The sequence below is a fragment of the Cololabis saira genome, chromosome 2 (genome assembly GCF_033807715.1).
Source record: "Cololabis saira isolate AMF1-May2022 chromosome 2, fColSai1.1, whole genome shotgun sequence".
Classification (NCBI taxonomy): Eukaryota; Metazoa; Chordata; class Actinopteri; order Beloniformes; family Belonidae; genus Cololabis; species Cololabis saira.
Window position 1 is genome coordinate 20,344,269 of NC_084588.1, and position 69,397 is coordinate 20,413,665.

General features: G+C 40.1%; 7 protein-coding genes across 10 annotated transcripts in view; 2 read left to right on the forward strand and 5 right to left on the reverse strand.

The window, feature by feature from the left end:
* Positions 1-330: 330 nt before the first annotated feature.
* On the reverse strand, positions 331-5,475 carry bloc1s6 (biogenesis of lysosomal organelles complex-1, subunit 6, pallidin). 2 transcript variants are annotated; one of them, XM_061739978.1, is made up of 6 exons: positions 5,230-5,475; positions 4,940-5,035; positions 2,639-2,801; positions 1,885-1,972; positions 1,710-1,796; positions 331-1,605 (listed from the first exon to the last, which is right to left on the reverse strand). In XM_061739978.1, exons 2-6 carry the CDS (start codon positions 5,001-5,003, stop codon positions 1,486-1,488), a joined length of 522 nt encoding a protein of 173 aa, XP_061595962.1. In that variant the 5' UTR covers positions 5,004-5,035; positions 5,230-5,475; the 3' UTR covers positions 331-1,485. The 2 variants fall into 2 exon arrangements, with proteins under 2 accessions (XP_061595962.1, XP_061595972.1); XM_061739988.1 differs by having other exon boundaries at positions 4,940-5,062.
* Positions 5,365-16,869, forward strand: slc30a4 (solute carrier family 30 member 4). The gene is made up of 8 exons (XM_061739965.1): positions 5,365-5,476; positions 6,134-6,610; positions 9,265-9,411; positions 10,477-10,630; positions 10,863-11,076; positions 11,543-11,648; positions 11,756-11,890; positions 15,279-16,869. The coding sequence occupies exons 2-8, from the start codon at positions 6,220-6,222 to the stop codon at positions 15,431-15,433; spliced, it is 1,302 nt and encodes a 433-aa protein (XP_061595949.1). The 5' UTR covers positions 5,365-5,476; positions 6,134-6,219; the 3' UTR covers positions 15,434-16,869.
* A 3,139-nt stretch (positions 16,870-20,008) lies between these two features.
* c2h15orf48 (chromosome 2 C15orf48 homolog) lies at positions 20,009-21,345 on the reverse strand. Of its 2 annotated transcripts, none has more exons than XM_061709507.1 (5): positions 21,253-21,345; positions 21,098-21,155; positions 20,777-20,865; positions 20,629-20,689; positions 20,009-20,344 (listed from the first exon to the last, which is right to left on the reverse strand). In XM_061709507.1, the coding sequence occupies exons 2-5, from the start codon at positions 21,134-21,136 to the stop codon at positions 20,276-20,278; spliced, it is 258 nt and encodes an 85-aa protein (XP_061565491.1). In that variant the 5' UTR covers positions 21,137-21,155; positions 21,253-21,345; the 3' UTR covers positions 20,009-20,275. The 2 variants fall into 2 exon arrangements, with proteins under 2 accessions (XP_061565491.1, XP_061565500.1); XM_061709516.1 differs by lacking the exon at positions 21,253-21,345 and having other exon boundaries at positions 20,009-20,186; positions 20,268-20,344; positions 21,098-21,246.
* Positions 21,346-21,558: 213 nt separating this feature from the next.
* afg2b (AFG2 AAA ATPase homolog B) lies at positions 21,559-28,276 on the reverse strand. Its single transcript, XM_061709530.1, has 11 exons — positions 28,204-28,276; positions 26,643-27,269; positions 26,363-26,548; positions 24,323-24,607; positions 24,014-24,199; positions 22,987-23,145; positions 22,694-22,903; positions 22,370-22,594; positions 22,132-22,266; positions 21,859-21,984; positions 21,559-21,767 (listed from the first exon to the last, which is right to left on the reverse strand). The coding sequence occupies exons 2-11, from the start codon at positions 27,234-27,236 to the stop codon at positions 21,630-21,632; spliced, it is 2,244 nt and encodes a 747-aa protein (XP_061565514.1). The 5' UTR covers positions 27,237-27,269; positions 28,204-28,276; the 3' UTR covers positions 21,559-21,629.
* A 578-nt stretch (positions 28,277-28,854) lies between these two features.
* On the forward strand, positions 28,855-43,726 carry LOC133459747 (NAD(P) transhydrogenase, mitochondrial-like). Of its 2 annotated transcripts, XM_061740014.1 has the most exons (22): positions 28,855-28,978; positions 29,544-29,718; positions 30,442-30,671; positions 30,795-30,994; positions 31,086-31,173; positions 31,296-31,384; positions 31,490-31,677; positions 34,729-34,862; positions 34,949-35,140; positions 35,664-35,814; positions 36,042-36,203; positions 36,296-36,406; positions 36,492-36,637; positions 37,310-37,505; positions 38,245-38,478; positions 39,031-39,191; positions 39,763-39,942; positions 40,034-40,193; positions 42,516-42,597; positions 42,707-42,825; positions 43,152-43,267; positions 43,350-43,726. In XM_061740014.1, the coding sequence occupies exons 2-22, from the start codon at positions 29,589-29,591 to the stop codon at positions 43,494-43,496; spliced, it is 3,216 nt and encodes a 1,071-aa protein (XP_061595998.1). In that variant the 5' UTR covers positions 28,855-28,978; positions 29,544-29,588; the 3' UTR covers positions 43,497-43,726. The 2 variants fall into 2 exon arrangements, with proteins under 2 accessions (XP_061595998.1, XP_061595987.1); XM_061740003.1 differs by lacking the exon at positions 28,855-28,978 and having other exon boundaries at positions 29,394-29,718.
* A 2,138-nt stretch (positions 43,727-45,864) lies between these two features.
* dtwd1 (DTW domain containing 1) lies at positions 45,865-51,600 on the reverse strand. Its single transcript, XM_061709542.1, has 5 exons — positions 51,517-51,600; positions 49,600-49,886; positions 49,290-49,427; positions 46,400-46,688; positions 45,865-46,225 (listed from the first exon to the last, which is right to left on the reverse strand). Exons 2-5 carry the CDS (start codon positions 49,855-49,857, stop codon positions 45,999-46,001), a joined length of 912 nt encoding a protein of 303 aa, XP_061565526.1. The 5' UTR covers positions 49,858-49,886; positions 51,517-51,600; the 3' UTR covers positions 45,865-45,998.
* A 14,885-nt stretch (positions 51,601-66,485) lies between these two features.
* The window catches only part of fgf7 (fibroblast growth factor 7), a 7,426-nt gene continuing 4,514 nt past the window's right edge, over positions 66,486-69,397 (reverse strand). The window contains exon 4 of the mRNA XM_061709555.1: positions 66,486-69,397. This exon is cut by the window's right edge and continues 173 nt beyond it. Within this exon, the coding sequence (XP_061565539.1) occupies positions 69,355-69,397 (43 nt within the window). The 3' untranslated portion in view covers positions 66,486-69,354.

The window sequence follows — 69,397 nt, forward strand, 5'->3', positions numbered from 1 at the left end:
ATCATGATCAGCAATATTAAAATAATAAAAGGCTTGCAATATTTCAGTTGATTTGTAATGAATCCAGAATGTATGACATTTTTGTTTTTGTAATTGCATTAGAGAAAATCACAATATTCTAATTTTCTGAGACAGTCCTGTATATGTATCAAGAAAGGTTGATTTAAGAGACTTACAGATGCTGTGTATGGTTTGGGTACATTTCATCTTACATTTTTATCTACTATCCATGAATTATCTAAACCCCAGAACCCCAGTCAACATTAGAGCAGAGCAATTTGATTTCAAACAAACGTATTTCATGACATTCAACACACAGAGGGGATGAAGCCAGCAAAAACAACATTTATTAATACTTTGACAAAAGACAGGAGACGCAGTGATGCTCCTGGACCATTGTCTGAATGCTCCAAAAGTGTCCAGGAGTAATTTGTTCTGATCTCAGGGTGGTGCAAAAACTGTGCATCAGAGGTTGATAGTAGTTATAACCAGCATTTTAGGATGTAGTCCAAGTCTTTGGTTTATGGTGATCTTGGCAACTTCAGATAGTACCAACCAGACCAGAGGGCTTGCATGTTTTAACCTATTTACTAAGATTCATAATATTCTGTGAACCATTTTCCAAAGTGCATAATAGGTTTTTTTAATTTCTTGACTGAACTTTATATTGCTTAAATAAAAAGACAGTTTTAGAAATGTTATCCTTTTCCAGCTGTGCCTCATTTGTGTAGACAGTCATGAGAAGGAACCTGCAGATGTTTTCAGCGTCTGTTAACAAGCTTAAATTTGATCCTATTTTAAGTAATGCCTCTAAACAATATTGATAAAAATCAGACATTATACAGTAAATTTGTATTCATTTCAGTCACGTAGAAAGAAGTGACTTGAATATCACACCTTCAAAATCTTTAAAATTAGATTCATAGAGTGGAAGCTCTCAATGGAGTGACAGGTAGACCCTGCAGGAGTTTCACCTCTGATGATTGGGCAATCGTCCCCGGTACCACTGAATGTTACATCGCAGGCTGGGCCAGCTATGTTACAGATTGCAACTTACGCAAACCCACTTTGTGTTTTCACTTCCAGATGTGCTTCGTTTATTTACAGTCAAGAGAAGGACAATTGTCTGTATTGCTTGAAACCACCTTAGATAGGAATTAAGTGGCAAACAGTTCAACTTTTTTAAACTTTTGCTCAAATGTGTTGATTGATGCAACGCTTCACAGCAACTGCACCCAAGCACAATGTTATAAGTATCATAATATAACAGCATAAATGTTAGTCACACCCCCATTACCTGTCTGATTTTCAACGTCTGTTCTGTCAAAGTAATGGCATAAATATAATGTTTTCTATCATAAACATCTAATTTTACACTTTGGAAAATGGTGCAAAAGTCTACTATATGCAGATATGTGGTTAATAGACTAACACATGCAACGCCACCTGTATGGTCCTTGAACACAGCAGACACGGTTGGCGATTTTAAGTCCTTTTTGCAGGTTTGGCAATAAGCTGCCGTTCTCTCTCCAGCTCCTTCTCACGTTGCTGCTCCTTCTCCAGCATCTCTTTCTGCTTTTGTTGCTGCAGCTTCAACGCTCTTTTCTGAGAGGAAACAAGTCAGCATTTAATGAGTCACGCTTGGTGTTGAATTAGCATCATTCTAATATTTCGCTTGGGAGTATGCCATCGGCTGAGTTGACAGATACCTTTAGCTTTGTCGTCTTTTCGTGAAGCATAATCATCTCTTTTCTAATGTTCACCAGTTTATTGTGGTAAACCTTTGCTTCTGAAAACTAAAGACAAGAAACCGTTTTAAAATCACTCTTGATAAACAAGCGCAGCTGTAGCACAAAGAGGATTATATTTCAAGTAGAAACATACCAGGGAATTAAGGTCCTGTAAGGTGTTGCAGTCTCTGAACTTGGTGACTTCTTGATCCAGTGTGTCCAACAGTATCAGCTGATTTTGTCTGGTTTAGAGAAAAATGAAGCGCAAAAAGTATATGTGTAAGTTTTTATTTCATAGATTTTTCATCCTTCCAGCTTTAAAAGAAAATGGTCAACCCAGTCATCCCACTCAGCATGTTTACAAAAAAAAAAAGGACTGTTGATAAGTTTTTTTTCTCAAAAGTGAAATGATATTTTGGAAATCTTTTTATGTCATTTTTCTTTTAGGTACTTTTACAATAATGACTGAACGAGTTCTTTACAGTTTCATTACTGGAAACCGTTTCACATCTCGTACACATCAGGTCACCGTGAGTGTTTCTTCAGAATCTGCTGCTCGGTGGTTTTCCCCTTGACTGAATTCAGCAGTAGCGGTGGCGTGTTATGGGATAATCCTTAGTGGAAATGAAACCTGCATAAACTTGCCCTGTTGCGTACTTAGATTACATACTTCCCTTTTGCAGTTGCACATTTACAGTTTCTCTTGTCATTGTTGATTGTATTGGAACGTTTTTGTAAAGCACTTTGAGTTGCTTTGTGCACGAATTGTGCTATACAAATAAATCTGACTTTGACTTTTGACTTTGTAAATAGACTGAAATCCTGCACATCCTTTGGAGTTTTAACTTCCTCATACCCATCAAGTACCAAAGCATAACATGAATAACTGAAAGCCATTCAATACTCACGTGAGCTCTTGGAGGGCTCGTTTAGAGTTCTGTAGATCCGGCAGGTAGTGAGAGAGTAATCCCACTGCGAGCTTGTCCACTGCTTTCTTATCCACGTACACGTTCTCTTCAGGGGCTGAACTCTCCAGACCCAACAACTGCTGCTCCTGCTCCACTGACAGATCTGTCAAATAGTTCAGATAACAACAGTAAATGTAACTTTCACTGTCCATTTGTGTGCTATAACTGAGGTGCATGACTAACATCCATAAAATCTGATCCGCTACTTTTTACTTCTTTTATTCTTACTGCTTTGACTTTATAAGTAATAACAGCATTGTAATAAAGACATGGTAAAATTAACCTTTTGTCATTGTAATTAACACTGGAAACTTGTGGTTGGTTTTGATCTGTGTTCAAGATACAATTTTGACTGATATTGGACTTATTTCAAAAACAGATACTGGATTTATTCATTGGTTTAATTAGTTTTAACAGCTCTCTAAATATTTTAAATTGTGGTAGTTAATAGAGCCTTACTTGATCCACCCTATTCACATAAAGCATAGTTGTTTTGAGCATTGGTCATTCACAGGTTGGATAATATTTTTTCTTCAACTGTTTTTGCATCTTCATCTCAAATGTTCAATTTGAAAACCTTTAGGCATTTAATCAATCACAGAAACGAAGCATGTGACGTTTCACTGATGAAGAACATTCTCCTTCTTTAATAAGAGTCTAAAGACATCAAGCTGTTACAGAAGACAGAGAACCTGCCACAAATTTCTAACTGTGATTTTTGTAGGTTTTGATATTTGGTCCTCTTGTTGTTGAATTAGTCAGAATTTATACTCTACTGAAAGTAAAGGCCATATGTCATAAAAGCAATTTCATTAAATTTTTTTGGCATGTTTCACAAAACCAAAAAGGTTTAGTTGTTAAGGAGAAAAAAAGGGATCTCATGTTTTTGATTTGGTTTCCAAAACAAAAGAAACAAAATCCATCCATCCATCCATTATCTATACCCGCTTTATCCCTTGCGGGGTCACGGGGGACAAAATAAACAAAATATTTAAGATTTTTTGGTTTTAAGTGTGAGGTGGGATTTGCTTTTCAATCCTGAGTGCAGTTTTCTCAATTATCAAAATTTTGCAATTCAGTATTAAAACAGTCTGACATCTAATTATTTTCTTCTCCTGCCATGTCAGTTATTTTAATTTCAGTTTAATTCAATTAAATGTTAGTTTTATTGTCCCTGCACAATAAATAGAACAAAATTTCATGTGCATCCTGAGTTAATAAATATACAAAGAATATGATCTGTAAATTTTAATATAAGCATTCTCTCTCACACACAAACACTATGAGGTTATTGTCTGTGCACCGACCTGTCCGCCTGTTTATTTCCCTTCTCTATTGTGTCTGATGACTGTTTGTAACCAGCCCAAAATGCTGGTGTGTCATCAGCAAATCTGACTATAGTTTGCTAGATGGATGGCTACACAGAGAATACAGCAAGGGCCTTAAGACACAACCCTGGAAGGCACCAGTGCTTTGTTCGGGGTCGATGAGAGGTAAGTTGCAAGTCTAACTGTCTGTGGGCGGCTGGAAAGAAAGTCCTTAGTCCACATACACACTGCTGGGACCAGGACAAATAGACTCGGACAAAGTTTATTCACGAAAGCCATCAGTACCCTGAATTCCAACATGCAGTGACTACAGTCTGACCTCAACCCTTCTCCACCTGTACTTGACTTGACTAGGCACTGCATATTACGGACTGTGTACTATCTGCAATGTCTTTACCCTTACCAATTGTGCAATAATTTACATGCAATGACAATACCTCCTGCAATTCTGTGTCATCTACCTACATCACTCTTATTTTACACTAATATTTATTATTTTCTACTCGGATATAAAAAGATCACTCACTTAAATACGTGTTGCACTGAAGAGTGAGATGCTTCAGTTTCATTGCATGTATGTCCTCATCATCCTTCGACTGTCGTTGAGATCCTAGATGTAGGTATGTATGTATAGCTCACTGTAAAATGACAATAAAAGGCATTCTATTCTATTCTATTACTGGGGCCCAAACCAAGCAGCGTGGTGACCAGCCTGCTGGAAACAACGGTGTTAAATGCAGAGCTGTAGTCAGTAAATAGCATTTTCACCATTATGACCCCTGGGAGCACTGGGAAGCTGCTTAGTGGAGCCGGTGAAAACAAAACCATGGGACTTCCAAACCTTTTCAAGTCACTGTGTTGTAACATTCAGTTGTGGACAGAGCAGGACGTGTTAAGAAATCAGGTGACACACCTTCATTGTGTGGAAGTTCCCTCTGGGGTGAAGGTCTCTCCTCCTCCATCTCCTCTACCTCCATGTGAAGAGACTCTGAGGACCCAGCCTGGTTGTCTGTATGGAGGCACAAAACAATCCAATCTGATGGAAATAACCAGTTAGGTCTCAGACACAGCTTGTTTCAACACCAGGAAGTCTGGATAGCACACTGCCCTGCTCCTGCACCGTGAAAACAGTTTAAAAACCCAACAATCATTCATCCTCCAGCTCCACAATCTGTACACATTTCTGCTCAGCCGTCAACCTACCTGTTCAAACACTCGCTGGGCGACAACAGTAGGTGCAGAATAGGCTAAGTTGTGAATGCAGGAGAGACAATGGAGGTGATTGTAGATGTTATTGTCGACATCATGTGACTCGGGGCGCGGTCACGTGACCGACAGCTGGCGTCACTTCCGCGATCTTTGCTGAGTTTCCCAACTCCGGTGTTTATACCTCCATTACCATGACAGCTTCGATCTGACTAAGGACTCGAAACCAAAGTAGCCCGCACTGGTAAGTCTGCGTCGCAAAATTCATGTCAGTATCGCTCTCAAGGCTGATTTATGGTTCCTGGTTACACCAATGTAGAGCCTACGCCGTAGGGCTGATTTATGGTTCTGCGTTACACCGACGCAGAGCCTACGGCGTCGTTTTAACGCTGAACCATAATGCCGCGTTCTATTTGTCCTCGGAAGTGGGGATTTCCCAGTTCCCAGTTGGATTTTTCAACTGGAACGCCCCTCGAAGTGGGATTTCCCACTGGGAAAGTGGGAGGGTTTTCACCACCCCCGAGTTCACATTCCAAGATGGCTGCCCCGGTTGTAAACAGTAGAAGAGAGCTTCGTAGCACTTCATTCTAGTTTTGGTCACACTAAATCAGTCGTATACAAGTATTGTTCGGCATATATATGCTGCTATAGTGTAATTTACATTTTTCATGTGGTATATGCGAACTACAAACTTGTTTACCTACTTTGTAACTGGAACGCTGATAACTCGGTTGTGACGTCATTCCCAGATCCGAGTTCCGACTTCCGAGGTAAATGGAACGCAGCATAAATCAGCCTTGAGAGTTTCCCAGGTCACATGGTTCCCAGCGTCTCGACCCAACACCTTTATTATCCAGGTTGTAGCAGCTGAGCCGCCCTGACGCTTCCCCCTTTTCTCCAGGATGAAGTAGAAACCCAGAGCGGCCCCACGTCTTTATGAAGATGTGAATCATTACCTGGCAGGACCGTAAACCCCCCCCCATCACCATGTCCGGCGGGAGCCTGTTCAGCAGGCTGCGCTCGGCGGTCCGGAGGCAGCGCAGCGGCTGGGACCTGAGCGACGCGGCGCCCCTGGACCTGTCCGGGGACCTGGAGGAGGACGACGCCCCCCCCAGGTTCAGCCAGCTCAAGGTCGTGGTCTCCGGGGAGATGGCGGACTACTCCGCCGGAGCTCCGGCCAACGGGGTGAACACGCTGGTGGTGACCGACGACGACGACTCGCTGCTGGACTCGTCCAGCCCGGGCAGCCCCGGCCCGGCCGCGGAGCCCTGCCCCTCCTGCGCCCTGCAGAGGGAGAGGACCCGGCACAAGAGGGTCATGAAGAGGCTGGTCTTCGCAGCCGTGCTGTATTTTCTGTTTATGACTGGTGAAATTATAGGTATGTACCGGAGTAAACCTCATACCTTTGGGCTGTTACAGCATTACAAGTTGAAGATGAAATCATCATACCTTGGTACCTTTTATTGACAGCAATCTTAACTTTAGTAACAACACTGATAGGGTTGTCCCGATCAGGATTTTTTAGCTCCCGATCTGATCCCGATCACTTGAGTTTGAGTATCTGCCGATCCCGATTTTTCCCGATCCGATCACTTTTTTTGGCTCCCGATACATTGCCTGATTGTCTGATTTTCCCGATCAGATACATTTTGGCAATGAATTAAAAAAGAAAAGAAAAGAGGACTAAAACTCAAATTATCCCAAGTTTCTTTTATTGTCCATTGGAGAACAACATGGACATATATTTCAACAAAGCTTATCAGCACTGGTGCCACAAAATGTAAAAACATGAAATTGTAAACAAAAAGTGCAGAATAGTGCAATAACAAATATAAAAAAATTTAACTTCAAAAGACATCCAGTCAAACTCACAAACACAAGAAAATTAAAATAGTTTTTGGCTTAACCTTAGTGCAACATTCTGAATGGCATGAAATGAATAGCAGCAGCTTAATGCAACATGGACATATATAAAATTTCACAATTCAAACATTTAAACCATGTTAGTTTCGCTTACTTCGGAAGTGACGCCGGCCGGAAGTGACGTTAAATGCAACGATATATAGAACGATTTAATATATATTAAAAACATTAGTAACTAGGTATGTCCCGATACTTTTTTGGCCGTTACCGATGTTTTGAAAATGCCGTGATCGAGCCCGATCGATCGGCCGCCCTATCGATCGGGACAACACTAACCACTGACCACGTCTTCAAATCTTGTAATCAACGGCTACATTTACTACGCAAGCTCAACTCTTTTAGTGTGAGCAAGCAGATTATGGAGACTGTCTATAAGAACCTCATAGAGGGAATCTTAACCTTTAACATGGCAATGTAGTACGGCAACCTTAACACAAAAAACAGATGCAAGCTACAAAGAATTGTGAATCTAGCCTCAAAAATAAAAATGTTGTATTATGAGACAAAAGACAAATCTCCACTTGTGGACAAATTAACTAACTAACTAATATGCAGCTTAATGGCAATAATAGCTTGATGGCTTTTTAATCTATCATCTCTATGCGCTTATTTCAATCCAGGTTCATGGGGTGGACCCTATCCCAGGTCACTTTGGGTGAAAGGCAGGGGTAAACCCCGGACAAGTCAGCAGTCCTTTGTAGGGCCACATATAGACAGACAACCACACACTGAATCACAAGTTAACCTGGCGTACATGTTTTTGGACTGTGGGAAGATAGTGGAGTACCCTGAGAAAACCCACACAAGCACATGCAAGAACATGTGTGAAGGTTGCATGCAAGAACATGCAAAGTCCACCGCAGAAAGATTCTTGCTTTGTGATTGCCTTTTCAAAATAATTTTTACGTTCTTGTTACTTTCAGATTTGTGTATCTTTTAAGCGCTACCTTTTCTGCTACAAATTTGACCAGATTGCCTCCTCCAAGTCAATGAGACATTCTTTTTGTTTGGCCTATAAACAAAGCAGTGCCATAATGTTTAGCTTTGCAACAAAATCTGCAGGTATTCATAAAAATACAAGTAGAGTTGAATTTCTAGGGTAATGTTTCTATTAATTATAAACTAGTGCCCATGGGAGAGGATGGGGCCATAAAAGGTGGGGAAAACGATGAAGATAGTGATAGAAATATAACATTTCTGTCCATCAATGTGCTTTTATACAGGTTACATAATTATTTTACTGCTGCTGGTCAAACAGTGACTTGTGGTCATATAAAACTAACCCAACGGATCGTTGAAAGGCTTCCCATATGCCTTTATTGGAATACGACTATCATAAACGGATACACCACTGGTGATCAAACAGAGACATATTCATTTTTATTTATTTTCATCAATGGCAAAATATATGGAACTGTCACAGGGCCAGCTTGCCTAAAAGCTTCGCTCTTCAAATATTAACTTGTAGGTAAGGATATAAAACATTCTTGTGCAGCAGATTCATCTGCCGTTGCTACAGAAATGATCAGTTACATTAAATCATCTGATGCAGATTCAACTGTACATGACCAGCTGTAAGTTCTTGAGTATTGATGTACTTCAGCCTGAGGTGATTTAGTGATCTATTCGAATACATTTTCTGATTTGAAAGATTAAAGAAGGAAAACAATCTTGCATCCATCAAAATTGTCAAGTTATGCACTAGCTAATTTAAGAATATTGGCTTTGCTAGTGACTGACTTTTGTTTACCAGCCCACATTTTTATTTCTGTGTGAGATAGTAGGCTTTTGTTTTCTCCTAAAACAGGGCTATCCAGTTATTGTTCATTATGTGTGACATCTTACGTCTTGTTCTTTCCATTCATATAGTTATCCTAGATTTTGACCTGTTTTTCACTGATCTTTCTTGTCAGTTTTATATTTATGAACTGAATAATGCAGAAATATCCAAAAACCTTTAACACTTACAGTTTTTTTTTCCCACGGTGCTTGAAAATCTAAAAGTATACTTGGAGCTGTTTGGAACAACACAAGTTTAAATTAAGATTTTTGTGACATTTTCATACGTGTTTATGTGTGTTATTTTAATTTTACATGTGTTTCTTTCAGGTGGTTATGTGTCAAACAGTTTGGCCATCATGACTGATGCTGTGCACATGTTAGCAGACGTGGTGGGTATCTTGTTTTCTCTGCTAGCTCTCTGGCTCTCCACTAAACCGCCCACGAAGAGATACACGTTCGGGTTGCATCGCCTCGGTGAGTTTCAGATGCCTCTTACTTCCTGTCTATTATTTATTTTTGCTATGCACAACTCTTTTTAAAATGTCGGCAGTAACTCGTGGAGAAAAAAATCACCTGCTGCTTCAAGTTAGAGAGACACAACGCAGTTTTCCTTTTTTTGTTTGTTGTGAACAAAGTCATATGACAGTTATGTGGTTTAAAAGATAAGTGCTTGTGTCATCGATATTTGGAACTACTGTGTTAAAACAAACTGTTTATAGATTGAAAATGGCTAAACAAGCTCTATAATGTTCCAGAAAGGCATAAACCTTGTAGAGATCCACACTTAAATCTGTTAATTATTAACAGACACAAGTATTATGATGTCCTCAATGACCAACTACAGAGGGACTTTAGAAAATATACATTTTAGCTCAAACGTTTGGAGAGAGAAGTGAGCACTTGGGGGACACATAGCTTTTCTTTCTTTTTTTCTTCCACTTCTAGAGAGATTCTGTTGTGAAGCAGCAACTATTTATCCCTTATTTATAAAATAAGTGTTTAAATCACTTATGATTAACATGTCTTAATTGATTTACATGGTGAGGAAAGCCATGTAAATATATCCAAGTTGTCTTGATTTTCAGATCAACTGTTGAAACCACAGTTTCTTTGGTACATTTTGGTGGTGAATCATTGGGAATTTGAGTTCAACTTCCTTTTTTGGTGTCTTTAACACGTCATTCTGTTTCTTCACTGAATCACGGTCAGATTTCACAATGATGTTAAAATCTCACAGTTCACCTGTAAAGCATAGAATGGCCTTGCTCCAAAATACATTTACTGACGGTTTAACTGAACTGGTGTGTGGCATCTCCACCACTGTGCTCTCTGGTATTCTCAGATTGCAGTTTGAGATCAGGCTTTTGCACGTACATACATGTGATCAATCATATGTCATGGAGCTCTCCGGTGACTGAACTCAAGACAAATTCCTGAGCTATCTTCAAATCTCTCCCTAAAGAGATATCCCTACTTACATTATTCTGAATATATTTGCTGTATTTACAACTCATTGTGGCTTTTTTGTTGTTGTTGTAGAAGTGGTATCGGCAGTCCTCAGTGTGGTGCTCATTTACATCCTGACGGGTGTACTGCTGTACGAGGCGGTTCAGAGGACCGTAAGCCAGGACTTCAACATAGATGGAGATGTCATGCTCATCACTGCAGCTGTGGGGGTGGCTGTTAATCTCATGTGAGTCAAACCTGCTATGTAAGAATTTTATTTAAAACAAGCTGAGATGAGACACTATCAGCTAAAAAATGTATCAGTTCAGACCAAACGGTTGTTTAGTGCGTCTAATCTTTGACTCCAGCCCGTAGGAAGTGAATGCACCTATTTAATCACTTGAATGATCTTTTTGAACAAAATGTATAAAATGTTATCTTGAAACTAATCTCTGTACTTTTTTTTTTGGTGACCTTAGTATGGGGTTTTTGTTGAACCAAGGTGGCCACCTCCACTCGCATGGCCCCGGGCACGGTCACTCTCACAGTCCTGCGCCTGCGCCCGCGTCAGGCTCGTCTGGGTCGGCTCAGCCTCACGGCAGTCTTGCTGTCAGAGCTGCATTCATCCACGCTCTAGGAGACCTCATCCAGAGTGTCGGGGTGCTCATAGCAGCTTATATTGTCCGGTTCAAGGTACCCTGCTTTTTAAAACATTTATTTATTTTTCTTCTTTTTGTCATAGACGTTAGCACTTAAGCATAATAATTTCCTAGTCGGTATATGTCATATCGATTGCTTTTCATACATTTTAACCTCTCAGTAGTTAAACAGTCTTCGTAAATATTTAATTTCTTAAAAATGTAATTTGCTGTTATTTTAAAGGCACCACAGTGACAATGTCTTTGCTGCTTTCTATTGTTGATCCAAAAATAGTATTTATTCCTTTTGAATGTGACACTGGGAAAAAGTCTGACTAAAACAGAACATAACCAGCATTTAAAAAGAGGAAAAAAAATACTACTCACTCTAATTTTGACCAAAATAACCTTTACAAACATTTAGACTAAAAAAATGGCTGCTCTTTCCACAAATGTTAAAGAGACATGAAGATTTCTAACAGAATCTTGTACCCACTTGACGTGGCCTTCTGTGCTCACAGCCGGAGTGTAAGCTGGCCGACCCCATCTGTACCTACATCTTCTCAGTTCTGGTTCTCTTCACCACATTCCGCATCATACGAGACACAATAGTCATTGTGCTGGAGGGTAAGACCTGCCTCTTCCTCGACAGCTCTTTCAGCTCATCTTATTTAATGCTACGAGTTGGGTAGTGTGAACACTGTAATTATGTTGTTTTTATCTCACTCTGGCAGGTGTTCCCAGACACTTGGACTCTCAGCGTATCAAAGAGGATCTCCTGAAGCTGGATGATGTCCAATCAGTCGATGAGCTAAATGTCTGGGCGCTGACAGCTGACAAGACTGCTGCACTAGTGCATCTCCAGCTCAGTGAGTAGCTACAACCTCCTTATTCCTGATTAAAGAAGAGGGATTTGGGGAGATGATCACATATGGAGACTTAAGTCTTATCCAGAAATGTTATGTCCTCATACAGTGGGGCAAAAAAGTATTTAGTCAGCCACCAATTGTGCAAGTTCTCCCACTTAAAAAGATGAGAGAGGCCTGTAATTTTCATCATAGGTAAACTTCAACTATGAGAGACAGAATGGGGGGAAAGAATCCAGGAAATCACATTGTAGGATTTTTTACTGAATGAATTGGTAAATTCCTCGGTAAAATAAGTATTTGGTCACCTATAAACAAGCAAGATTTCTGGCTTTCACAGACCTTTAACTTCTTCTTTAAGAGGCTCCTCTGTCCTCCACTTATTACCTGTAATAATGGCACCTGTTTAACTGGTTATCAGTATAAAAGACACCTGTCCAGGCTGGGAAGACTGAATCTGCAATAGGTAAGCAGCTTGGTGTGAAGAAATCAACTGTGGGAACAATTATTAGAAAATGGAAGACATACAAGACCACTGATAATCTGCCTCGATCTGGGGCTCCACGCAAGATCTCACCCCGTGGGGTAAACATGATCACAAGAACGGTGAGTAAAAATCCCAGAACCACGCGGGGGACCTAGTGAATGACCTGCAGAGAGCTGGGACCAAAGTAACAAAGGAACCATCAGTAACACACTACGTCGCCAGGGACTCAGATCCTGCAGTGCCAGACATGTCTCCCTGCTTAAACCAGTACATGTCCAGGCCCGCCTGAAGTTTGCTAGAGAGCATTTGGATGATGCAGAAGAGGATTGGGAGAATGTTATATGGTCAGATGAAACCAAAATAGAACTTTTTGGTAGAAACACAACTTGTCGTGTTTGGAGGAGATAGAAAGCTGAGTTGCATCCAAAGAACACCAAACCTACTGTGAAGCATGGGGGTGGAAAAATCATGCTTTGGGGATGTTTTTCTGCAAAGGGACCAGGACAACTGATCCGTGTAAGGAAAAGAATGAATGGGGACATGTATCGTGAGATTTTGAGTGAAAACCTCCTTCCATCAGCAGGGCATTGAAGATGAAACGTGGCTGGGTCTTTCAGCATGACAATGATCCCAAACACACCACCCGGGCAACGAAGGAGTGGCTTCGTAAGAAACATTTCAAGGTCCTGGAGTGGCCTAGCCAGTCTCCAGATCTCAACCCCATAGAAAATCTTTGGAGGGAGTTGAAAGCCGTGTTGCCCAGCGACAGCCCCAAAACATCACTGCTCTAGAGGAGATCATGGAGGAATGGGCCAAAATACCAGCAACAGTGTTTGAAAACCTTGTGAAGACTTACAGAAAACGTTTGACCTCTGTCATCGCCAACAAAGGGTATATAACAAATTATTGAGATGAACTTTTGTTATTGACCAAATACTTGTTTTCCACTATAATTTGCAAATACATTATAATTTGCAAATACATTATTTGAAAATCAGACAATGTGATTTACTGGATTTTTATTTTTTATTTTTCTCTTATAGTTGAGATATACCTGTGATGAAAATGACAGGCCTCTCTTATCTTTTTAAGTGCGAGAAATTGCACAACTGGTGTCTGACTAAATACTTTTTTGCCCCACGGTAGATGATGGATTAAAGTCTTTCCGAACCAAACTGGCAAGACTGCACCTGCAGTTTTGTCTTTAGTCCAAATATAATACCACGAAGAACAAGGATTGAGGAAACTTGTTTTTGCATGTGCGACATGTAAGAAGTGCATGACAGATTAATCCCATATAATGACAAAATACATCTCTATGCTGTTACGCTAGAATGATTAGATGATGGAATTTCTGTCAAATTAAGATGCAAGCAGTGGAGAGTATGTAAATTGGGAAATAAGATTTAAAAAAAAAAAAGGTATGACCCCCCGAGACAGGACTTCAACAAATAATTAGGGAGGTGCAGATTACAGTTGGGTGACACAGAATCAAAAGTAGCAAAATAGTAATCAAGTTTTCTTGAAACAAGGCTTTTTTTTTTTTAATTATTTCTTAGAAATTATATATATAATATGTATATATAATATATTTTCAAACACAAAAAGAGGGGTATACCTTAGATACATAGAACACAAAACCCCCACAACTCAACTTCCAAAAAAAAAAGTCAAAGTCCATACATACCAAAACATATTTCATAGAGCTATAATCATGCCAAATATACTAACCAAAAATTCTACTCACTGCACTAATTGAGAATACCAGATAGTACTAACATATCTGTTCTATCAATGACTCTGAAATAATAATTAAATAGTTAAATAATATTCCTACCCTACTTCTTGATGAAGGGGACTTATAAAAAAAAAAAAAAAAAAAAAGGTAGGAAACACTTAATGTCATTACTTTCTTATCCTAAGTTGGGGCTTGTCCGTTAAAGAACCAAAATGATATCCAAATATATATACCCTCAAAAACAAAACCAAAAAACCTAACAAAACAGACATAAACGATGGGAAAACCCCACTTAAAACAAAGACGACAACAAACAACACAAACCATTGCACTCAGGTCTTATCATTGTCACTATGCCTTACATTGACCTACGGAATTCTTAAAATCAAATTCTGTATGAGATTGCCATATTTTTAAAAAGTCTGAGGATCTGCCTTTACTCTTGTAGTAAATATCATCAAGTGTAAGGTAGCTTGAGAGTTCGTTCCACCAATGGACTAATACTGGGGCTTTAGATTCTTTCCAATTTAAGGTCATACATTTCCTGGCTGCCAACATAGCAAGATCTATATATTTGCATTGATATTTGTTCCACTTGTCTGACATACTAGTTCCCCAAAGACATAAACGAGGTGACAAAGAGACAAATACACGTAAACATTGAGATATCAGCTTGGTAACAGAATTCCAAAAAAAGGAAAGTGCATCACATGACCAAAACATATGAAAAAAAGTTCCTTTTTGTTTCTTACAACGCCAGCAGAGAAATTAAATCTCACTGTCCATTTTATGCAATCTCTCTGGCGTATAATAAATCCTGTGTATCATCTTAAAAATAGCTATTTTATGCCTTAAATTGTAAGAACATTTATGAACTTGCTTACAAATGTAAGACCAATCCTCTTTCTGTAAATCAATATGGAGATCTTGTTCCCACTTACATCTTAAATTGTCTGTATTTATAACAGAACAGTCAACAAAAATATTATAGATCTTAGATATACTTTTTTCATTGTTCTGTTCCTTATTGTTTAATATAATATCAATTTTTGATGGTTTTTTGATGGTACAGGTTAACTATATTTGATAATAGTAGGGGAATTAGAATTCATCCACTGAGATTGTTGGGTTTTATTTTTTCAAATCCATGTCCGTGTTGTTCACAGCGCCCTCTAGTGCCAACAACTGGGAGGACGTCCAGACGAAGGCCCGCCACCTGCTGCTTCACACCTACGGTCTGACGAGGTGCACAGTACAGGTTCAGACACATCGGCAGAGGGTGGTGCGCAGCTGTGCACACTGCCAGCAGGCTAGTGCCTGAAAAGAGACTTGTGCTTATGCTGCCTTCAGCGATTTATTCCTTGGAGGCCAAAAAAAAAACAACAAACAAACCGCAGAGTACAGTTGATATCAGAGGGCGGCATGTCACAACGCTGCTGCAGCTCGGTGCCAAAGCAGCAGCCGCAGTGAACGGATGTATGGCGGGAGAAAGACTGGTGCCAAAACAGTCGGTGGAAAAACAGCACAACACATGCACATTTCTAATTAAAAGAGGACTTCAGCCTCCTTGTGCCCTCATGCTTATAAAGCTTCTTGGAGTGTTAGTTGAATGCTTGTTCTGAAGAGAATGGAAAACTTGCCCTTAATTCACCATTAAAGCCTATCGCAGGAGGTAACCTTTTTTTTTTGTTTTGTATTTAACAGTTCTATGTTTCACATCTGATGTCTTGCCATCAGTTAAAGATAAAGGTGGTTAAAACTGGATGCCAAGTTTTTTTGTGACTTTACAAAGGATGTCAGGAAATGGAAAAAAAAAAATTGATGTGATTTGATGATTGATCATAGCGAATATAAGCTGGATTTCTGATGAGTGGTACAAGAAAGCCGTAAACATTTCATCTCATGAAATGCACTTAATACATACCGTAATTGTCAACCAAAGTCTGCTACTGGGGAAGTGGAAAGGGAACTTGTGACATTATCAAAATAGTGTGAGGTGGCTGCACTCACCAACATAAATTTGTGCTTCTTTGGACACAGATTTTATTTCAACATTTCTTTAAACTGATTGCAGCTAGCAGGCAACTGACAATCACAGTGTTATTGATTTGAGAGGATAATTCTAATGTTTCATCATTACCTGGCAGTATCAAGATGCAGACAGGTTTGGCAAATTTGATGCAGAGTTTTGGTGTTGAAATTTGCCATTTATTGTTTTATAGTGTTGTTTCCAGTGTTGGGAGAAGTGAGGGGATTTATGGGTAAAATCTCCCCATATCTTGGAAATGTTTGTAATAAAATATTTGAATTTTTTTTGCCTTACAATCTTGTTTCTCTGGATAAAGTAAGGTCGGAGACTGAAATGGTTAATGTTCCACTTAAATTTGGATAATTATTTTTGTTTAAGTCAAAGTTACAAATGGCTGACACATCTCCTTTCACTTGTTTTTTTTAATTCATTTTTTTACAAGTTGTGAAATTTCCTTAATTTCCATTTAACTTATAGTCACTACTATTCCATGTTAAAAAATACATTCAATAAATGTTAGAAAAGTAAATGGATATGGCAGACAGGTGAACGCATGTGGCCTTTTCAGTGTGTGTAATATAAATTATCGTCGCTAGATGGTGCACTTTTGTAAAGAACGGGAAAAAGCACATTTCTGTTTTGAGAGCTTCTTTGTTTGAAAACAGCCTTAAAATCTTTAACTGGACGATAGGTTTTATGGTGAATAAAAATCCTTCCGTATGTTGAAAGTTGTGTGTTCCTTTAATTCCCATGGTGATGAAAAGCAGATAAGTGGAAGTGGTGAATTGGAGCTGTAATTTGTCTCTTAATATATAGATAGATAGATAGATAGACCTTATTCATCCACAAGGGGAAAAGTTGTCGTCATAGCAGTCTGGTATAAATACAATAAAAAGTACAATAGAATAAAATACTGAGGTATTTAAGAGAGCATACTGTATGTATTTAAACATGGCTTATTTTATCTGGGACTTTCAATAAAACTGGGTTAACTTGTCAAATATTTTAAGGGTTTATAATTGACGAGATGAACAAAGCTTGAGTGTTTACCAGGAAACAGCACAGTGGGAGGGAGTCAACTGTGTTTTGGAGAAAACTAATCCGTTTACAGCACTCATTTTCCTATCCTTACTTTAGAGCACCAATAAATTCTGAACTTGGTACTGTCATTTACAAGTTCCCAAGTCAGATTTCCGTACAGAGCGCATCCATGTTTGAAACAACTAACTTAAACACTGCAAGTCACAACAGCTCTGAAGTTTAAACTGTTTAAACTAAACTGTTGCCTCTTTTGTTCCACTTTAATGTACAGTACAGCATAAACGCTACCTGCTTTACCGGCTGGTCATATGGTCTGTGGTGTCATATGTGTGAAATAGTCACGTACACAAATTCCGGGGCACGTACGCACTGCAAACTTCCTCTTATTGTTTCCTTAAATAACTGTGACTGCATGCAGCTTGATAGGTGAAGTGGTAACTGGAGCCCCACTCCTCCACCCTCACGTCTTTGCAGTATATCTCTCCATGAGAGCAGCTCAAGTGTGTGCTCATCCCTGTTTACAAGGCCATAAAATGTAACTGGGGAGGGTTCCTGTGAACACGACAATTCATACAAACATGGAGATTATCAGAGAAAAAAAAGAGGAAGGAAGTGTTCGCAAGGGAGTGTTTGGTGGGGGTGCTAAGGTGAAGAAATTACGTCACATATGAGGAAACCAAATCAAAACATCTTGTGACAACAGAGTCACTCACAGAGCAGAAAACAAAACCTGCTCTCCGTCCCCTTTGGTCCTTTTGTTTAATAACTTTACTGTCACAGGGAAGCCAGCCGTCCGCCAGGCCGTGTAGTAACAATATTTTCTGTCCATTTACTCTCTCTTGAGATGTGAGATGTGCACTGAGAGGATTGGGAACACCGAATTCCCCCTCAGCCGTAAAATAAGCAGATTAGTTCCTCCCAAATTAGGTTTAGGATGAAGTTTATCACTTTACACCGGTCCATGTCAACACTGTTTATGTTCAGAGAATGACAAAGGTTATTATTTGTCCATTGGGTAGCAGAATAAATATATATATATATACATACATACATACCATTTCACAACAGCCCTGCTGTTTACTTTGGTAAGGAAATGATGAAAAGCTCTGCAACAGCTGATCGAAGGACATCTTTAACATTGATAAAAGCTTTGTTCCATCTAGACGTATTTCCAGGAAACAGTTGTTCTGGATAATTAAGTTGATTTAAAGGCCATATTATTCCTAAAAGTATAAGGAAATGACACCAAAACTTTGATCCAGGTTTTATGCAATGGTTTCATTTCTGTTGTGGAAATGCATAAATGTACATAATAAATATAGCCTTAAATGCACATTAAGACATGTATGTGAAGATTTGTGATGCCACATTGGGGAAATGTAAGTGTATTTCTTCTTGCCTTTTTGAAATTCAGTCTCTTAAAAATGCAAATGTGGGAACTGATAAAAGCACACGTGGATGGAGGACAGACATTTAACTCACCGTGCAGTGTAAAGCCTGAAGTGGTTTTACAGTTGTGAATAATATTTTTATCAGTTGCATTGAATAAAAGCCAAACTTACCCCACATCCTGAAGGCTGAAGTTCAAATTTCTTATGGTGGCATTCAGAGCCTTATATGAAAACTGTGTCAATGTCCCAAAAAATATTGACCTGATTAAAGTTTTTCCCTGCATTGGTCCTCATTTCTCCTCAGCTCCAGTTTCTTTAAACACATTAAATTTGACCTCATACAGTATGTTTTGAAATGACAATTTCCTTTTTTTCTTCCTTTCTTTTTTGCCGTTGTAAAAATGGGATATCAACTTTTTGTACATACGAGATGTACAAATCCACAAATAAAGTGGGTCTCTTTGCGTTTTTTCCTTCTAATGCCACCCTGGTCTGTACATTTGCGTGATACGCCGTCTAATATACTGTTATCTATGCAGGTCAGGCATTCCTGTGCTGGAGATATGAATGAAAAATACAAACATAATCCTGCCAACTCTTTTACCGTTTTCACTCTCAGCCCATCTTTGTGAATTATCTCATGTGGGCAGGAACATCATTACATTTCCTAAAACAGGCACGGTACACGTACAATAAAACTTAGAGGGAATGACTGAGACTGGGGCAGAAATGGCGTCTTTGGTTATTGGATCTGACTGAACGTTGGATTGATTGTTTGTATGACCAGTCACATAAAACCAAAGCCAGGCCTTGTGCAGCTCTAAATACTGGTGAGTGGGAGGACTGGTGAGTAGTCAAAAAAGGTCGGGTTAGTCCGGCTTTGGGACGGCTGAGCTGACCATGGCATGTACAAGACGGATTCAGATATAAACAGAAACCAACGATTTGCAAACCTTTTCTTTAAAATAGGACACAGAAAACATATCAAATGCTTTAAAACTTTTAGTTTTTCCATGAAGTCTGTTGACAACTAAGAAAAGTAAAGAACATTAGCAGAATTGACATTTACTATGGGATGTTTCACATCTTCAAATTAAATTAAACTTAAAACACAGCAACAAAGAAATGACACTGCTGACAAAGGTTGAATATTTACAGCAATAATTTATTGTAGCTGTACAACTAAATCACTTAGATGTCTTTAACATTGGACACTATTTAACATTCACAGCTACAGTCAGAGCATCTGGTTTGCTGCCGGTACCAGGCCAGTTAAATGAACCACAGCTGGCTTAATTAAAAAAAAACACACACACACACACACAAATGCACACGTATATATATATATATATATATATATATATATATATATATATATATATATATATATATATATATATATATATATATATATATATATATATCTACGATATATAACTCCCAAGCTGCAGGTTGTGAAACCCTGAATAACCTTTACACATTTTTACTTTTCTAATCCACACATAGTCTGCTGATGCGGGTGGTGTCCATGCACTGCCGCTACGGAGAGCAGGGTGAAACCCCACCAGTTGAGCAGAAGCATTTCCGCACACTGAATGTCAAAGTGTCCTAGTCTGTGCAGAAAGGATTCTGTTAGACTGATGGGCTGGCGCAGGCATGCCGTCAGACGCTGGATCGAAAAAGAAGATACCCACTTTTTTGTTTACTTGGTGAGAGACTTGACCAGCTCCAGCTCCTCCACCGGTTTCCACTGCTGATTGATGGTGATGAGCTGCAGCAAAATCAAATAAATACAAATGAAGCTTCACTGGATTTTTTGTCTTTCTACGAGTAAACATGAGCAGCTGCAGGGCTGGATGCGTCACTAACTGCTGCGATATTGATATCATTTCTGTGATGTCACTGTGCACGACTGTTACTAACTGCACCGTTCCTTCATGAGTGACTCAGCAAACTCCAGCTGCTGGCTTCAAGACTGTGTGTGTTTGAGGGCCAGAAAGACAACAAAACCTTAAATCCAAACATAATAAAATGTGAAAATGAGTTAATGATTACCTTTTGAGGCTTTGATGGGTCCAGTCTTTCCCATGGTTCTGGGTTTTTGGTCTTGTTTAAACTGCAAAATATAGTAAAATGTTAAATCGTCATTTGTATCAAGCATTTTTCACTTGATCTCATTAATATAAACTACCGTAACACTCACATCACATCAGGTTTGGTAAAAAGAAAGTAGAGAGCAGCAGAGGTGGCACCTGTGGCGGCAAAAGCCATGAACCCTATCAGAGGGATCAGCTGAAATACAAATAATACATATTTAATACCCAATCCTAATTTGCAGAGATCACATGTGAATCTAGCAAGAATTCGTACTAAAATCAGAGAGCTCAGAAAATCGACATACCTGAGCTGCGGAATAAGATAAACACAAACCAAATCTGAAGATTTTTTTTTGCTGTATTTTATACTAACAAAACTATATCTCTTAAATAAACAAAACAATAAAATAAATAGACAGATAACTTACCTCCTTCCTCTTTCTCAACATCTGGAAAAATCCAACCATCTTGAAAATGTTCAAACACCTAAATATAATTTTATTTCAATTTAAAAATGAACAGTCTGGATCCAAACATCAGAACCTCAGGAGACAATGCTGGAGACAGGTGTGTGAAGACTCACCTGCTGCTCAGAAGTCTCTCAAGTGTCTCAGTGAAGCACGGCGGCGGCTGGGATGATGTAGGATGGAGGAGAGGTTGTACGAGGTGAAAGGCACGTAGACAGATGACGCTTCCTGCACTTTTAATACATCCCTGGAGGTCAATGCATTTAGTGATAATCAATATTTTTTCTCAATGTGCAGCGCCCTCTTGTGGCTATACTTCCAGAGAGAAAGTAACTGGCTGGTTGACATTTTGAAAGGCAGATGATCAAACTAATCCATCTGTGTTGCTTAAAAGACAAAAATCAAACACAAGAAAATAGCAACGGGGTTTGACCAATTTTATTGGAAATCAATATCTGTCTTATAGTACAATATATCAGTGAAGAGGGTATTATCATCTGGGAGATGTTTGATATGCGTGGATCTGCTGGGCGGTCAGAGACGGACGCATTTTGTTGAGCGAACGCAGGAAATGGGTGTGTTTGATGGCTGAAGCCTCCATGTTCTCGTCCAGCAGCGCCAAGAGAGCAGCCTGGGACATAAAAATGTGTTTCAGATATGTTTTCAGATACAGCAGAATTTAATTATGTATTTATTGACGAGTTTGAGAACACTGCCCTCACCTCCTTACACAGATTTTCCAGGTCAGCTCCAGAGTAAAGTTTAGTCTCTGCAGCCAGCTCCTCTAGACACACATCAGCATCAACGGGCATGGACTTTGTGCAGACTTTAAGGATGGCACTCCGGGCCTTGACACACATATTGATGCACATATTAAGATAGCTGATCAAACATGTTGAGATTTGAAAGATGCCCTATATTATCTTTTACATCCCGCATGCAAGTCGTTAATTTTGATGTCATACATCTTAAAGGCCTTCAGATGAATATTTTACCTGCTGATCAGGCGGTGGAACATAGATGATGTGGTCCAGCCTGCCAGGCCTGCGGAGGGCGCTGTCTAAACAGTCAGGTCTGTTTGTGGCGGCAACAACCATCACATCTTTGTTGCATACTTCCTGACAGTCCAACTGTCCAACAGAGAGGGAAAAAAACAACAAAACAGCCTATTATATCAGACGTCTGATGCTGATGAGATTTGGTGTTTCAAAGGCATTTTATAAAACATCTCACCTCCCCCTGTGTGGGACACTCCATTCCCTCTGCCTGGAGAACCTTCTCTGCCCCTCTTCTCTCCAGGGTCTTCAGACCAATCCCATCCATCTCATTCAGGAGCACAGACAGGAGACGTGTCTGCACACTACTCGGTGTCCCGCTGTTCGACCGTGAGCCGATCAGAGAGTCGATCTCATCCAGGAATAGTATGCAGGGAGCGCAGGCCCGGGCCTGGCGAAACAGCTGCAAAGACATGGTGGGGGGTGTTGGGGTTATGAATGCAACAGCCATAAGGACACAAGCACCACGGTCAGCGTGATAAAGGTTTTAAAAAGAAAGTACCTGCGCTAAAGCCTTCTCCGAGTCACCGACGTATGGGGAGTAGAGGTCGGCACCGCTGACAGACAGGAACGTGCAGTGGGAGGATGTGGCTGCAGCTTTAACAAGCGTCGTCTTTGCACATCCTGGAGGTCCGTAGAGCAGCACGCCACGAGGCCGAGACAGTCCCAGACGAACAAACGCCTCGGGGTATCTCATAGGCCACTCAATGCTCTGATGCGGAAACACAATATATAACATATACAGGGAGAATAAATGTCAACAGGGTAATTTAGACACGCCACTCATTTAGCTACCTGTCTTAGCTTGATCTTGACTTCATCCAGGCCTCCTATTTGCTCCCAAAGCAGCGGAGAGAGCTCCGTCCTGCCCAGGCTGCTCCTCAGGCACGAGGGACGCACCACCTTCAGGGCCTCCCCGAAGTGCTTCATATCCACCGTCTGCTCTGCTGAACCCTGACATCAAAACGGTCCCGGAAAAAAGATAAAACAGATTTAAACATCTATGTTGTTTCCAAAGAGTGTAGAGTGTGTGCATCAAACTAATGAGTTTGCAAATCTAAACTCTATATTTCACCGAAAAAGTTGACACATTTTATTGTTACTGAAAAAAGAAAAGTTTGATTTAAATTTGATGCAGGCAGTCTTTTCAAAGAGTCGGAACAGGGTCAAAAGAGGCTGGAAAAGTTGTGTACAACTTAAGAAACAAACCTGGTATGACATTCAGCAGTGAATCCACTAAATTAGTTTGAGAATAAATATTGAACAGATGTGATCTTTAATGACTTTAGGCAGCATGCCTGTAGTGAACTACAGCACCCATGCTTTAAAAACTGTGAACAAAGTTCATTTCTGCATCCACAAATTCTAGTTTAACTCTATCAATCTTGGACATCTGAGAATGCCAAATGATATATACAGGTTTAAGAGCAGCGTCTATGATGTCTTCTTCTGGATGAAGGTGCTAAATTACAGTCTGGACATATTGCAGGACAGGGCTCTGTCGTAAAAGAGGTTAATATGTTGCTTTATTAATGAAAAGTAAGAGCAACTGATATATCAAGCAAGAACTGGAAAAGCTGTCGTTTCTAAAATTGCAGCAGTGATTCTCCTGAGCTTCACAATGCCCCCAAAGGGGTGATAAACCACAGTCGGTAAAAGTTTCACCGCAGGATTAATGAAAACTGAAGGGAAACGCTTGAGTATTCTAAAGGTGGGGTATGGCCCGATAACGGGGGCAAAGTGGTGACATCTGCTAAGCTACAAGATGTTTCAGTTCAAGTGAAAAAATTTGAGTTTCAGTGAGAAATATTCCTGTCGTTACCTTTGCATTTTCTCGTGCAGCTTGCATGGCAGCTTCCCTGCAAAGAGCACTGAGATCTGCTCCTACGTATCCGGTAGTTCTTTGGGCGAGGTCAGCCATGTTCACGTCGGGACACACAGGCATCTTCTCACACAGAACGGACAAGATGGCTTTTCTCTGCGGCAAGGTGGGAGCGCCGATGATGACCTGAATGAAAGACAAATACTCAGAGGCTCGTGTATCTGCACCAATCTACTGCTCTGATGAATTATATTGTCCCTCTGCACGAAGAAAAAGATGAACCTTATTGGATGAAATGTGACTAAGTACCTCTCTGTCAAATCTTCCAGGTCTCCGCAGTGCCGGGTCTAAGCTGTCCGGCCTGTTGGTGGCTCCGGCGATGAGGAAGTGGTCCGACTGGTCCATCCCGTCCATCAGTGTGAGAAGCTGAGCCACCAGCCGGTTCTCCGGTGCAGATGAGCCAGTTCTCCTGGGAAACAGGGAATCCAGCTCGTCCAAGAACAACACGCAGGGACCCTCTTCTGCTGCAGACCGAGCCCGTTCAAAGACCGCTCGTAACGTCTCCTCACTCTCACCCGGCCGTGTTCCGACCACCTGAAATAATCATTCTCCATTATCACTTACAATCAGCCGCATATGTTCACAGGTTGTTGCTCTAAATCCTTGGCAAAATAAAGATATTAAAGGGGACCTATTATGGCATCTAATACCTATTTTAAACAGGCCTTGAATGTCTTAAAAACGAGCTTTTGATTGTTTTTGCTAAATAAATGAGAAATTCAGCCTCTTAGCCATGTCTCTATCTTCCCATTCTCTAACCTCATTATCTATGCAGGATTCTGAGTGGGCGGGGAGGCTATGTAATGAGGCACTGTGCTGATTGGCTGCCTGAATGACGCGATACACCGCTACAAAAAAATGGCGGAAGCTCCGGCCGGTGGAGTTAGTTGTGACGAAAGGGAGCAGAATCTGAACGGCTCGTAGAAGCCACATCACACTGGACGGCTCATCCGGGCGGCTGTACAGACACTGCAGGATTTGGTTGCTTTCGTCCTTCTCTGAGTTGGCAGGCTGAAGGGAAACCACTTTATATATGTTAAAGAGAAAACATGTTTTTCATAATAGGTCCCCTTTAAGTTTATATTTTAGTGTAAAAAAATCAATTTACACTTTACATTTCATCTCTACTGGTTAAACCTTTAAAGAATGTATTTTCATCTCAATGTAAAATCCAATATTTACATTAATAATGGATATTTGGCTCAACAACATTACAATACAAAGTGTACAAAAAAGACAAAATGCTTCATTATTATTTGTCATTTCTGGCCTCAGAATGATTGTTTCTGTTATCAATATTTTTAATTATTGAAGTTCTGTGACTATTTCAGTACATAAACCAATTTCCCACAAAGTTTAGGACCAGTGTAAATGTAGATAAAAAATTAAACGCAATGATCTGTGAATCATTTAAACCTTCTAACTGATATATGCCAAATACACTTTTTTTTTTTTTATTTATTTAACTAATGAACGTTGATGTTTGTTTGAAGAGATGTCATCAACATGTAAAAAAATTAAAAAAAATTTTTTTTAAATTGTGTGAACACCATGTTGGCCGGTGCGCTGCATCAGCTCACTTCACACCAGAGCATTGAAAACGTTTGAGAACTGAGGAATGATATTGTTGCAGTTTTTTGTTTTTCCATTACCGTATTTCTTGATACCGCGACTTCAACTGCTTCACAGTTTCACAATGTGTTACAGATCCAAACATGTGGATCTAACATGTGCATTAACAAACCAACACACGATCATGGATTTGATTAAGGAGACAGGACAGTTTTAGCTGTAAGAAATTCCACATGATCATATACTATATTTCTTGGAAAGCAATAAAATGTCATATCTCTATGGTCTGATGTGCCATATTTGCATTACTTCCTTTTAAATAGAATATTAAAATGATGAGCACACAGTTCGTACTTTTACATAGAACTGTAACATCTCATCAAAAAGCTACCAATCAAATGTTTGATGGATCAGTATGTGTGTACAAACTGTAGATATAATATAAATATATAGATGTAATGTAAAATTATTTCATGGTAACATTAAAGGGGCAATTGCTTTTGAAATCCTAATTAAATTGATTCTCATCTGTCCATGCCACTGGGTTGCTGCAGGAAGTAAAATAAAAAGGATGGATCTATATCAGACTTGGTGTAAAATATATTAGATATTAATTTAGATAAACTTTCTAGTGCAGCTGTGCAATATTACATACACTAAAACTTTTAATGTAAAAACCTCAAATACAATGTGAAATAGTGTGAAGATGATATTTACCTCTGGCCCTCTGACGACCACCATGCTGGCTCCAACCTCTCGAACCACCTTACGGACCAACGCGGTCTTCCCCACTCCGGGAGGCCCCACCAGGAGCACGCCTCGGGGACAGGACACTCCCAGGGAGCTGAGGGTGTTTGGATAGAGCAGTGGCAGCTGCAGCATCTCTCTCAGGGATGCACTCACCTGCAGTAAAGTTCAACATACATGAAGTTAATGAACATTTTGGATAAACCCTGCAGATGAATGTGAGTGAGGTCTTTGCACAGTTTACGCTGACCTCCTCTAGTCCTCCCAGTGGGACTGTGTCCTGGTCCTGTAGTTGACTTTTGTAATGTCGGACCATCTGAACGCCAGCTATCTCCACACCAGTCTTTGAGGTGATGACTCCAGCACTGGTGGACTCTGGATTGACACTGTCTATAACAACATATTTGATTTCTATACCGTAATCCTCCAGGTTTATAACATATCCCTTGTGGACACAAACACCTTTCAGCAGGTCCTTCACAAGCTCGTGAACAACCCGAGGGTGTGTGTGTTTCTTAAAATCTATACTCTGGACTACAACAGTTATTTTAACGCCTTTAAGTTTGGGGCAGGGAACAGGCGTGAGGTGATCCAGCTCCACGCTCAAATGTGTGGGGCGAGAAAACATCAAATTTGGCGTGAAACATTTCAGGTCCATCTGCAGAAACCCCTCCACCAGGTCGTGCCGGGGCCAGGCGGTGCACAGGCAGCTTCCCCCGGACACACACACCAGCACCGGGGAGCCCAGCCTCAGGCCCAGCGCTGACATCAGGCCGGGGCCCAGCCTGCATCTCTGGGAGCCTCTGTCTGAGGGCTCGGCGGACACCAGTCTCAGAGACGCCATCGTCCATCAGCTGCTGTTAGTCGTATACGGCATCTATTATCAAGAAAAATCTATATTATCATCATCATCAACTTTATTTGTGCAGACTTCAAGGTCCATTAAAAAACATACAGACATATACAAACACTAAGAGAACATAAATACATAAAAAACAACAGCTACAACAAGAGACACTTAATTTATATTATACTATGATTTATCCTTATATTTCATACTGCAATGTCATTTGGGCAAGTGCCTTCATGAGCAACCTCAACTGTATCTTAATCCTGCAAAAACGCTTGATCAAAATGAACACATTCTCCAATACTTACTAGATCCACCCCATTGTTCAAATCCCTAAGTATTTTCCCTATTTTTGCTGTAAATGTTTTTCAGATTTGTCTTTTTGTCTATCAATCCATTCACAAGCTACTTCCAACCTGTTTTCATTCTTTATTTCAATTCAATTCCCAAATTCATCACTTTAATACTAGGTCTGCAAACAATCTCCATCACACCCTTTTTCAGGTCTACTTTTTCCCAATTTTCAACTAGAATCAGAGGTTCCTCTTTATTGGAACACCTTACCACACCATATTAGAGAATGCTCGAGTACAAATAATTTCAAAAAATAAATCACAAAATTTTTGCTAGTCCAACTTAGCAAAGCTTAACCATTCATTTCCAGTTCTTCTCTGCAAACCCTCATTAGATTCCTGTTTGTTTTCTAGTAATTTAGCCTATTTTCCTTAAGGGTTTTTTTTGTTCCTCCCGCACATTTTCTGTTATATTGTATTTTTTTTTATACATACTGTTCGTCTGTACTTTTTAAAACTCTTGTATATTTTTATGTGCAAATAAACTAAACTAAACTAAATCACACTTGTCATTTAACAGACACATGCAGCGTGGAGTTTAGCTACTAGCGAGAAAATGTGCTACAATAACCTCATATAATTACTGCTAGACAGAAACTGCAACTCACTAACTAAGGTGAAAATGGTCGCCACTGATCCACGGCAGTTAAAACTGATCAATGTCGATCATAGCGGCTTCATGCTTCATAGCTTCATAGCAGCTCATGTTTACAAAATCCATGTGCAACAGTTAAAAAAAGATGGCCAACAAAAGCCTTTGCCTGTTCTAGGAGTCTGGAAGTTTCCAATAGTCCCTTTTACTTTAAATATTTTATATTAAATAAAAAAAGGATATCATAACTAGACTACAATTATTACAAATTTAAAATTCGCTGTAAGTTCCACATCAAAATTCCGAACATACGCACAAATCTATTATTTTAGATACAGTAACTCACTCAATTGAGGAAACGTCTTGGTCGTCCAACATTTTGTTTCCATGGCTCTTTGGCGCCGCCCTGCGGTCAGAAAAGAAACTACATTTAATTTAAAAATACAATTTCTCATTAAAAGTATTACTTTTACATAGTTTATTTAAATTACATTGGAAACAGGTCACTACGTGGCTTTTCATATATACGTATACCTTTGATTGCTGTTACTAATTCCAGCATGTTAATGACTCCGTTAACTCGCAGGATGATAACTACAAGTTCATCTGCTCCATGGGTGGTTATGGGTAAAGTCACGTGGTCGCTATTTATATATAAATGGAGCAGCCGTGAAATCGAAACTGTGGTGACTGTGAAACTGTCCTTCTGTGAGAGCAGTCGGCCATCACACAGGTGACCCTGCTGCTGAGGAGGTTGAACATCTAACCTGCTCTTTCTGACACTCTGAAAGGCAAGTTTCTCCACTGGTTTCTTGGTTAACAATGAATGACTGAAAGTTGGAGAGAGGAGACTAACTGACTGTGGTGCAGTGAATGAAATCATGCTGTGTTTTCCCACTACTATCTGTACTGTATTAGACATTCTTACACTTAGTAGTGTGTTTTCATTAAAGGTCATTACATGAAACATGTCCCCAGCCAGTTTCCATTGTGTACAAGGTTGTTTCTGCATGTGAACTTTCCTCAAGGCTGACAGCAACTTTCTCTGAGCACCAACTCCTGCCACTGTTCACAGCAACCAGGCCAGACTTGGCAGGGTTTCCCTCTGTGCCGTCATATTTCCAGATCTCGCGAACAAGCCTGGGATGTGTAACAGTTCCGGGCCTTAAGGGTGCATGGGTTGTGTCCTGCGGGGCTGAAATGTCACTCTGCTGCCTGGCGGCCTTGCAGCACAAGTGTGTCACTGGGGACATTCAGGACCTGTTCAAGGAAACCAGCATGTTCTGTGTCATTTGACAGCGGATGCAGAAGCAGTGCTAAACCTATCACCTTGTCTCTGCTATTTTGTTTTCATAGTCAAGAGCCAGCAGGAGTCTTAGGGAGGACACCCAGTCAGCCGCCATGTCGACCCTTCTGCGCTCCATTGCCAGCCACTGTCTCGTTTTGTCACATAGACGTGTCCAACAGAAAGGACTTGGAAGGAGGCATTTCAGGACTTTCCCTGTGTTAGGGGACCAAGCATCTGCCAAAGGTAAGGAATGCACAGCTCTCACGAAGTTTCTCAGCTTAACCTTACAGCATTGCTGGCTGTGTTTGCCTGCTCGGTCTCTGGGTTTGGATTTCCTCTATGTCTGAGTTGTGAAATAGGAACATAACGGTTCACTCAAGGACACTTTTCTTTCGGCCTGGAGGAGTGAAAATCTCCTCAGAGCATGAAAAGTTTGCAGCAGGTTTCCCAAAATAGCCAAATCTGCTGTGAAACAGGCAATAGCCTCTCTCGCCGACCTGTAGGTGCTGCTAACGTCTAACAGAACACGAGAGGTCAGTCAGAGGTGACATGTCAAATCTTAATCCCTGCCTGGCTGATTCTCTTAAGAGAAATTGTTTATGCGGTCTGTTTGCAGAGCACATGTCACAGAGTGTTTTGTGAGAGTTTTATGAGTTACAGAGAGCTTTTAGCAGGGAATTTTGAGTGCGTCTTCAAGGGTGCAGGCCTCTCTCTGTGGTGGTGGCGTGGCGCCAATCACCTGCTACTTTTGTCACTGTGACGGCGAGGTCACTGTGCCATGTACGGAGAGAAATGTGTAACCCGATGCTGTTCCCAGCCACACGCATGCTCTGTTGTGTGGCGGCATTAAAAACAAACCAGCTCCCCTTGTTCTTTTGTTGAACATTTGTAGGACAGATTGGCTTTTTTTTTTAAATGAGACCTAATGAGTTGCAAACTAAACCACCGGCTTGTTTGTGTATTCAGGCATCCCATACAAGAACCTGGTGGTTGGAGTTCCTAAGGAGACTGTGCAGAATGAGCGCCGTGTGGCGCTGTCACCTGTGGGGGTCCAGGCGCTGGTCAAACTGGGCTTCCAGGTGCACGTTGAGAGTGGAGCTGGTGACGAATCCAAATTCTCTGACCAGCAGTACAGAGACGCAGGAGCCACCATCACTGACATCAAGGGAGCGTTTGAGTCAGATTTGGTCCTAAAGGTTGTACACGTCATTATTCTGCTAATTAGCTTACCCCTCTACATTTTAGGTACGCATATCACTGAATATGCTGTTGCAGTTTTCATTTTTTCTCACTTGTTAACATTGTTTTTCTGGCTTCAGGTCCGAGCCCCGAGTCTGACTGAGGCAGATCTCCTGAAGCCCAAATCCACGTTGGTGAGCTTCATCTATCCAGCACAGAACCCAGAGCTTATGTCAAAGCTGTCACAGAGGCAGAGCACCGTGCTGGCCATGGACCAGGTGCCCAGAGTCACCATTGCACAGGGCTACGATGCGCTCAGCTCCATGGCTAACATCGCTGGGTAAAGGGACATGTTGATCAACACACAAATTCATGTGCGTGCAGCCATTTAGGAATGTTTGGTTCCAGTAACTTGGATTTTTGTTTTGTAGATACAAGGCTGTGGTTCTGGCTGCCAACCACTTTGGCAGATTCTTTACTGGACAGATTACAGCTGCAGGAAAAGTACCTCCAGCTAAGGTGACTTTCCTCCCGGTCTCCAAATCAGGACAGATTTCTGTTTATTTTTTTTTTTTTTCACAATTAAAATATCAAATGTGGACTGGAAGTCCTGGTACAAAGTGTGTTTTTGATCTCTGCAGGTTCTGGTTATTGGTGGTGGAGTGGCAGGTTTAGCAGCAGCAGGGGCTGCCAAGTCCATGGGAGCCATAGTCAGAGGATTTGACACCAGGTATGAGATGAAAAGGAATAAAAACACATCACTTCCCATTTTTTTAGACTTAGTGTTGATCGTGTAAGGGTTTGACAATAAGCTTGACTGTTTGTCATCTCTCAGGCCAGCAGCTCTGGAGCAGTTCAAGTCATTTGGAGCGGAGCCTTTGGAAGTAGATATCAAAGAGTCTGGCGATGGGGTAGGAGGTTATGCCAAGGAGATGTCAAAAGAGTTCATCGAGGCCGAGATGGCTCTTTTTGCCAAGCAGTGTAAAGAAGTCGACATTATTATTACCACTGCCCTGATTCCAGGTCAGTCACTTTTGTCCTTATTTTTACAACTTCATAAAACTGGATTAAATTGTTGCTCACCAGCATTGAACCAAATAACAGATGTCTTTGTGTGTGGTGGGGTCTTTCTGTTGCTCTGACATAATGTTTAACTGATGAACCCAATGAATATTACCACTCACCCCTGTAAGTGTGCTGATTTCTGTTGCCTGGAAACTCTTAATCCTCAGCTGACGGCAGCGCTGCCTGCCCGTAACCGATACAGAACACTTCAGATTTGCTGCTGAACACAAAGTCGGTCATCTAAGGGCGTGCATGTGTTTGCAGGAGTTGGTGGGAGCTTAAATAAATATAACTGAAGATAAGGTTAGAGTTTATTGATAACACAACAGGGGGGACTATAACATTTAATAAGTAGACAAATATCTGGACTGTATGTACACAAGTATCTGACTGTGCACAGAAATATCTACAGTGCATAATTATTCATTAACTCCCAAAAACACTTCAAAGCAAGGTTGATACGGAACTAACTAAATGTGTGCACCCATTATGATGAATACAAGATTATTTACTTGTAAATTGTCTAATTGGAAATACAACAACCGGAGTCGCCCATGTGGGTCTGCTGGGTCTCGGTAGGAAGAATCCTACCAAGGAGCAAACCAGGGACTGTCTTGTTGTGAGGCAGCAGTGCTAACCACTACGCCTCCGGGCCACTATATATTTAAACTTGACCATAATCTCAGTGTCCAAAACCTGGATGTTCCCTGGAGCATGCGGCAGGATTGGCCTGCGGAAGTCGATCACCATCTGTTTTGTTGTCTTGGTGTTTACGAGCACGCGGTTTTGCTCACTCCAGTCTCCCGTTGGTCCTCACAAAACCAGCAAATGTAGCGTCATCAGAACATCTAAAGGTGTCAATGGTTTGTCTTGTTTGGGAAGTCCATTGTGGAGAGGAAAGGTGAGTGTAGCGCCCCCTTGGGCTGACCCCCGTATTGCAGACACAGTCAGACAGCCTCACGTATCATGGTCTGTTGGAGCTAGTTGATCATCCTTGCAGTCAGGTGACGGTCCACCCAGCTCCACCCAGCTTCCCCTGCAGCGGTGCCGGTTGCATGGTGTTGGAAGGACTGGAAAGATGAAAGAACATAACTCCAGCGCTCCCAGTGGTCTTCAGGTGAAACTGCATCTTGTGCAGCAGGTAGAAGACGAAGTCATTGACGACAATCATAAAAAAATTACCGAAATTTACAATGTCTGATTGGCAGATGCTTGACACTAACACTTCAAGCTAATTTCCGGGCTAATTTTGCATTGTTTCCAGTAATGTAAGAGGGAATTAATATTGCATGTGTGAGTGTTCAATATCATTATTCACACATATTGTATACATATGGATAGATAAACAGTTGGTAGAATAAACTGTTAGTTCTTGCAGCTGTAAACATAATCACTACCTAATTTTTCAAATGAAAAGTTTGAAGTCGTATTTGGATAACATTATTTAATTTATGGGTAGCATTTGTTTGCTGTACAGACTATATTTTCACAAACATTTTTAGTTGGATTTTAATATTATGGTGTTCAATGCTTATTCAATAAAAACTATAAAGAAAAAAACAACAACCTTTGTCTGGTTAAAGCAGTATAAATGTTTAAAGGAATATGAATTACTCTTTGTGGATTTTCACTTGGACACACTCTTCTTATGTCATGTTGGGTGCCAAAAAACAACAACAAAATGGCTCTACCAAGATACCAGACTGGAGCCATCAAAACATGGACGTCACCTTCCCTGGGCTTCGGGTTCCTGGTCCCAAAGCCACAAACAATGCTAACAGTCTAATGATTTTGTTAAAATGCAGGATGCAAAGCCAGTCAGAGGACCGGCTTACATTTATGCCAGATCCAAGCTGTATAAATGCTTTTACAGCGACACTCTACTTGCTAACAATGATTGCTGAACCAGTAAGAAGCACATGCTGCAATGTGCAGTTTTGAAAACGGTCCATGCTTGGTCTCTGATAACAACGTGATGAGCGTTGTATTGAGCGAGTATTTTCTGCCTCCTTAACCTTAAAGGCTAAAAAAAGGTTCTTCCTAGCAGATTTATTGCTTTGTGCGTGGCAAAAACCCTTTCATAGTTAACATTTAGGGGGGAGAATATTTAAAATGATCTCTGCAGGGTGAGAAATTAAGGCTCCTAATTGTAGTTCACAGCCAAACATGGCTTTGTTCGATACGTGATTGAGACCGCGTCTGTAGACCTCTGCAGTTTAGGAAACTTGCCCACAGAAGTGGACACTCCCATCAACCCTCTTCATAGGGCTGGGCGATATATCGAGATTTTAATATACATCGATATATTTTCAAACGCGATATGGTACGAGACTATCGATTTAGAAAAAAAAAAAAATTATGATTTTGATATAGCTTATTTTGTGACAAATTGACTTGAATGTTTTATTTGAGATTTGCACAAATGTTTTATTTGCACAACCGTCAACCTCAGTGGAAAAGTCTGCCTGTTACTGTCTACATTGTATTAATTCGACAGTGTATTTTAATCTAATTGTTATGCAGGAAAGGGATATTTGTTTTATTTTATTCTATAAGCATTTTTATTCTATATATGCAGGCAGTTTATTTTTATTTCATTTGTTTTATACATTTTGATATTGTGCAGACCTCTGTTAATAAAGGAACCTGTGTGACATTTGGCACGAGGCTTTGTATTAAAACTGACTTTTTTTTTTTAAGGGTTTGCCTCAGAAAAAAATGAAGCTAACAGAGATGCTATAATGCTTTGGGGGAAACCCCAATTATGGCAGAGAAAAAATATCGATATATATCGAGTATCGCCATTTAGCTAGAAAATATCGAGATATGACTTTTGGTCCATATCGCCCAGCCCTACCTCTTCATGATGGCACGACCACACTCTAATCCGCCTGTGATAGTAAATCTGTCCCTACATGTGGTTTCACTACGCTCTTAAGTGCTCACACGCTTCTCATTACACTACAAATTGGTTGTATCTCACTTGTCTGTGGCTCTGTTACTGTGCAGGGAAGAGGGCTCCCATTTTGATTAAGAAGGAGTTTGTGGAGTCCATGAAGGACGGCTCTGTGGTGGTGGATCTAGCCGCGGAGGCCGGGGGCAACATCGAGACCATCAGGCCTGGAGACCTGTATGTTCACAAGGTGAGGTTTTTAAATGTTCAAAAGTGCTTCTGATGTTGGCCAAACTGCTGATGGACTGCTCTACTTCCTCCCTTTTTATTAACTAGGGAGTAACAAATATCGGCTTCACAGACCTTCCCAGCCGCATGGCCTCCCAGGCTAGCACCCTGTACTCAAACAACATCCTGAAGCTGCTCAAGGGCATCAGCCCAGACAAGGAATACTTCCACTACGAGCCCAAAGAAGAATTTGACTACGGAACAATTGACCATGTCATCCGTGGGACCGTTGTCATGAAGGTTGGTTTGTATTTGTTATAAATGTCGTCTGGCAGGTTTCCTCACAGCATGAGCTATCAGATCCTGTCAAGCTGAGACACTGGGCCAAATGAGTACTAGAAACCCAGTCCCAGCTGGGAATAGCTCAACTTGGATCCCTGGAACAATGTTATGAACATTTCAAAATATACTTTTCCAGGAATTATCCCTTTGACACATTGTTTATGGCAGTGAAAGCATGCAACCCCACCAGGACATATCAGTTTTCCCTTAGTTAAACTAAGCATTGTTCAAGCTCCTTAGAAGAGAATGTATCTTTTGTGAACCACTGGTAACTAGTCTGTGATTGTTGTTTGTTCACTATAATCTCCTGTAAATCCTCAAGTTTGTATTTTGAGTGCTCCCACCAGCCACTGAAATTCCCCATCATTCATAACTCGGTCAGAATGTGTTATTCTCACGCAAAAAACCTTGTAACCATCCTGTGTTTTCACATTGGTCCTCTTTTTCTTTTGTCTGTGTGTGCACGCTCTGGCCTCTCCAGGAAGGCAAGAACATGTTCCCGTCCCCCCTCCCTAAAACGCTGCCACCAGCCCCGGTCAAACAGAAAACAGTCGCGGAGTTGGCGGCTGAAAAAACTGCGACCGTTTCCCCCTTCAACCGCACCATGACCTCTGCCGGCGTATACACTGCAGGTCAGGAACAAACAAATCCACGTGGACGTTACGGTCATGTTGCATAGAATTACATCAGTCGGGTTTAGTTTTGTTTTAGTTCAGGAATGGTGTTGCAGAACCTTTACATGCACTAAGGGCTAAGTAGCAAACTCAAGGAAAATGAAAACCTCAATGTACCAACATTTGATTTCTGTAAAGGGACCCGTACAAAGGATAAAAACAACTACTGTCTTTCTTCGTTGCAGGTGCGTCCACCTGTCTGGCTCTGGGCATCATCTCCCCCAACGCAGCTTTCACGCAGATGGTCACAACCTTCGGTTTGGCCGGGATTGTGGGATACCACACTGTTTGGGGTGTGACGCCTGCTCTGCACTCGCCTCTTATGTCCGTCACCAACGCTATCTCAGGTCAGGAGTCGATATACAGAGAAGTGGTCGCTTTTAGGAACTTAAAAAAAAAAAAAAATACTGTTCTCATTGCTGTCTGTTCCCTCTCTCAGGTCTCACGGCAGTAGGAGGGTTGGTGCTGATGGGCGGAGGTCTAACACCTTCCAGTCTGCCTGAGGGTCTCGCTCTGGCTGCGGCTTTTGTTTCCTCCATCAACATTGCAGGTCCCAAAAATAACTGAGCAGTTTTTGTTGCCCGTCTGACCAAACAGCCACAGTTATTTTCCTTTTTTATTCTGCGCATGTGCAGGTGGTTTTCTGATTACCCAGAGGATGCTGGACATGTTCAAACGTCCCACTGACCCCCCTGAGTACAACTACCTCTATGCGCTGCCAGGGGCTGCGTTTGTTGGGGGATACGGAGCCTCCGTGGCTGCTGGATACAACGTTGAGCAGGTGATGGGATGTGCACTCTGCCATCTCTCAAACATTTGTTCCCAGGAGAAATGTTCTACTTGTAACTGAGTTGCTAGACCCGTTAAAGAGCTACGATACTTGAGGGAAAATACACTTTTTTTTTCCCCCAATTAATTCAAACAGCTTTTCACAGCTAAAGAAGACATTTTATCCTGTTTGGATTTCCCTTCTTTCTTTCAATGTAATATGAAAAAAACAAAAAAAAAAAAACTGTCCAGGTTCTGTTTCCAACAAACTGTCACTCCCAAACAACTTTGAACACATCGTTTTCACACTAGAAGGGAATCTTACAGACAAGGGAGCCAAAAACTAAAGCTTTCAGATAAAGTGAAAAGAATTCCGACTGTATAAATCAAGAAAAATACTATTCTTTTTTTTTTTTTTTTTCTGCACAAAGGATCTTTAGGTTCAGAAAGGTTTCCTGTTGCTTTTTAAAAAGCCGACAGTTTGAGAAAACATCCTTTGATCCATATCAGTTTTAATCCGAGCATCTCAATAACGTAAGATTATGGCTTGAGAGTTAATTGAATGTCGTTAACCTTTTCAGTTTTCATGATCAAATTTGTATTCAGCTCTTATTGCATTAGTCTTTGGAGGTGATCTCAGAAAAGCACGGTAAATGATTTGATTGTATTTTCCTCTTTTGTTCAGATGATGTATTTGGGCTCAGGACTGTGTTGTGTCGGGGCCTTGGCCGGCCTCTCCGCCCAGGGCACCTCTCGTTTGGGGAATACTCTGGGTATGATGGGAGTCGCGGGGGGCATCGCCGCCACCCTCGGGTCCCTCAAACCCTCGCCAGAGCTGCTGGCTCAGATGTCTATGGCCATGGCCACCGGAGGGACCCTTGGTAGGTGCCTCCATGCTAAACTCTTATCGTCAAACTGCTGAAAGACAAACTGCTGAACTGCACAATACTTACTTTGACAGTGATTAGTCACATCAGCACCACCTTACTGGGTATTGGACCAGAATATTGGTTATTACTCTTTAAAACCCTTATAAGCAAACTTTGATATCACGTGAAGGAGACTCGTGACCAGCAAGGCACTTCTGGGGGTTCGGTTTCCCCTTAAAAAGAAACAAGATTAAATGTTGGGAATAGCTCTTTTTTTTTTTTTTTTTGAAGTCCAGCAGTTTGGTTAGAAAATTACAAAAGCATCATGAATGAGTTATAACTTAATAACTTTGCATGTGCCTCCTCTTGGCTTCAGGGAGAGTAATTGATATTTTTTGCTAATTCATAACAGAACATCAATCAGGCTAATTTAACAAGCAAGATGATTAATGCTGGTGTAGCCGACATACACGGGACATAACGGAAGTGTGTTGGGGTTCAGGCAGCGTTAATGTCGCTTTGTCTGTCAGAGAGCAAACCTAAACACCTACCTTAGAGCTCATTACAAAGGCTTTGAAGATTAGGCCCCATAACGGAAAACATGTGTTTTCCTTCTAACCATTAGCTCTTTAGTTTTTACTTAATGATTTTTGCAGTCGGCCAGTGTGCATGAGAATTTGGGCTCCGGTGTTTTGCTTTGCCGTACATAGTAACTCACTGAATCCCTCTGCTGTTTTCTTTCTTTCCGCAGGGCTCACCATTGCCAAGCGTATTGAGATCACGGACTTGCCGCAGCTGGTGGCGGCCTTCCACAGCCTCGTAGGGCTGGCGGCTGTTCTCACCTGCGTTGCCGAGTTCATGATTGAGTTCCCTCATCTGGACACCCACCCAGCAGCAGGCGTGGTCAAGACCGTGGCTTATCTGGGCACATATATCGGCGGCGTCACCTTTAGCGGATCGCTGGTGGCGTATGGAAAGCTTCAAGGTCTGGGCTTCCAATCCCCCAAAAATATTTGTAGCATCTTCAGCGTACAAGTTCATATAGATGTGCGTGTGACGAAAAATAGAGTTAGACTGTCTCTTTAAAGTCTGATAACTGCTGTTCTCTTGGCGGACACGCAAACATCTACAGAAACACACTAATCTTAGCCTCCTATTGTCCTGATTGTCCTTTTCATCTAGTTAAATCCAAAAATCCTCTATTAAATCCAGGCCAGACTGGGGTTTTTGTGTGCATGTGTCAGTCGTGCAACTGATCAAGGGGAACACGAGAGGCTCTCTGGTCATGTGTTATATCGAGGGCAGACCGGGACAGCATGGCTGTGGTTGACGGAGGGGTTGGGGGGCTGATTTTGGGGCAGATTTGCACACAGTTGATTTGAATTAGAGGCCTCTGCAGGAAGTCTGGGGGTCCAAAGACTCAGCCATGTTTCAGAGAAAGGCGAACTTGCGTGTTTCATGTACTCAGTTGACTCTTTATCCCTACAAATGAGTGACAATAATTTCTGACTTTTTGTGTTATTGTTTTTGCGTGTAGGTGTCCTTGACTCTGCCCCCTTGCACCTGCCTGGACGACACATGTTAAATGCTGGTCTGATGGCGGCATCCATGGGCGGCATTGTGCCATTTATGCTGAGTTCCACCTACGGTACCGGCATGGGATGTCTAGTGGGAGTATCTGGGCTTTCTACTATTATGGTGAGTTTCAGTTATCTCTTTAGCTACGGGTGCGCAAAGCAAAAATCATATCTGCAAAAGCATAAAATATTGAACCTTATTTAGTTAAAGGGGACTTATAATGTGAAAGAAATATCACATTTTGTGTACTTGAAAGCAGACATTTAGGTGTCAAACGCGAGTACCAGCTGAAAACCTAAAACGCAGCAAAACCCTGTCACTGTGTTTTTGACTAAAAAAATCTTAAACTCAGCTCAGAGATAAAATGTCCAGCATCTCCATCTTTATCTCCATCCACCTTCACTTCCTGCAGCATTTGCCGTCACCTCTGGAGTAGGTAGTACATGGCTGAATGTTTTTCCTTAATCTGTTCCACCTTTTTTCGTATGTCTTGAAATGCATCAAAACATCAGCCAGGATTAATTTAGATTTTTGTCTGGAGCAACAGATACTGTACCGGTGACTTTTACGATGGTTAATGGATTATGTTTGGGGTTTAAAACTACTCATCAATAATTAAATATCAGATAGGAATCCTCTAATGTTGTTTTCGTCTTAACTGGATGGAGCATTTGTCCCCTCGCTCTCGTAGGGCGTGACGCTGACGGCAGCCATCGGGGGCGCGGACATGCCCGTGGTCATCACCGTTCTAAACAGCTACTCGGGATGGGCTCTCTGCGCTGAGGGTTTCTTGCTGGACAACAATCTCATGACGATTGTTGGAGCCCTGATCGGCTCCTCTGGAGCCATCCTCTCGTATATCATGTGTGTTGTGAGTAGCCGCCAACATTTCCTTGAGCATGTATGAATTAAGACGATATTCTCACTGGAGTCACTGAGCTGCTGTCACCTTCTTCTCCGAGGCTATGAACCGCTCGCTGCCCAACGTGATCCTGGGCGGGTACGGCACCACCTCCACCGCTGGCGGCAAGCCCATGGAGATAGTTGGCACTCACACCGAGGTCAACGTGGACCAGACCATTGACGTCATCAAAGAAGCCAACAGCATCATCATCACACCAGGTACACACTACACAGGCAGTACATGATACAACAAAGTCTACAGAGTATTTATTAAAAAAACGTATTACATTTTCTTAGATGTGCTCTGTGTTGAGGAATACTTTTGTATTGCATCCTAAATGTGGGGATAAAGGCAAGTTCTCTTGCATGGTTCCTCCCATGTAACTTTAGTTACATCCAGTACTAGCTAAACTTATTAGCAAAACTCTGATCCTTCATACAAGCTTGATTTGGCTATTGTATATATCCTATAATTCCTTTTTGATACAAATGTCCCCATTCAGATGGGATTAAAATTATCTGCGGACCTGCGTTGATTTGTAAAATCACGGACGACGTCTGATTTTCATCTCGTCTAAATGCGTGATTTGTAAAATAAAAATTCCTCCAGAAATTACCCACCTTATTTCATCAAACACTGAAGTCATGAGATGATTTGAATCCCGTTCGAATGCACATGTTTGTTCTGGCTCATTGCCAGGATAACTTTGGCAATTGCGGTGCGCAGTGTGGTATTGCAATACAACTTAAGCCTATATCCACCACATATATGTAATGATCTGATATTTTTAGATGATAAAGATACAGAGATGAATCAAAATTAAACTTCACACGGAGACTTGTGGAAAAAAAAAAGGTCTACATCAGCAAGGGAACAATGAAATGACACAAGTGGCTGCATCACGCAGTAAGAAACTGTTAAGTTTACTGTTACCATGGCAATTTAAAACGTAGGCCGTATAACACTTTCTGATTTTGTCACTTGTTAAAATATGATGTGTAGTCAGTGAAATCTAACTTTTAAGTGTGCGGTCAGATGCTATTGAATTCATATTAATATTTAATGTTAAGTAAAAGGTAATTGTTTAATTAAAATGCGAGGCCTCAACGCCACTTCCGGGATCAGTGTCTGTAATTTACGGTGAAACAGACTTCTCTTATCCAGCACGAATGAACTAAACACAGATGTCGGGGTGTAATTTTAGCATTATGCGGTTCCAGAGGTAATTTAAGTCCAGTGTGAACATTACAAATGACTTATTTCACAAGAGTTTTTGTAGACTGTAGACCCTTACAAAGATGGCTAAATTTAAACAAACACACGCAAAGACCATAAATTGAAAGAACACCCATGGAGATTTTTAATTTCTACCCCTTTGCGTGTTACATGTATAATAATCTTTGTTTTAAAATCCAGCTGTTTTGCCTGGCAGAATAAATGTTAATTTTATAAGGTGTGGGTAGATGGGGGGGGGGGAAAACCTCCAGGAAACAACTGTATCTGAGTTTAATTTGACTGAAGGTGTAACATCACGATCTCGTCACAGGATTAAGTGGATCCTCCTCCGGACTCCAGCTGTACCGTCTCAGACTGTCTGATTCAGTTACAACATCTGTCTCTCATTTGATTAACTTCACCTGTCAAAGGTGGAGCCTGACTGATTTGCCAAAATGTGGAGAAGAAAAACAGCAGGCTTTGAGGGGGAAGAAAAAAAAAAGGAATAGCATGGGATAGTGGGGTCCAGGAGTAATGGTAGTGATTGATTAAACATGTGATGGCAACCGAACCACAAGAGGGAGTAGTGTGCTCATAAATAATTCCAGAATCATCTGATGAGCAAACATTGAAAAATGATGGCTGAGATAAAGACCACAAATATTGATTCATCAACTCCAGAAAGCCAGACTTGTCTGACGACCGAATATTTGTTTAGCAGCCTGATCAAGATGAACCACCCCCCGACAGCTTGGATACCAGGATTGCTGTTGTTTTCCAATGGCTTTGGACCAACGCGGAGACAGCTGTGTGGTCCAACATGCTGGTTTGATTACAGAAACAGCGAAAAGTCATAGGAGCTGTTGAATCCAGTGCCAAAACTTCTCCATGCACTGTCAACAACAAAGCACGGCAGTGAGGAAACAGAAGGCTCCGGTTGTCTGGGGAATTAAAAGATACGGGTTATGGGTGACTGGCTTCCAAAAACTCAACAAGGGGAAATGCTGAACTCTGCGAGGTACCTGACCACCAGGGTTAAAAAAGGGTTATGCAGGCACAGGCAAAACTGTTCTTTGCACGCAGGGGTCCCAGATGCTCCCCACACATGCTAAAGTTTCTTAGAAAAATGTATCTCAGACCATTGAAGTGTTCTTTTATTATGATGAAAAGGGGCATGAGGGCATGAAGGGTAAAGGAAAAAAGAGAGAATGAGAGGTTTTATTGTCTCTTTCGATCATGCTTTTATTCAATAAACTATAATTCAGTTTTATTTCAAGAACACTACTTCATATGATGAAAGTTTTGTTCCTGCATTGGTGTTTTAGGCTGGGGTCTGTGTGCAGCCAAAGCTCAGTATCCAATTGCAGACATGGTGAAGATGCTAAAGGAGCAGGGCAAGCAAGTCAGGTGAGTTCCTCCACACATGCCACCTTATTATTATTATTATTATTATTATTATTATTGATCAAAAGGTGGTGAGTTTTCAGTGCAAATAAATTCCGATAACCTCCGACAGGTTTGGTATCCACCCAGTGGCCGGTCGTATGCCTGGACAATTGAACGTCCTCTTGGCTGAAGCTGGTGTTCCCTATGATGTGGTCCTGGAGATGGATGAGATCAATGACGACTTCCCAGGCAAACTCTTTTTAAAATAAATCATCCAAAGGAACAGTTATATTTACTTGTGACACAGTTATCAGTTTGGCAGGACAGTGTTTTGGAGAGTTACTCGATCAGTTTTTGTGTATAAAACATGTCCATGTTTCATCTGCACTTGGAACAGCCGTGCGTGTGGACACGGATAGTTAATCATGCCATGTTATTGGGACAACAGTTGTGTTCTTAGCAACCAGGGACACGGGGTTCTGCTTCTGACGGAGGGATACCGGTGCAGAGCAGGGCTCTAATTGTCTGTTTTCATCTGTCTTCAGTATTAATGCGTAAATGTTTACGATCCACAGAGACGGACTTGACATTGGTCATCGGCGCCAATGACACAGTGAATTCTGCTGCACAAGAAGATCCCAACTCTATTATTGCTGGCATGCCGGTGCTGGAAGTCTGGAAGTCAAAACAGGTACAGCTAGAGCTGTTGATGAAAAACCTCACAGCATCTGTGTACATTAAATTGATCATATCAAAATGTTGTTTCACTGCAGGTGATAGTGATGAAGCGTACGTTGGGCGTAGGCTATGCAGCAGTAGATAACCCCATTTTCTACAAACCCAACACATCGATGTTGCTGGGAGACGCCAAGAAGACATGTGACAACCTGCAGGCCAAGATCAGAGAGACCTTCTACTAGTTATCTAGTCATTATCTTGTTTAAAGAAATAAACAGGTTCATAAGCCTTATATCTCCAGCCTTGGCTTTTGGGATCTATATTTTTGGAGAAGAGATTCATTGGGTCGGGTCAAAATAACATGTTTCCAAGTCTGCGGTGCCCAAAATTCTTGTAACTGTTTTGAAAATTAAGGAAATGCATATCACAGTGGCAAACATGTATTGATTTGTAAATAAAATATTTCAATGTATATTTTGAAGTTTTTTTTTTTTGTTTTTTTTTGCATTATACTGTAAATAAATCATCTGTTTTAAATGTAATTAGGTGCTCAGAGCAAAAATGAAGTCATAAAGACATCAGGGCCCAGTTGTTCAAAAGGTGTAATCTGGGTTAAAACTATTCTCTTATCCAGGATCCCATGATCCCTCTCAGTTTTATCCCAGTTGTTCAAGGCAAAATAGTACATTTTCGACATTATACCAAATCTGGATAAAGAGTGCTCTAAATTAGTCTGCATATCACACTGAAGGCCACTAGGTGAGTAAAAACAAACGGGTAGAATAGCCAACATGGGGTAACCTAAAGTGTATTTAGTTGAAGAAACAAAAAAAATTGAATACTCTGGATTATTTTATTTCTACATTACTGGTCTGTGATGCAAAGTAGCATAAAATGTCAATTGTATGGTTTGAAAACTAGGTTAAAAAATATCAATACATAAATGTATATTTACTACACAATGAATGGTATTTATTTGAGCAGTTTGAATTTAAAAATCACGTTTTGTTCCTGAAATCCCCCCTGAATCTGCTCAATTGATTGGTATCAGAAAAATATTTTTTTTTGGATTAAAGTTATCCCAATGCTACAAAAAAATTTTAAACAACCCAAACTGAGGGCTTTATCTGGATCAAAACCAGGATCGGATTACGTGATCTAATCCAGTGGTTCCCAACCTTTTTTCCTTGGAGCCCCCCCCTACTTGTGTCTAAGACCAGCCGGGCCCGCCGACCCTTACGTACTAGCACCAAAAGAATAAAGTGATTCGTTACAAATTTTTAATTGAAAAAATGAACATTAATTATGTTTTTGTGATACATTTCTCTTTGGTTTACCCTGTACACATATGACTTTGTCTTTCTCACCTTCATTTTGTGTCTCCAATGTATAAAATACACGGAAAATAATTGCAAGGACATAAAATAATTTCTGAAAAATGTCTCTTAATGAGCGCAAACATTTTTAACATTTTTCCTTTAACAACCTGTCAGAGTAGTAGTATGATTAAATGTTGAATGATACAAGTTAAGTTTTTATCCCACTAAATAACTTAGAAATATATTTTGGTCATATTAAAATACTACGTGGGTTTATACAGACTACAGTATTCCATTAGGTGTGTTATTTTTTATTTATTTAACATGCGCAAATATAATTTTTACAACTGCATATCCTCAAAGCAGACAAAGTTTAGCGCCCCCCCCCAGAGATCTCTGGCGCCCCCCCAGGGGGGGCCCGGACCCCAGGTTGGGAGACACTGATCTAATCCGATCTCAGAATCCGTTTTTGGTTTTGAACAATCCATTATCCAAAAGTCCAATCGGATTACTTTAGAACAACTGGGCTCAAAATGTATCGATTTAACCCAGGTCACACTGTCATCTGTATTTCTCAGCTGTGTTGACTGAACAGCTCTCCTCATGTTGCGTCACTGCAGCTCAGTAAATTTACAACCTGGACTTGCCCATCAGAAAACATGTGCTCTCTTCTCGATCCCACTCTTCAAGTTTTTGCTTTCAGTACCTAAATCTCTTCTAAAGTTCACATCAAAGACTGCTGCCATGACATTCACCAGTAAAATTTATTGATCTTATTTTTTTGTTTGTTTTTAAATTCATGGACTTGAAAGCTGGGATAAACCCAGGGTAATTCTGCGCAAACACGACATTATACTTTTGGTTTTTGACATAAAGTTCAACCTACCTGTCCACAGAACTTTTTCTGCAGTGAACAATTAATACATTTTTTCTCCAACCAAATTGTGCTTTTGTGGTTGTGACGTCTGTGCGATGCCCACGCCTAAAGAGAACAGAAACTGCTTTGAGCTTAAGTTTGAATTGCAATTTCTTATTGTCAACTGATGAATTCAATGCATTTTTTTGCCTTTTCCTGCTTCAGCTGCATCTGAATTCTTGTGAAAACTGCACTGATAAAGTTATGAAAAGTAAAATTTTTTACATATTTTAGTGTAAATAATAAAGCAAGTATAATTCCTAAGGATGTAAAACTTAGTTACTCTGTGTTTAGATAAAGATGTTCGCTGGTTTTTTAAACTTGTGGCAGCTGTTTAGTGATAGTCCATAAATTCACTGCATCAAACAACTCAGGTACGTTTTTCAACTCTTTCTTTTATTCCATATTCTTACAAAAAGATGCCAGAGTTTTTCTTACAACACTAAACATATTAGCCAGAGAACAAAAAGATAGACAAAGCTGCTTCTCAGCTACAGTTCAGTCTTTGGTCATTTTCCAGCCAATGTCTTAGCTTTGTTAACAACCGAGTGCAGGTAGGAGTAGAAGAAGAGAAGGTTATCGTACTCTCCACTGTAACGCTGAGCAAGGCAGTGCTGATGGAAGTCCATGAGAAAATAATAAATAGCTTCGATAGTAGCTAGATAGGTTGCTGGTTTACCCTTCTGACTGCGCCAGAAACATGTTTTTCTTGTCTTCAGCTCTACCTGGAGGAAACCTAAATGAGAAAACATCTCAGTCACCAGCACACGAGGACAGGGTGAGATCATGTAAAGGAGAAATGTTTTTTCCAACTAATCACCATTAGCTGGAGTAATGGTGATTAGCTGGACAAATGAAAATACTTTGTCAAACTCTTGTGAAAATTTGCGCAACTGCAGAAATTAATTACCTTGCAGCCTCTCGTCTGTGATGATTTTGTTGGTCTGGTTCCATGTACTGTCGATGAAGACCACCCTTTGCAGGGGAAACACCCTTGACTCCAAGGTCTTTTCTTCCTCTGTGGTCTCCGGCTCCGACTGCTTGGCAGCCTGTGTGGCATCTTGAACTTCCTCTCTCTTCAGCCTCTTCGGGCAGGGTTCACCAGAGCTGTCATGCGACCTATTGCTGCCTCTGTCACGTAAACACTGCACCATGTCCTGAACTGAGACGGCGCCAGGGCCCGGGAACACCAGAACCACCTGGAGAGAGCAGAGACAGACTGTGAAAATCAACTACACAAATCCTAGACTACAAAAAAAAAAAAAAGAGGTGTTTAAAACATGTGTTTTCTTTAGAGCCATGATTTAGACAGAAGTAAATTTGAGAAGCAGTGAAAGAAAAACTGTTTGACAGGAGTGAAATACAGTAAAACAGAATAATTAAAAACATGTTAATTCGGTAGATAAAAATAAACGCAAGATGAAAGCAATTTACTCGAAAAATGTCAATTCGAATAAAAATACAGTACCCCTTTTTAGATCCCTTTTTCTGTGTCTGTATGTAAAAACACAACAAATATCATTATATTGCGTTGGGTTTTCGTATTGGGGAAATCTTACAGGGTGCTCCGCAGGGTGCCCGAGGGTTCATGGGAATTTGCCCAACCAGTCTACATGTGCTTTGTGGATCTGGAGAAGGCATTTGACCGTGTCCCTCGTGCCATTCTTTTTTTTTTTTTTTTTTCTAAAACATTTATTTCGGATTAATCATATATCAATTTTTTTTAGTTTGAAAATTTGTCTAAACAGTCCCTATTTGGACTTTTTTTTATTTATTTTTTTATTAACATACAGTGCAAACAACGACAAAAGACGACATCAGTATGTGTGTGTGTGTGTGTAAATAAGATGATGAAAGTGGATACATAAATTGAGAATATTAATTCGAAAGTAAACAAATAAATAATCATCATATAGAGTGGTGTAGCACGATATCATATAAATATAGCATAATATTATAGTAATATCCTAATATAACATAATTATTATAACATATAACCAAATGATATCACCATACTATAATATATAACAATATAATAATACTATAGTTTAACATCCCATGAGATTTCATACCTTAATATAATACACTATGAAACAATATATCATGATGATGCCAGGAATAATTATTAGAGTTAGATTTGGTGGTTTATGTATTGCAATGAGGGGTGAGGTCAGACCGGGGCGTAAGGGAAGTGAGCAGGAGAACCCCACGCTCGTGCCATTCTGTGGGGGGTCAGTGAGTATGGAGTCCGGGGCCCTCTATTAAGGGCTGTCCGGTCTCTGTATGATCGGAGCAGGAGTCTGGTTCGCATTGCCGGCAGTAAGTCAGACTTGTTTCTGGTGCACGTTGGACTCCGGCAGGGCTGCCCTTTGTCACCGGTCCTGTTCATAATTTTACCGGTCAATCTACGCACCTACCCTCACCTATGGTCATGAACTTTGGGTAATGACTTAAAAGACAAGATTGTGGATACAAGCGGCCGAGATGAGTTTCCTCCGCAGGGTGGCTGGACGCTCCCTTAGAGATAGGGTGAGGAGTTCGGTCACCCGGGAGGAGCTCGGAGTCGAGCCGCTGCTCCTTCACATTGAGAGGAGTCAGCTGAGGTGATTTGGGCATCTGTACCGGATGCCTCCTGGACGCCTCCCTAGGGAGGTGTTCCAGGCATGTCCCACCGGGAGGAGACCCCGGGGAAGACCCAGGACACGCTGGAGAGACTATGTCTCTCGGCTGGCCTGGGAACGCCTCGGACTCCCCCCGGAGGAGCTGGAGGAAGTGTCTGGGGTGAAGGAAGTCTGGGCATCCCTGCTGAGGCTGCTGCCCCCGCGACCCGGGAACGGATAAGCGGCGGACGATGGATGGATGGATGGGGGGGGATGGATGGAAATCTTACAATCTTAGGCAAAAAACATCAAATAACTAAGTCCGATTATTTGTTTAACAAAATTCAGCCAAAGTAGAAAAAAAAAAATGATGTGGGCAATACTCAGTACTCTCCACTACTTTCTTAGGGTTTAAAAGGGTTAGCTGTAGCCAGGTGTTGCTCATCATCACTCCTCCAGCTTGACTATGATAACCTAGCTTTTTAGTGTGTGTGTGTGTGTGTGTGTGTACACACACACACACACACACACACACACACACACACACACACACACACACACACACACACACACACACACACACAAAAAAGTATTTTGTCAGCCACCAGTTGTGCAAGTTCTCCCACTTAAAAAGATTTAAAATACACTCAGATTTATGTGGGATCATTTCATTTTAGTACTGTTGTCCTTGCTAATTTAGTAGTTAATGTTGTTTTGTCAATTTTTATGCTTTTATTTTGTTTATTTAAACTGAGGTTGTTTTAAAAGCGCTATAGAAATAAACTTGACTTGATGAAATGATCATCTCAGGTGCATAGACATCAGATCTGGAGCAGTATGTTCTATTTTAAATTCTATGCCATGACTGCAGTTAGAAGACTAATATTATTTGCTCAGCTTTTGAGTGACTTCGGTGTTGGGGCTGATCAGTGTGTATGAATAAAATTAAAAACTACTAGAGAAGGAGCAGTAAATTAGTTGATAAAAAGAGATTGGCAAACCTTTTTTGATAATCTCAATTTTGAGAAACTGTGTGACAGTAATTCAAATATTTTTGTTTTTTAGAGCCAGGCATGGACAAAACAAAACATTTCAAGACATACAGTATAAAACCATAAAGACTATGACTTCAGATATTTACGGGTGTACGAGTAGAATAAACTCCATTATGTGATATAATATCAAGAAAATGTATCAAACCTTATCCTCTTCATATTCAGGAATGCATGGATAGGTATATATGGTGACGTCATCAGGTGCGAGAATCTTGGCATGGATCGCAGTACTCTTGCCATCAGTTTCATTTGGATGTTTGATGATGTCTATCTTTACAGGAAGCTGAGCACAAAACAGAGTTACAGTGAAGAAGGCAATTGAAACAAACAATGTGAACATCTTATTGAACATATATGCTATAAAAGACATTACACTTTCCATAAGCAGAACTGTTGAAGAAGGCCTCTGTTAAAAAAAAAAAAAAAAATAAAGCAACTCTTAACCTCTTACTGACCTTGATTAAGGGAATTTCTTGTATGCCGACACCCACTAATGAGCAGCATGTGTAGCAAAAGAACATCCTTGATCCTCCACATTTAGAGCACTTCAACCTGCCATTCTGCTGTGCCTTCTCCAGCACTGCATGTGATGCCAATTTTAAACCTTGGAGGGGCTGCTTGGAAAGCTCGTGGATGTCTGATGAATCACCAGAGACTGTTGTTTTGTCACGGCAACCAGGATAAAGTTGCTGGTCTTGATCCAGACTGCTCATTCTTGCTCTTTAAATGTAGACAGATTTGTCTGGAAAAGGTTGTCCCAGCATTCATAATTTATAAAGAGAGAGCGAGAGAGAAAAAAATACAAAACAAATGATGCAAATGTTAGAATGTATGAGTAATTCAACTTCAGCACAACTGTAAAAACAAATGACCAAACCAATGTGGAAACTAGCTAAGAGTTGCAATCCAAAATTCACAAAGATGCCTTTTTTCCAGACAAATGTGATGAATATGGTTGACTGATTTAGGATATTTAATCATACTATTAATCTTTTCATGACACTGCAGAATGATTAGGATTTTAGTTGCTGTTTCATGTGATGTGACACAATCAATTTTATATCCGACACTTCCTGTTGGGGCACCTCAGCTCTGACATGAGCTCTCTGATGCAGAATGATAATTAGTCACACATATATAATATGTTCACACACTAGCCAATATATGAGTGTGATATGAGTTAACACAATAACAACAACCTGCAATCAATTCAATAATTAACCATGCTGTTGTCAATACACAATACTCAAGTTGTAAAGAAAAATCAGGGGGGGTGGTGGATTTTATCATATGGGGACACATATTTTGTGCTGATTACAAATATATAATATATTACAAATAATAGCACTGACCAAAACACCTGCATAAATACTGCAGGAATGACATAGCAGCAGTTAAATGCAGCCTTCTGTAAGCTTTAAATATCCACTGGGCTTACATCAAATACATCAAAACACAAAACTAAAAAACACTTTTCTGAACTTATCAAAATGATCTGGATAAGTAAAATGGATCACTGCAAAAACTCAAAATCTTAACACGAATATTTGTCTTATTTCTAGTTAAAATGTCTAATTTTAGTAAAAAAAAATCTCATTACACGTAAAAGAAGACTCATCACTGGAAAAAACAACAATTTTCACCTGTTTCAAGTAGATTTTCACTTAAAATAAGTAGAAAAATCTGCCAGTGGAACAAGATTTTTTTGCTTGTAATGAGAAGATAAATCTTGTCCCACTGGCAGATTTTTCTACTTATTTCAAGTGAAAATTTACTTGAAACAGGTGAAAATTGTCAAATAAGTTATTTCTCTGGTGTTATTTTTCTGGTGTTGACTCTAAATGTTGAAATAGCAGTAAAACCACATTCATTGATGAAATGACATAAGGGATGGAAAGGGGGGATGGCAGTTTTACAGGGGGGATGATTTTGACCGTTTTTATTTCAGGGGGGGTGCCATCCCCCCTCATCCCCCCCAACTCGAGTACTGGTCACACATACCGTATATAATATGTTCACACATTATGAGTGTGATATGAGTTTATATGAGTTAACACAATAACAACAACCTGCAATCAATTCAATAATTAACCATGCTGTTGTCAATACACCATCCCTTTCTTTGAATTAGGATCCGCAGCTATATCTGACGTGAAACGAACTACTACTGCAGATCTGCTCCAGTTTTTTACATTTCTATTTCCAAATAAAGCCACTACCATGTCCTCATTCACATCACTCATGCTAGCCCCTGTTAGCATGCATTCACTCCACACCTGGAGCTGAGCCTGCAAACGCTGACATGCACACACCCAGACATAGTTAAAGTATCTAAAAACATCGTATTGTACGCTAAGGTTGAATATACGAACCTGGCCAGGAAATAATCACGACATAAACGCACGTAGCAGGGTCAGCTGTACTCACACATGAGTGTGTGTAAAGGCTGATTTATGGTTCCGCGTTAAATCGACGCAGACCTACGGCGTAGTACCCTGGCGTCGCCGCGTACCCTGGCGTAGGCTCTGCGTTGGTGTAACGCGGAACCATAAATCAGCCTTAAGTCTTCTTCTACGCCGGAAATACTGACGCGCTTCACGGAAGTGGAGAAAGTACGCCGCCTCGTTGCTATGGTGGCTAACGGTTGCTAGGGAGCGAAGTGATCGATGGTCAGATGAGCGTTAGACGTTTGTGAAGGTAAATATGTCGATTATGGCAATTAAAAGAACTGGTTGTACTTGAAACAACGACTTTCAATGTGTTTAGCACAATAAACCCGGAGTTTAAAGTACAACAAGCGAAAGTAATTAATGATGGCGTTACAACCAGTTAATTAAGCTCAAAGGTTCTTCATCTTCATCTTTAATAAAACCATATATAACATACTGTATAGAAGTATGGGGACACACATTTAAGACAATCACGAAACCAATATTTTTACTCCAAAAAAAAGCGATGCGACTCATAAACAAAGTTGGATACAAGCACCCAACCAATTATTTATAGAAACAAATTAATTTAAATTCAATGAACTGGTGGACTTGCACAGATTATGTTCAAAATCAACAATAACATGATGCCAGACTGTATTCAAAATATGTTCAATTTAAGACAAAGCCATTACAACCTCAGAGGGGAGAGCATATACAGGAAATCAACAATCAGAACCAACACCAAACTGAGATGCTACAGTGGCACCGGTGGATGTATGGAATAACCTTATTTAAAAAAAAAATTGAAAAGGAGGATGATTTATTTATGTCTAATTAATGAGTGGTGATGCTTGCTATGTTGAGTTGGTTATTTATTTAATTAGTGGTTTGATTTGATTTTGATTTCTTTTTTATTTCTTGAGGAATTTTTGTTATCTCCATGGAGGCAATTTGTTTTACTGTCAGTCTTTTCTCTTACTTCTTGCTTTCATTTCATTACTTTAATTAATCTTTTTGAGGGTAGGCAAATAATAACTTTTGCTTCAGCCTACACCTTTTTCGGTCTAGATGGTATTTGTATATTGGAAATTTTTTGTAATGTTTTCTTTGAACAGTGTATTCGTTTTCTTGTTGTCATTTTCTTCTTTTTTTTGTGATGTCATGACCGAAATAAACTAAACTAAACTAAACTAAAAGGTTAGAAGACTTTTTCATCAGCCTGCTCCGTCAAAGTATTGGCAGTGGTAGCAACCAATTAAGACGTTAAAACTGACAATCTCTCTTTCAAGTTAAGTCTTTGATGTTAAATGCAAATATTTAATGAAATGAAGTAATTCATTTTTGAATATTACATTTGTCTTGTCTCGGTTGTTCTCCCTCTCAGTCGATGCGGTGTGAAGCAAGGATGAAAGAATTGCTCCGTAGCCAGCTTTTAAACGCATAACAAGATTTATTACAATAAAAGTAGACACAATACAGATCTGCAGCATCTGGGATCTTCCTAAGCCAACTGTGGGAGAAAAAAAAATCCTCCAACTTGGACTTCAACATGCTTTTATAGAAGCCAAGTACAGCTGCATCCCATGTAAGCACAAGTACAGGAGTGAAAAGTGTATGTGACAAGTCATATACATACTGTATTAAGAAAGTTTATTATGTTCAGAAGAGGCTAAATGCATAAGGCAATAAATGTACCTTGTGTTCAGACAAAGCCAGATACTTCACGTTAAAAAAAGAATCCCTATCATTATTATTATTTTGTTATAGTTCTGTCACTTGACATCCTCCACTTTTATAGTCATTTATAATAATTACTATTTTACAGAGTATTTATTACTCTACTTTAACATGTTGATGTCAAATTCTGTTGTTTCTGTCTAGCTGTAGACTAAATTTGGACCCATTCAAGATCATTGTCCGTCTCTCAGATCCATGTCATTAAACAACGACAAAGTAATTGAAAAAATATTGCACTAATAAGTAAATCTCATAAATATAAATTTGTTTACACTCTATGACAGTGAACTTCTCCAATATATCGTGAGCTGGATTTTCAGGTGCTGGTGCTCTTCAGAGTCAGGTTGCATTTTCTATATGCATGCGAGGAATGAAAGATTAGTTCGGGAAAGGGTAATATATAATATAAATGTGCACTGGTCTTGTTTAGCACCAAATGTGCTTCATGTAATGTAAAACAGTCAGATTTCAAAGATACCTGACCTCAAACATAAACCTTCGCATGCAGACTACCATTACTAGCAGATGTGTTTCAAACGGGACCTTCCTGGCAGGGACATACATTAGGTTATTTGTCAAATACTTTAAGCTAAGCTTACTATACCCTGCACAATAACAAGATTTCTGTAAATGAGATTGTTTTTTCTTTTGATCTGTATGTTTATTATTGCTGTCACCAGGGTAGACATAACAATTTCATGCTTGAGATCAATTTACATAAACTATAAATTCATGCTCTGAATGCTGCTGAACTACATTATCATCAGTTTTTTTTTTGTTTTTTTTTTTAATTTTTGCTTTATTTTTAGACTGAATAATAATAACAAAAAATGATTTCTGTCTGCATTTCAGGAAGGCTTCTTCTACTGTTCATAAAAATCTAAATTAAATTAAAATAATTTCATTGGTGAAACATTATGCTTAGCCGTTCTGAACACTGTCAGAACTGTTGTACACTGTCAAATAAAAGTATCATATTTTATTAGGTGTATCAAGGGTGCTAGACTGTTCCTTTTCACTGATCATTCTTTGAATCAAATGTGTCAGGCAGTAACAGAATGACGATACTCCTCTCTTACATCTGGCATCTTTCCCTCTGCCTTCAAACAAGCTCTGGTCATCCCACTGCTGAAAAAACCCACACTCAACCCTGCCCAGGTTGAAAACTAACCAGCCAGTCTCACGTCTCCCGTTCATGTCTAAAACTCCAGAACGTGCTGTCTTCAGTCAGGTCTCACAGTTCCTTCCCGACAACTGTATGATCCACATCAGTCTGGCTTTAGGCAGGGCCACTCAACTGAAAATGCTCTTCTGTCAGTTACTGAGTCACTACGGGCTGCCAGATCTGCTGGTCCATCCTCAGTCCTCATACTGCTTGACCTGTCTGCTGCCTTTGACACAGTCAACCACCACATCCTCCTCTCCCTACTGTCAATGCTTGGCATTTCAGGAGCTGTCCTCTTGTGGTTCCTGTCTCACCTCGCAGGAAGATCCTTCAGAGTATCATGGCAAGGACGAGTGTCCAGATCGCATGAGCTGGCAACAGGGGTGTCACAGGGAACACTGCTTGGCCCTCTTCTCTTTTCAATATACACCTCTATACTAGGTGAAATAATCTGCCCTCACAGCTTCTCCTACCACTGCTATGCCAATGACACCGAGCTCTTCCTTTCCTTCCCACCTGGCACGGCACGGCTGTCTCAATGTGAATATCGACTTGTCTTTCTGATTTCTCTGCTTGGATGAAGGACCGTCACCTTCAGACTGAGTTTATTGTCTGTGGAGCCAGTCACTCCTTACCTCCTCAGATAAGCGTGCAGGAGCCACACGGTGGCGCAGTGGGTTAAGCAAGCTGCTCATATATACTGAGGCTACAGTCCTCCTGCAGCGGTCGCAGGTTTGAATCCCGGCCTGCGCACCTTTGCTGCATGTCATCCCCATTCTCTCTCTCTACCCTCTTCCTGTCTGCTACTTCAATAAATAGACCCTCCAGGAATCCGCGATTCCGATGTCGCGGAATTTTTCGCGGATTTCACGGCTGTCCGTGGATTTACAGAGCTTCCGTGGATTTCAATGTCTGGTGCAGAAAAATCACTTTTACTGGGGTTAATATTGCATATGTCCGCGCTGAATATGCGAATTATGCGGGGCTCGCTTGATTTCACCGCATCATCGCCGACATTTTCGCATAAAGTTTGGAAAAAGGGGGGAGTGTTGTGAGTGACATATCGGGACGCCCGGTCGCGACGTGCGGGACCCGCCCGGGGACCTCCGCACCCCTCGCAGAAACCGCCACGGCGCCACCCCCCAAACAGCAGCTCTCACCCGCGGGGGTGAGAGGAAAAAGAGAGTGCCGCTTGCGCGGTGGGCGCGGCTGCCGGTGGACTCAGGATCCGCGCTGACCGCGCACCACTGCGCCTGCGAGGGCCGGCGGAGGCGGACGCACGTTCCCATCCACTTGGGGGATAGTGGCGGCGGACGCGTGGGGGGGGGTGACGGAGCTCTGTCTCGTCCCCCTCGTCGCGCCGGTGCGCCCGGCAATCACCCGAGCACCGAGCCGCGGGTGGAGAGGAGAGGGGCCGGCCGCGTCTCTCCTCTCCACCCGCGCTCTCCTTTTTTTTCTCTTACGACCTCAGATCAGACGACCCGCTGAATTTAAGAGGGAAGAGCTCAGCGCCGAATCCGCAACTTCCTGCATATTTCGCATATTTTGCAACTTTCCGCATATTCCGCAACTTACAGCATATTCCGCAATTTCGCCGCATAAAAGCACATAAAAAACCCGCACATTTAATCGCATAATCAATTATTTTAGCCCGCAAAATCAAGGATTTTAGCCCGCGGAATCAAGGATTTTAGTCCGCGGAATCAAGGATTTTTGCCTGCGTTTTTCTGGAGGGTCTAAATAAAGGGCCAGTAGAGCCCAAAAAAATCTTAAAAAAAAAAAAAAAGATAAGCGTGCAGCTGCATTGCACCACACTTATGCCCACATTTTCTGCTAGGAATCTTGGTGTCATGTTAGACAGCCAGCTGACCTTTAAGGAGCATGTTGCCTCGGTTTCCCGGTCTTGCCGATTTGCTCTTTACAACATCAGGAAAATCAGACTCTAACTGACAGAACATACAACACAGCTCTTGGTTCAGGCTCAGGTCATGTCACGCATTGCCTACTGTAATTTCTTGTTGGTTGGCCTCCCTGCATGATCAGTTAAACCTCTGCAGATGATCCAGAACGCAGCAGCACGTCTGGTCTTCAACCAACCCAAGAGAACCCTGCACTGGTTCAAAGCTCAGAAAAAGGAGACACCCCCCCAGTCATTAACACTGACTTTTATTAACAACACTTAATGCTTAGAATACTTAACTTAAATTAGTTTGAAAAATTACTTTTTCAAAAAATTTGATTCATGTTTTGTCTTCCCTACTTTATAATAATAATTGTAATAATGGGTTACATTTATATTGCACTTTTCTGAACACTCAAAGTGGTTCTATTATTCATTCACTCCACATTCTTACTTGGTTGTGGGAAACTACATGTACAGCTGCCCTGGAGAAGACTGACGGAAGCGTGGCGGCCAATCCACGCCTAACAGCCTCTCCGACCACCACCGGATGATTTATACAACATTCAAACACCAGCAGGGCCTGCACTGGCACACTAACAATGCAAAACAAGTAAAAGCAAATTAGCTAATTTCAGTACTTTTCTTATTAAAAGTCAGTTACTAAGGCAGTATTTACTTAAAAGAATATAGCTTTGGCTCTTTGTTTTATGTATATGATGGACGGACGGACAGACAGACAGACAGACAGACAGACGGACAGATAAACTCTGACATACAACCTTTCCCTCTGGGGCTGCATAGATCTTAAAATACATAATTCAGTGAGCTGTTGAAGTTTGGAGGGTACTTTGATGTAATAATTTTAGATCAAAACTGAACTTACTTTTACTGCCTATATGCATCTCTGAGTGAAATTGATACCTATAAATATTATTAAAGGGGACCTATTATGAAAAACATGTTTTTTCTTGCTTTAACATATATAAAGTGGTCTCCCGTCAGCCTGCCAACTCAGAGAAGGAGGAAAGCAACCAAATTCTGCAGTGTCTGTACAGCCGCCCGGATGAGCCGTCCAGTATGATGTGGCTTCTACGAGCCGTTCAGATTCTGCTCCCTTTCGTTACGTAAACAAAATGCAAACCACGCCCACAACTAAACACTGTGTCCTAACTGCATGCGAGTGTCCGACTATCGCGTCGCACTGCGTGACATCGGACGCTCTCTGTCCATCTCCCTCCAGCCAACTGCCACTTTATTGAGGTTTTTGTAGTGAAATGAGGAGGTATCATAGAGATAACTTCTCATCTCAACTAACTGGATCAGCCGTTCCTCATACATGACTGTTTCCTACCGTGCTTTCAACGCGAGCGTCAGGAAGAAAATAGAAGCAGGGCGTCCGACAAATATTCAGCTCAAAACGGCGCGTCGCACACGGCCAGTTAGGACAGTCCAATAGAAAATAAAGCAATGGAATTGATTTTGTACTGACGCTCGCTCGCATCGCATGCAGTTAGGACACGGTGTAACTCTGCTGGCCGGACCTTCCGCCATTTTTTCGTAGCGGTGTATCGCGTCATTCAGGCAGCCAATCAGCACAGTGCCTCATTATCATAGCCTCCCCACCCACTCAGAATCCTGCATAGATAATGAGGTTAGAGAATGGGAAGATAGAGACATGGCTCAGAGGCTGAATTTCTAATTCATTTTGCAAAAACAATCAAAAGCTTGTTTTTAAGACATTCAAGGCCTGTTTAAAATAGGTATTAGATGCCATAATAGGTCCACTTTAAATATTATTAAAATAACTATAGCCACCTAGACTCATTTGTATCAAATAGGATTCTTCAAAACCTTTTTTTAATTCTCAGGTGAAGCCGTCTTGCTCTTCATGTCACTTGTCTTTTGCAACCATTCAAAGTGGCCCATATCCAAACTGATCACAAGAGCTCCAGGCCCACATGTTAATTGGCTGTTGGTCCATATGGAACTGCAGATATAAAAACATGTTCAGCTCTCTTGCACCTTGCTCTATTTATGATGATAATCATTGATGGCATAACTTTCTTTACAAGGATTTCAGTTCACGAGAAATATTGTCCCCAGGTTAACCAGCCAATATTTCTTTGATTTTTGTGTCATCACATTTTCGCCCCATCTCTTTTCTGCCACCATCTTCTACCATCAGAGCAATCATTGCTGCCGGTTTACAGGGTTGTCATACACCAGGGATGTGTCGTATAGTGACCGTGTTGTTATTTACAGGGCTATTGGCTGCCAGGTGACAAGCCATGCCTGTTTTAGCATTTTGGATGTATTCAGATAGACCACCTTGGTGCTCTGTTAGCACCAATGTCTTTCTGAAATAGATTACATTTTTTCAGCTTCCCACTCTTTATTTTTACTCAACTTCACATATGGGGTTTAATGCAGTTCACCTCCTGGAAGATGTGGTTGAGCCAAGTGGCTCATTTTTACCCGCTCTATCAACTTTTTCACAAGTTGAAGCAATTTTCTCAAGTTTTAGGGACATGTTTTTTCACAAACTGACACAATATACCAAGGTTTTGGTGAGATTCATCAGAGTGTAGAGTCAGCCACTCACCTCCACTGTACCCTTTTCTTCTGTGAGGTATGCCTTTGGTGGGCAGCTTTGTGCTTCACATCTTATGTAAATTTGGATAACTATTACACTCAGTAGAGCTGACCCGACCCCCCCCCTCCCCCAAAAAAAAAAAAAACAAACAAAAAAAAAAATACCAGAGAGCAGTCCCATCTTCTGCTTTACCTCGTAATGTCCCAAGCATGAACTCATAAGATGTCGACACCAGAAGATGTTGTCTCCAGCACTGCATTTACCTGGCTTACAAGCCTGCCCATTTAGCCACTTTCCTCCAGCTGTAATCAACGCAATCAGAATAATAGTAATAATGATGAAAAATGTTGGTTTTCTATTCATTAGTTAGATCTGTTTATTCTAAATGAAAAAAATAACGATTTGGGGAATTGTTACTAATGGCTTAGGACATTCACAGTTCCACTGATGTGCATTTCCATATTCAATACAGAAAAGGTTATCTCTGTATTTAACATTATAAATTACTCTTGAATTGATTTATTCCTTGGAGTCTCAGTGCTGTGTCGTAATGTCTGTGTATAATCAGATTTCTCCTGTTTCCATTTCCAGAGAACCTTCAAAAAATGTCTTATGTTACATTTCAAGCAGTTTTCAAAGATATTCTGCCATTTCTCCCACTTAGTCTGGCTTCTCTGCCACAGCAATTACATGCTTGAGAATTGACTATTAAAAAAACTGTTTGTGAGTCTAACCTGCATATCTGTAGCACATTCATGTAGTTTGACAAGTGACGTTCTGTAGTTGCAATAAGTCTGAATGTTACACAGTCTTTAATTTGTTAACTATGTTCCCATAATTCAAACAACGTTACTGTAACTCCTCATAAGAAAACAGTTTACCATGTCTTTACAATTCTCCTATTGTAAGTTGTTGAATGAATGAATGGCTCCCATGTGTAGATTCCCACTGGCTAAAGGGCACTGATATTTTTTAAACAATCTAATCATTAAAAAAAATGTGCACACCCCCAGCCCCCTAATACTATAGCTACAGTATTGAGTACAGTACTTTAACTACTGTAGATCACTGAGCTCTTCAGTAGTTGAAACAGTAATCATCAAGCACTAATAACATTTAATTGATGCTTTTCACCAGGCATTGTATTTCCTGGATAGATGAGCCAAGAAATTAGGATTGCCACACCAGTCTCACATGTTTCTTCATTCACTAAAAGTGCATTTTCTTTATCTTTTTATCTATATGTGCCATATAACATCTTCATAAGTATAATCTAATACATACTGTAATCATACGTTTAATACAAATGTTGGGTGTTATAAAAAAATATAGGTCTACTAAATAATAATAGCAGTTTGCAGAGAATTATATCTCAGTTTTAAATTCACTAAACTTTCTTGTTTTACTAACTGTCACAAGATGCATTTGTAGGAACAGCTGGAACACACATTGTTATTAAAGGACAGTGACTCAGTGCTTCTTACCCACAAAACCTCTCGTGTACTTTTCTTACTGAAAAAAAAATGCATTTAATGGTCCCCGTAAAAAGCTACTAACAAAGAAAAGTGATTTAACGGCAGGAAGATTCATGATAAGTCAGAGTTGTGTTACTTTTCTAAGTATGAAGGCATGTGTGACTCATTTGCTTTGCACTTTTTAAGGCTTTTAAAGACATGGCCCATAAAAATCACTACTCTTGTGTGAATGTAATGGACCTACCTCTCCAAGATGATAAAAAATCCACTTGTTCACGGCTACATAAACATATACTTTACACATGCTTTTCCATTTTCAGATTTTTTTTTTGTTTGTGTGTTGACAGTGAATCCATCATACCGCATAAGGAACTGTTTACTTTACTGTCATGTTCTGTAAGCTTTACTGAATCTGGTCTCAGCAGCGAAACACTCTTTAGTTCAGTATTGGGCATATAGTGAAACCAAGAGGTTGGATTACATTACTATGACTGTGGTATGAAATGATTGCTGTGAATTATTATATTGCTATGACTCGGGATGAACTACTGAATGTTGTTAGCTGTAACAGGAAATAGACTTGAACATATTTGCAGAGCTCATAATTGACATTCATTGTTGGATAATACATCGACGAGTTAATCAATCACTGTGCAATAATAATAACATTAATTATAATAATAATAACCACAATCATATACTGTAACAATGCACCTTTCAGGAACCATGTCTACCTCATACTGCTGCACCTTTCACTTTAAAAAAAAATTGTATATATGTTAATAAGAGCCATTTGTCTATTACTGTTTTAACTATTTAAATCTGGATCCAGTGAGCGAAACAACCGGAGTCAAATTCCCTGTCTGGCATGTTCATACTTGGCCAATAAACCTGATTCTGATTCAGATCACCAGTAATTACAGGCAGTAAGGAGTATTTTTGCTTTGGCATTTCAGGTTTCTGGTGTTCTTGTTGGTAGTCTAGTTTTCTTTTGTACCAACATTGGCCCGGTTTCCCAGATCAGTTAAGTAGTTCTTAACAGCGAAAGACTTCTTTTAAACCATTTTAAGGAGCCTGTGAAAGAAGTCTTTCGCTGTTAAGAACTACTTAACTGATCTGGGAAACCGGGCCATTAACAGTGGGAAAAGAATATGTTATCCAAACTTATTTTAATGTAAACAGTTTTTTCACTCAACAACTGTCTGCATATATATGAATGGTTAATACCATGGTTTGGATCCATGAGATATATATCCATTTTAACATTGCAGCAGATGTTAGTTTTCTTAGGGTGCATGAATGAGTGTGAGAGTGTGTGTCCTCACCAGGCCTTTTTGACAGTCTGATTTAACATATTTTAGAAAACATTTAAATTCCCGATACTGACAGAGAGGACTAAAATAACCAATGTCAAACATGAAAGGATATAGCGTGATGCCGGCCCCAGGCACAGGCCAACCCCTCCTGCCCGCCGACGCTGCTACCCTGCGCAGGCAGCAGGCAGAAAGCAGCAACCGCCCAAGCCCTCCAGCACTAGTCCCGTCGGCCCGTGCCAGAAAGTGAAGGGAACCGGCAGTGTGTGTACAAAAGTGTGAATGTTGATATTAGTATGGAGATAGCTTATGAAGCGTATGAAGATAGTTTGTATGAAGATAGTTTTCCTGGCAGTTGTTAGGGCTGTGAGAAGAAGTTTATTCCTAGTTATATCTAGATTGAATTCTGATCAATCTGATAAATGTCCTACTAGGCAAAACGAGGGAGATAATGGGATGAGGCAGCCCATGAAATTACATAAAGTTACACTGACTGATAGGTGTGCATTTCCAGGTGGCATGAATTTAAGTGTCAGGATGGTTTTGTGTGCAATATGGACAGGTTGCAATAGGATAGGATAGGATGCAAATCCTATTTTAAGCATTTTTTGTCTCGTGTAAGTTGTTTTGTGGCGAGTTTTAACCTGTGTGGTTTGCAAGTTAGCATTTTTAGTCATGAAATAAATGTTTTTATAGATTTGAGTCCAGAGTTCAGCATCAGGAACAATTTAAAGATATTTTTCCTTTTTAACTAACAGGAAGGATATGGTTTTATCTGAACAAACTATTTTGGAACTATATTTTGGAAAGGATTTTTTTGTATTAGAGATATTCATCGGTTCTGTTTCTGGAGGTGGAAGGTCTAGGTTTATTGATGTTTGACGTTTAAGATGCGTGTTACCTTTCTCAGCCCATATGCGAAAGTTGATGTTTTTTTTAAAATATCACTTTTTTTCCAGATAGGAATAAAATTAAAGATTATATAAAATGAAGTTAGACTTGACTGGAGAACGGGATATCTGAGCTCTGAAATTGTTCTTCGATATCCAACCATGTGACACTTTACTGACTGGGGTGAGTCCATTTGTATATATATATATTGAAGTTGGTTGGTGAGCGAGTTTGTGAGTGGTAGTAGAAATTTGGAGCTTTGAAGCCTCCCCGAAATTTAGGTGTTTTTGAAAATAGTTAATTTAATCCTTAGTGTTTTATTCTTCCAATTGAATTTTGTAATAACCACATCTAAACATTTAAATCAGCTGTAAGGAGCCTAAGTTGGAATAATTGAGAATAAATAGCCTGTTTTAGGGAGAATTATTATTTTAATTATTGCTATTCTGCTAATGATAGACAGGGGTAAATCTACCCAGAGTTGAAGACCCATGGTTTTTAATAGTTTTATAAAGTTGAGTCCTATCAGCTCCGACAGCCTGGAGGAAACTTTGATGCCTAAAAATGTGCTGTGATTTATGCATGGAGGGATGGCTGATGTGTGGGCTGCCTCATTGCATTTAGTCTTGTAAGTTTTTACTGCTTCTTGTAAGGATGATTGAGGGTTTTGTACAATCTCATCAGCATATAAGCTGATTGTATGGTGGGCTTGAAATGTATGGATTCATCTTATATGGAGGTTAGGATGGTCACTTCTTCAATCCCATGAGCCAGAGCTCTGCTAATGATTTTTAAGTTTACATTAATAAGAGAGACTGGACAGTAATTTGATGGAAGTGTTTGTCGTTGTTGGGTTTTGGAAGAAGTGCGATAACTGCTGTTCATATGCTTTGGAAATCTTGATTTTTTTTTTATTTCAGTTATTGCTCTGATCAATACTGGAGATAAGATATCCCAAAAATGTTTGTAGAATTCAGCTGTGAAGCGGTCCGTTCCTGGAGATGTGTTTTTGGGCAGGCCACCATGGGTCAATTTGTTCTTTGTTAAGTTGAGGGAGCTCAATGCTCTCGATTAATGAGTCGATGGCTTCCTGTCCTGGGTCCGTCTCAGATGAGTATAATTTTGCATAGAATTCTCGGAATATTTTATTGATTCCTTGAAGTGAGTTGGTCAGTCCTAAATGGTGGGAATCATTGCTTTTTCTTGGTTTCGTTTGAGTTGATTAGCCAAATATCTACCTGAATTATTGTCATAGTGATATTTTTCTTGCCAGAGTCTCCAAATTAGGAATTTAGTTATTTTGTTTATCAAACATTTAATCTAACTTGATATTTTCTTATTTCCTTCTGAGTTTCTTCTGTCGGGTTATTTGAGTTCAATGATTGAAGTTTTTTTTATCTTTTGTTTTAGTTTAAGTTCCTCTTCTTTTTCTTTCTTCTTTTTATGAGTTTGATATAATTTTACCTCATAGTACTGCCTTACCTGTTTCCCATAGTCCCGTTAATGGTGAGTCTGGGAATCATTTAATTCTTGGCAGGATACCCGCTCTTTTTCAAAATATTTACTAAATTCAGGGTCTTTAAGAAGAGATGTATTAAAGCACCATCTAATGGTATGATTATGCAAGCTTGATTGATTCCAAGTGAAACTACCTAATGTGCTAATTAGAGAGATTTCTGACAGTATTGAATTATTAGTAAGAAGAAGATTGATGCATGAATGAGTGCAATGGACTGATGAGAAAAATGTAGACTTTGTGGCTGTTGGATGTTGTAAACACCAACTATCGGCAAGACCAAAATCATTCATGAGCTGTTTTATTGATTGCCAGTTACATTTATTCCTTGTATTACTGAATCTGTCCATTAATGGGTTGAGTAGTGTATTAAAATCACCTCCTAATATCACTGGGCAGTTGGAAATATCCGAAATGACTGAAACCAAATTTTGAAAGCACATCGGATCATCTATGTTGGGACTGTATATTTCCAATTTTTACTGGACTGTTGTTAATTCATATATTTAAGATAATAAAGTGTCCCTCAAGGTCAGTGATAGTTTTATTAAGAATTAATTTGATATTTTTTGTTTATCAAGATACTAACCCCTCTCTATTTTGAGTTATGATATGCAGAGAATGAATGAATGCATTTAAAATGATACTAATTTGCTAGGGGCTTAATCTGACAGCAAACAAAAATATGCTTCTAAACTGTCCACGTGCATAAGAACTTAATTTTTCTTTTTCTGTGAGCCAAATCCACATATGTTCAAGATTATAATATAATCATTTATGACTTGTTATAATGATTGTCACAAAAGGTTCAATGCAAGTGTGTGTAATTTAGCCTTGGCTGAATTAATATATAACTGTGTACGTGTACCTATAACAAACAGAAAACAATGAAAGACAAACAAATGCAAAGATCAAAACATAGAAAATGCATAGAAACATATAATACGGGTGAGTGAGACAATGGTGCATTAATATTCACAGCGGAGGGGGTAGAAATTAGTTATTTTCATACTGAAATTCATATGTCCATCTATTATTGTGGAAGGAAAGCCAGGAAAGCCAAGGAGCATTTTCCCTTTTTGTTAAAAAAACAGTTATCCATCAACATATAACTTGGTATCTACTGGTGTAACAGCTCTCTTACCATCCTGTATCATCAGTGTGCAGATAGGGCAAAGCTGCTATTGTCTGCTGATGATCTCCTGCGGAAACGGGTCGTTAAGCCTGATGTCGGTTCCTTTTAATTGTTTTCCTTTCTGCTGAGCCAGTTGCTTCTTTTTATAATGTTTAAATTTGGCAACAATTGGGTCTGGTGGTGTGAGGTCCCAACAGTGAACGAGGTGCAAAGCGATGTTGTTGATGTTTCGGCAGGGAGTTGGAGGTGATTTGTCATAAAATCCTTAGTTGGTTTTTTGGGGGGTCTTCTGAGGATGTTTCTTTAATTCCAGAGAAAACATTTTTCATTGTAAACAGAATTGGTCTTTTGAGCTGTTTAAGTTTGACCTTAAATGCCTTGATATTGGTGAGTATTTAGATTTATACCTGCCTATATGTTTTTGTAGCCGAGTATAAACAATAAAGTTCAATCTTAACACATTTTTTTGCTGTACTGACTAAATTAACCATGTTAAGGTATGAATTTCTTGAGGTCCTGACCTGATGTCTAGGTGCTCAGTTTTTCTGGGGGTTCCGTGCTAAGGGCTGCAAACATAGAATTCCCCGGCTTGCATAACAACAGATTTCCTCATGGGAAATGAAGGTTTACAGCTCTGAAATGTATCAAGTTCAGCTGTGTGTTCCCTCTCCCCCTCAGGGCCTCCCCGCTCTCCCTCTGCCCCAGACCAGATCTCCACATCGCACGAGACTCCCCAACCTCTCTCCCCGTTCATCTTTGCATGCTTTGCTTTCTGTCTCTACCCCCTTTTTACTCTCCCCAGCTCTGTTTTTCACAGCCAGATGTAGACTTTCTCCTCTTGTAGACACTGCCCTTGTCTGCACATGAAGCTTGTAATATGGGACACATGTGGTTTTCAGTGTTTATGCTTCCACAAAAAGCAATACTGCTGTTGCAAAGCATTGCAATGAAGAGTGAATCATTGTTATAGAATTAATTTTCATCCCAAGAGGTCCATCAAATTGCACAGTAGCGTTTTACCTGATTTACATTTTTTTTTAATAAACAGTTAAAGAATTATACATATGCAGGCAATAACATCATGTTAAAGTGATAAATTGTGTTTTGTCATGTCTTCTTAAAACTAGTTATAAAGTTGTAAAAGTGTTTTGGACTCTTTTATCTTTTAGAAAATTGCTCCACCTAGTAGAAATAAACATCACGTAATAATTAATAAGACAAAAAATATTTAGACACACAGTTTAAACAATTCACTTACATTTGTTTAGTGACAGTATTATAAGGTTATGCACACACACACACACACACACACACACACACACACACACACACACACACACACACACACACACACACACACACACACACACACACACACACACACACACACACACACACACACACACACACGTATATTTACCGTACTGTTAGAGTACAGCCTTTTATAATTTTGCTCTAAATAATAAATTATTTGGGCTTTCAGGAGAATTTTAAGAAACTGAGTTAATATCTCTAGAACAATGTGTAAGTTGTGAAAAGTCATGGTTTCTATCTGTATTGGTTCCTTTTTCTTGGAAGTCTGCGTCTTCGCGTCTACGAGAATTCTTGCTCATCCTGGTTGGTTTTAGCCTCCCCCCGTCCTGCTGGGAATACACAGCCTTGAGTCTGAAATGTGTTTACATTTTGAGCATGTTACAAATTATCTGCTAAGACTCACTTTGCGTGACTTGGCAGAAGCCTTCACCTTGCTCAGATGTTGTTTGGGTCAAACTTATTTTAGAGGTTTGCTCTCTCAATTTAACTGTCTCTATCTGACAGGGGTTCTCTAAGCCAGATGTGAACCCACACAAAAGGTAAAACTTGTTCCCTGTGTCGATGTGCTTTTTTGAGCCTGTAAAGTTGTGGTTATATGATTATATGCACATGTAGGCACCCTGCCAATTTGTGTGTGATATTTTCTTCACTCACATGACTCTTTTTTTACTTGATATAGTAAAAACTAAATCAAGTCAAATTGACCAGGTCAAAGTATTTTTTTTAAATTATTTTCACTTTCCTTCATAATATTACATATATATTCTCTTTAGCTATATCACATCTCAACCTGCATTAAAATATTGAATTATCTTATGTTGTTTATGTTTATTGGATTATCCCAGGGTGCACAAATTGTTCCCAAGTGTCTAAATATACAGTGCAATGAATCTTCTTCAAGACATTTTTACATCTCAATCTTATATACCGTAGCTACTTTTTCTGTAATATTTCTTTGTATCCAAGAGAATTGTAGAGTTCAAGTGTGGAGTGATTCAAAACACTCTTTTTTTTTTATATGATCAAACACAGATCAAACTTTTGATTAAAAATGAGAGCAAAACAGAATTGACATTACAGACAGTTAAAAGATGAATGAATAACAGAACTACCTCTGTTATTGATAGTAAACTAAATAAATAGGCCATTTTTAATGAATACTGCTCATACAGGCGTACTGAATTTAATCACAGTGTGTAAGCATAACAGTTCTCTTTTTCCCTTTCAGAGCTCCGTCTGCTAAGAAGTGTCATAGTTACATAAATGGCAGTACAGAGGCAAGATATGGTTTCCATGCAATTTCCACCCTCAAGATGCATGACGCACAAACTGTCAGACTAAAGCAATTAGAAATGGTAATGAATACTACAAAAATGACCGTACATCTAAAGGACAGCCATGTATCTGACTGTCTATGGGAAGTGTAGTTACGCAGTTTCCTGCTGACATTTTAACCAAAAGAACCCTATAAGCTTGTGGATATGAGGTTATTTGGAAGTCTGCTATACCCTCTAGTGGAGGAAGACCCATGAATACAGTCTGTTAAACTGTTTCACAGTAAAGAAATGCACATTGTAAGGAAAACTGACACGTTAACATATAGCAAATCAGCGTTATATAAACAAACAAAAAAATACAATAATAAATGATACGATATAGCAAATGCTGAGATATTGTTTGTGAATTTACTATCTGGATCACTTGTAGTAAAAAATATCTCATGATATATTTCTTGTCTTTGTCATGCTTAGTGAAACAAATTAAAATAAACCAAAGGTAATCTCTAAAAATAAATATATGATCTTTAAGTGCGCACGATTATTACGTCAGAAAAAGTTTGTATAGCGTACACATTTTTATGTTGTTCACTTTGTACTTTAATCTGGATAACTTTTCAGCAGCAGGAGAATATCTTTGCATTTCAAAATCACACCCTTATAATGAAAAAGGTCAGTGAGCAGCTACAGTGCATTTGACCAGAGTCTGATCTTCAATGCACGAAGGAAAAAGATCAAAACACATCATTCACAAATAGCTAGTCTTGTATGCTCTATTTATTATCTATTTTTCTATTACTTTATCTATTTATTTTTTCTTTACATGTATTGTGCCTGTGTATACTCTAAGTACCTCCATCCATTTTCTTTACCCGCTTTATCCTTTGCAGGGTCACGGGGGTTTACTGGAGCCTATCCCAGCTAATTACAGGCGAGAGGCAGGTACACCCTGGACAGGTCGCCAGTCTATCGCAGACTCTAAGTACTTGTACCGTTTAAAAAGACAAGTCCAGCTTGCTTCAGCACTTCTTGGTCAAGCTAAATCTCCATTCTGGACCTTTCTGTTGATTACATGTCTCATCTGACAGAGTGTGGGTCAGTTGTGGGAAAGAATAAAACCCTAACAGTGTATTTTACTGTTCTGTAAGAAAATACTCTTCTGTTTAAAGGGGACTTATAGTCTTATAGTAATCAACAATCATAACATTGAGTAAAATTGCTGGTATTGCCAAATATTTGGGTAAAAATCTTACTCAAGGTTTATTTGATTAGTTTACCATACCCATCTGACACTTGCTGTATTCTGCCACGATGACAACGTTATATCATAAAACACTACCTAATAACTTATAACTTGAGGAGAGTGGCGCGTGATGTTGGTTCTTAGGCTGCATGTGACTGTTAAGATATATATATGTGACTAAGATCATACACAGTTTGCAACTTAGTCCGTGCTTTATCACTCCACTCTCCTCTCCTCCTCTCTGCATTTTATTGGGATG

Excerpts from the sequence above, each read along its gene's own strand:
- afg2b (XM_061709530.1), bottom strand. The coding sequence starts at position 27,236 with ATGGCGTCTCTGAGACTGGTGTCCGCCGAGCCCTCAGACAGAGGCTCC. Across the intron at positions 23,146-24,013 it reads CTGCACGAGAAAATGCAAAG|GGTTCAGCAGAGCAGACGGT; the intron begins GTAACGACAGGA and ends TTTTGATGTCAG. Across the intron at positions 22,904-22,986 it reads TCAAGATCAAGCTAAGACAG|AGCATTGAGTGGCCTATGAG; the intron begins GTAGCTAAATGA and ends TTTCCGCATCAG.
- dtwd1 (XM_061709542.1), bottom strand. The coding sequence starts at position 49,857 with ATGAGCAGTCTGGATCAAGACCAGCAACTTTATCCTGGTTGCCGTGAC. Across the intron at positions 49,428-49,599 it reads AAGAAATTCCCTTAATCAAG|CTTCCTGTAAAGATAGACAT; the intron begins GTCAGTAAGAGG and ends TTTTGTGCTCAG. Across the intron at positions 46,226-46,399 it reads CACAGACGAGAGGCTGCAAG|GTTTCCTCCAGGTAGAGCTG; the intron begins GTAATTAATTTC and ends TTTCTCATTTAG.
- LOC133459747 (XM_061740014.1), top strand. The coding sequence starts at position 29,589 with ATGTCGACCCTTCTGCGCTCCATTGCCAGCCACTGTCTCGTTTTGTCA. Across the intron at positions 30,995-31,085 it reads TCCATGGCTAACATCGCTGG|ATACAAGGCTGTGGTTCTGG; the intron begins GTAAAGGGACAT and ends TTTGTTTTGTAG. Across the intron at positions 31,678-34,728 it reads TACCACTGCCCTGATTCCAG|GGAAGAGGGCTCCCATTTTG; the intron begins GTCAGTCACTTT and ends GTTACTGTGCAG.
- c2h15orf48 (XM_061709507.1), bottom strand. The coding sequence starts at position 21,136 with ATGGTTGGATTTTTCCAGATGTTGAGAAAGAGGAAGGAG. Across the intron at positions 20,866-21,097 it reads TGTTGAGAAAGAGGAAGGAG|CTGATCCCTCTGATAGGGTT; the intron begins GTAAGTTATCTG and ends TTTGTATTTCAG. Across the intron at positions 20,345-20,628 it reads ACCCATCAAAGCCTCAAAAG|CTCATCACCATCAATCAGCA; the intron begins GTAATCATTAAC and ends ATTTTGCTGCAG.
- bloc1s6 (XM_061739978.1), bottom strand. The coding sequence starts at position 5,003 with ATGGAGGTAGAGGAGATGGAGGAGGAGAGACCTTCACCCCAGAGGGAA. Across the intron at positions 2,802-4,939 it reads GGAACTTCCACACAATGAAG|ATCTGTCAGTGGAGCAGGAG; the intron begins GTGTGTCACCTG and ends ACTATTTGACAG. Across the intron at positions 1,606-1,709 it reads AAAAGACGACAAAGCTAAAG|AAAAGAGCGTTGAAGCTGCA; the intron begins GTATCTGTCAAC and ends GTTTCCTCTCAG.
- slc30a4 (XM_061739965.1), top strand. The coding sequence starts at position 6,220 with ATGTCCGGCGGGAGCCTGTTCAGCAGGCTGCGCTCGGCGGTCCGGAGG. Across the intron at positions 10,631-10,862 it reads GGGGTGGCTGTTAATCTCAT|TATGGGGTTTTTGTTGAACC; the intron begins GTGAGTCAAACC and ends TGGTGACCTTAG. Across the intron at positions 11,891-15,278 it reads ACTAGTGCATCTCCAGCTCA|CGCCCTCTAGTGCCAACAAC; the intron begins GTGAGTAGCTAC and ends TGTTGTTCACAG.